Raw genomic sequence first — 72,089 nt, 5'->3', positions numbered from 1 at the left:
ACCCGAGTTGAATTCTGGCTAAACTTTTTACTTAGAATTTCTCTCAGTTTCAAAAGCTTAGCTAGCAATTTCGTTGAAGCTTCTTTGCTGTCGACAACGAGCCTCGAAGCCAAACCAAAATAAAATCTAACATGCTAGCGGAACTACTTCGCATTTGGCCGGAACATGCTAATCTTCCGTTATTTTTCTCTTCATTATTTCATTATTATGGAATGCTGAATTTAAACGGCGCACACTTATTTGCGCTCGCGGTTTGTTTTCGTCATTTGGGCATGTGTGTGGCCTTGCTCAGTCTGAACTCATTTGCTCAGTCTGCGCAAGTAAACTCAGGCACTATATTACTCTTCCGCCCCAAAGCAAGCGTGCTTGGATCCCAGGCATATCATTCCGAGGAGTGAGGCGCTGGAGCTGAACGGCAAAATGGTATAAGAACCAATCTGAATTATTTCAATTCAACCTTTGAAGAGCCCTGCCCCTGTGGTACAGTGGTAATGCACGCGACTACTGTACCGGAGTTCCCGGGTTCGATCTCGACCTCCGGCGGCTGCGTTTCAATGGCGATGAAACGAAGAAGCATCCGTATGCTGTGCGATGTCAGCGCACGTCAAGATCCCCAGGTGGTCGAAATTACTGCGTAGCCCTCCACTACGGCTCATCTTTTTCTCTATTTCCTTTCACTCCCACCTTCCTACCTTCCCTTGCGGCGCGGTTCAGGTTTAAACAGAATCAAGTGTGAACGATACTGCACCTTTCCATTCATACAAACCAATTATTATTATTATTATTATTATTATTATTATTATTATTATTATTATTATTATTATTATTATTATTATTATTATTATTATTATTATTATTATTATTATTATTATTATTATTATTATTCCATTGAAGCACATAAGAAATGAGACGTACCGAACGAACCTCTCTTCTGACAAACATGTTTGATTCGCATTAACAAAATATTTACTACTCAAAACACTACTCTGAGAAGCTGCTTTCATGATGCTCAGCTACAAAAAATCACCAGTCTAATCCGTGCTACACAAATTATTTCACTGCAGGAATGCATGCGTGCTTCCATTGCCATAAAGGCTTTCGGCAATCTGTGCCACGGCCGAATCAGGTAACCCAGCTGACGTCACTTGCGTTCATAAGATACGGCAGAGTTTTGAAAATCAATTCACCAGGCTGACTTCAGCTGGGGTCCCTGTTTTGGCCGAGGCACAGGTCACCGAAAGCCTCTTACAGAATATGAAGAAAAAGGCAGTGGGAATAAAGGTAAAGGTCCCTCGAGAAGAAGTGATACCGGTGGCCTTGCCGTATGGGCACAAGTTGGCCCACAGCCTGAAGAGCGTGGCGGGCAGGCATGGGGTGCCACTTGTCTTTTCGGGCCCCCAGAGGTTCGGAAGCCTCAGCCATCGAATAGGAAAAAGAGATGAAAAAAAAAAAAAAGAAAGACGATATGCTACCAGGCATGAGCGACCATTCAAGAAATGTCTGAAAGGGTTGTTTATGAAGCTTCCTTCGCGTGCGGTCGTTCCTACATTGGGCAAGCCGGGTGCTGTGTTAATGAGCGCATCAGGACCAAGAACAAAATTAACGTAGAGCAAAATAAAGAATGCCCTAATTTGCTGAAACGTACCTCATCCTGCTCTTCACGCACTTGTGAACCGTGTTTTTCAGATGTGCGGATACTCGCAATGAGCGGCAGCAGTGGCAATGAGTGGCAATGAGTGAAGCGTTCTACAACAAAATAAAAAGGTAATTCGTGCATCGTCGGAACATTAACAAATTTGTATAAGGCTGTAAAAATGTTTTTGAGCATTGTTTATTTCGTACAACATGATGATGTGTTCCTCGCACATGCGCCGGCAGTGGGTATATACGTATGTTTTTTCTCCACAATAAATCAGCTGTGAGTGGCGCGGGGTACCGTTTTCTTAGCGTGTGTGCATATGTATCTGGAGTTTTTCGGCTTCTTAAAATGAGTCGTCAAAATGAGCACGTTCAAAACTATTTCGCACGGTAGGCATAGTGGCATTAAAAAGAGCAATGTATGCATGGTATCCCAGATAAATGTATACAACCAAGCTTTTCCAAAATACAGTGCACCCTACTTCGGCAAAATCTACTGAGAGCTCCTGAGAGTCGGCTCTACTAGCCTGTGGCATATTTTACGTTTGCTTAGGGTAATAATATTAAAGAAAAAAATTTTAACTTTTGATCTATTGTTTCAATCACGAAACTGCCGGTGTAAAATATGTAGATTGGCTAGAAAAACGGGTAGCTACGTTATTTCCGTTAAGCTAGGATTTACGTAGCTTTTTTTATTGCACTTCGAAAAATGCCAGCGAAATACAAAAAGAAAACAATACATAATAATTGAGTCATTTCAGCGCTCCCAGACGACCCGATCAAGTAGAGAAATGCATCTATCTCTAAAACGCTCCCGAATGGTGTTGGGCGTTTTGCGATGGTTTTGTTTCGAGAAGTGCGCCTGGAACTGCGTACGCGCCATAGAAAGGGAGCGGTGGAGAATCACTATCGTCGCACCGTGCAAGCGGCGGTGATAAGGAAGGATGCGTCGCTTTTGAAGTGACCAAGCGTAAACATATCCATTAGTATTTATTATATATGTTCCTGAGTTGTAAAATGAAACTCAAACATCATCCTCATCATCAGCCTGACTATACCCACTGCAGGGCGAAGGCCTCTCCCATATTTCTCTAATTAACCCGCTGAAACTCAAACGCTCAAGACTAAAAAAAAAATAAAAAGAAATACCAGCCTACAGGAAATGTTGGTGGCAGAAAACTTTCCTCGCGAAGAAAAATTCCATCGTGATGTTCTGCTCGCTCGCTTTCACACATCACTTCGGCAATCGCCGGCGCAAAGCGCTACACCTGAACGCCGTTCAGGAAAGCATTAAAGAGAAAAGAGGACTTCGTTACGTGATCACGTGTTGTTTTTGTATTCGGGGGGGTAGGGCCGTATTTTGGAAAGTCTTGGTTACATTTAGCATAGACATTGACGCCTGTTCATCCGTATACTTCTTGTATATATATATATATATATATATATATATATATATATATATATATGACACAAGAAGTCGAAGATTGGGCAGCTGTCAATGTAATTCAGTTGGTAAGAGCCCCGGAGGCGAGATCCTAATGTCTTGGGTTCGGTTCTCACCATCGGCGCGTTATTCTTCCATCTATTTTGTATTTAATTACCTCTATTTCTAAATTGATTGTCACACTAATTAAGGTCAGTAAAAAAAAACCCGTACACTTTCCTTGGTTTCGCAATATATATATATATATATATATATATATATATATATATATATATATATATATATATATGCCACAATTAGTTGGTCACAATTATCCTTTCGACACTGCTACCTTATGGTGCGTCGAACTGCAGTTGTGGGCATATTTCTTTGGCCATGCACTGTAGGTTAGTACCGCACGCCGCTATCCATCGCTTCAACGCAGTAGACACAGGATGGTGCCCTCGACTATAATGAAGCTTGGAAAGCCGCACAAACAAGGCCTAGTCGATATGCGTATCGGCCACTTTTCGTTATTAATTCATCCACAGACGAACCAGTATTTCTTTAAATTCCATATTCAGGCAGTGGAAAGAAAAACATCTGCATGCGTTTCCATAATATATTATGACTGTTTTAAGTATATGTTTCGTTGCCACACCAGCCAATGAGTTGCTGAGCAAGAGTTACTGAGGTCTGATTGCTAATTCTCGGGATTAAAGGTGAGCGCCACCGTTTTTTTTACTCACATGAAGAGCGCAGTGACGAGGCTCACGACGAAACCAAGTAGCGCCGCCGTCACCAGCATATCGGCACTGACGACACTACACGGTGCGCCTGGAGCGGGGATCTAGCGCAAACCGGCCTGGCAGGGTTGCGTGTGGAGACCAAAGAGCTGCGCACTGTTACCACTCGCAGGAGGCGCTCGGCTGTTAGCGAGTTATCTTGCGTGCTTGCGATACCCAGTTTGATAATCTTGCGCTGCTCGAACAACCGTAAACAAAAAAAAATGCAAGCTACGTTGATACTCAGTCCTCTGCATTTTCGCATGATCACAAAGCAAACTCTTGGAAAATTGTATATGGCAGTGCGATTAAATTGGAAAGTGCCTCGCCGTGGGGGCGCTGTCGTTAAGGTGTTAAGCAGGCGTAAAACATGGCACCCGTGTGCTGTGCGGTGTAAGTGCACGTTAAAGAACACCAGGTGGTCGATACTTCAGAACCTTTCACTATGTCGTCATACTCGGAGACGTTATGGGACGCTAAACCTCATATGAAACTCTAAATTGGAAAGGAGTAGCAGAAAACCTTCGCCAGTTTAGCCGTTTAATCCAGCTGAAAAGTTTCGTCGACGTATAACGGTTTACCCGAGGCCTTATTCGCTGCAAGCTCATGTTCATGAGTGGTGCGAGGTGATTGCGCGTGCGCGGCAGGCGTTTGGTGAACCAGTACACATCTGTATTAGTACATCTCCCTATATCAAAAGCTTCTGCAGACCAAGAACGATGACAGCGGTGTAGGCTGGTCGAGAAGTGTGGACGGTTAGCCGAGAGAATTACCTCCAGTCAACTAAAGTTCTGGGAAGGAGCTTAAGCAGTTAATTTTATCTCGAATCGAGGCGTATCCATATTATAAAAGTAAATTGAATAGACGCCAGAGGCCCTTGCCCGTGCCTGTGACCTTCGTCATGTGACGATAAAGAAAGAAGGCATGCTGCTGGATGCAAGCTTTCCATTTACGGTATATTTCAACCTGCATTGAATCAACGAAGAAATGGCGGTAAACTGGTTGAACACATATACAGCGCTAACTTGGATTCAATTTGTTTAGGAGAGCGCGATGATCCTATTCATACCCGCTCTTCTGCCAAAAAAATAAAATATACGCGTGTATTCAACAAGATTGTTTTTGTTTTGTTTTTAGAGAACGGAAGGGGGTTGGGGGGGGGCATAGAGGGAGACTCACAGGTAAAGTGCTCACGTTAGTCGTATACCTCGTCCAGAGGTCCTTTCGCTTTCATGATCTTTAGCAGGCACCTATCCTTACCCTTTCCGAATAAAAAACAAATGCCGAAAGGAGCTCTACATTTTTGCACACCTTACCCTGTATATTTATAAGTAGTTCACCTTCTTCATTAGTATGCTTGAGATTACGCTCTCAAAAGTAATAAGTATTGCAACCAACAGTTTAGCCTACATAGTAATGTCCACCCGAAAATGGAATCTGGTACTCACATCTTGTTTGCATTGATAAATAGAATTTGGCAATGCTGCTGACTGGGGCTCAACCATCGCTGCAGTCTGAACGAGACAAGAACTTTATGCGACAGTTATGCCTAATTCGAGATGTCTTCGCAGGCAGTGAAGACACCTCCTTATCTAAGTACTTCTGATGAGCAGGTGATGACAGTGAACGGCAATGCGTGATTTTCCTGACAGAAGAAGGGTGTAATGAACCAGAGCGGGGCCTCAAAATGCCCAGCTGCACTACTTTCTACAAGGATATACCACAATTACGCCTCTTGCTCCAGCATTCCGCTACGCACGTATATATAATTGATGTTTCCTGGTTAAACTCAAATTTGGGTAACTTAATTCAGAATGCTTTTGCTGGTTTTTTTTGTCTTTCTCTCGCTTCTTGCTCGCGTCGCCCTTCTTGCGGAGTCGACTACTGTTCAAAAAATTCTCAATTGCATCAGAACGATCGGCAACTGACTGCTGCGATATTTGTATAGGACGCTTTTCGAAACGCTATGGAGGTGAGTTGTATGCTGTGTGCCAAGAACAAACGTGATTTCATTTCGCAGCTCTGAGTAGCGTATGAAGCCTCAAGCTGTGTGGCAGGGAACAGGTTATCTGAAGTACGAAGCGGCAGGTCGTTGTCTCGGCGCCGTTAACTCAGTGAAGGCCGGAACAGTGTCGCCTGGCTGGCTGGGCGTAAGGACACTAGCAACAGCGGCGACGAATGAAGGCCGGCCCGATACGCCACCGGGAGATGTACGAGGTTCAGAACGCTTGAGAGGATAACGACTGCGCCGGGTTCAAACTTATTTTGTCAAAACACACATGCTTGATCGCGTCTTTTCTTTTGTTTTGTTTTTTAGCGAAGAACGCCGTTACAAGTTCATCGTCCGTGTTTAACGGCTTACGAAAGAGTACTGCTGAAGCCTATGGCAATAAAACAGAACAACGCTGCACGAAAAAAAGAAGGTAACGTTCGAGAAATCGTGACTAGCATACGCTTGCCTCTTCAGTGCGTCATATATGAGCCCTGAATTTGAGCGATATAACCAGTTTTTTGTCCTGCTGCCTCGTGTCTCTCCCTAAAATGTTGGGCTAAACACTGTGCATTTCCTATACGACTTAAATTTTTGCCCGTATGAATCCCTTGTTTTCAGACATGTCCTAACCAGCATTGTGCAGCTAGTTTAGGACAATAAATGAGTAATATTTGAAAGGTGACTTGTGAGGCCAAAGTGATAGTAATTGGGGGCCATTTTTAACTCTTCCACATGCCATCAGCGTATGTCGCAGTTGCGTCGAGCTTGCTATGCCCCGAATGTTCTCAGTTGTGGCGTTGGACACACACAAATATGTCGGAGCTGAGATCGAAGGGTAGAAATGCATCATATATTAGTTTTTTAAGTAGAAACAGACAATTGACACTGCTGTGGCTCCCTTGTTACATGGAGCATCGCCGTACTGTGGAAGATTTCTGAACACAATTAGAGTGCGGACACGATGGAATGTGAAAATGGTTCTGTCATGGAATGCACGACATGGAAATAGAGAATCGCAAAGGCTCCATCGTGCACAAAAGTGGTACTTCATCGTCTAACTTCGCCCGTTCCTTAAATGTATTCAAGATTCGGTCCTTGGTAGTTATATAGGGCAGACGTTCACTGTGTTTTAGTGCATTAAGATTGTGCCGGTCCGGCGACAGTGTCATACACTTCGTGGCAACCAGTGCCGTCGCAGTAGTCGCATATTCGTTTGTTAATTGTGTGTGACGTATGCCAATATAGCTGTCGCCAGGGCCATTGGTACAATAATGATGATGTAGTGTCATTCTTCATTGTGGACATATTTGAGGCTGTGAACTCTTCTCCAGAGCTCTCAATCAAGGTTCGTCATATCCCCCCCCCCCCCCCCCCCCAGTGTGTTTCTAAAATATTCAAATCTTGCATCATGACGCAAGCCTTTTGAATGTCTTCTGATAATAACAAACGCCGTGACTCGCCCCTTCTCAGAAACGCAAGGAGTAATTACAATTTTCGCATACACTGAAGTTGCCCATTCTGTCCTAAGAGAGCGGTTTCGAAGCTTTTTATGTAAGTAGGCCGTTTGGCGTGAGATCGAGAAAGGCTCTAAACCTTGATGAATCAGAGGGGTTTCGGTTAGTTCGCTTCGGTGCAAAGCAAAGGCCTTTAGGAGCTATCAGGCGGGCCTCTGAAGCCTTACAGTGTTTGGAATTTTTTTGTTTGTTTTCTTTTGGTAAAGCATGGAACAGTGAGCTTTCCTACGACTTGGAATTCAGTTGGTTAGGCCCCGAATGCAGGCTTAATTTGGTAAGGAGCTCTCTCTGCTTGAAAAGCACAAGTTCGTAGAATGTTCTTGGCTTCGAAGCTCAGTCGTATAATGCAAGTCTTGCATTGCAAGTTATTTATAGGCTGTGTCTGAAACGGCAATGATGCCTTCTTTGCACTTATGCATAACAGGCGATTAGGTCCTCCTATACCTAACTTGTTGGTGCCTAGGGGTCCCAGGCGCGAGCATTTTTTTTTTTATAAAGTGACTGACACATTCGCTTTACTCATCGTATATTTTTCTTTAGAGTAACTATATCCTCTCCGGAACACAGTCAAGAGTGTTGACTGAAATCTTACGTTTTGTATCAATGTATTGCTCTTTGAATGAAAGATTGCAGATGTAAGTTCGTAGCCTCGGATGAAAGGTTGCCTTGAAATGTATGATTTGTTGCGTATAGGTAGTTAGCCTTAATGTATAGCCTGAAAAGAGGAACACGGTGTATATAACACAAGCACGGCAGCTTGAGAACAACTGCGGTTGGCTCAGATAAATTTACTACGGATTACTAACGACAAAACAAGGTGCTCTGAACAAAAATCGACATTCGGTGACGAGATGACTAGAAAATTAGTACAAATCATTAAAAATACAAAGTGTTTTAAGAAACAAACTGCATGATATTAGGTGTGTTTTGTCATTGCACGTCATTGACTAGAAAGCCCAGATATCATTTTGAACGGACGATCATGTAACTACGACGCACTTCCGAGCATAATCGATCTGGATCCTGAGTTCTAATTAAACAGCAAAAAGGCGTTCGAATTTAAAATCTAGGTTTCGGGCACAAGATTTGCAATTATAAGCCGGAAGATCGACAACAAATCTAACCCATGCAAGCAAATTTTACCACGAAGAAGTCTTCTCCAGGGCAGTCAATAAAGGCTGTATATACTGGATTAAGGGCGTCCAAACAAACAGATCATTATGATGTCACTGTAAAATCTAACAGCGATTTTAATCTCGCAATTCAATTTATATCGAGAAGTAAAAAGCGATGAGTTTGCAATAACAGCTGAAAAAAAAGGAACAAGGATATCGTCATACCTCAGTGCTGCTTCGGGTTAGTATTTCATTGAGGGAACGAGAAAATACTTTTTTGCAACTATCGCTAAATGTAGGTGACACTGGCAAACGCTATTTTATGGCATATAATGTTGTCGACGCCTTTGCCGGCGCTCATTTCGCTAGTGTCTGAGCTCCTGAGCAGCCTCCATATGGCCTGACTTCCCCTCGTTGTAGCCAAGGGCGGGAGCCACCGTCTTTCATTACTCACATGAAAAGCGCTGTGATGAGGCATACGCACAAGGCGAGTAGCACCGCTGTCGCCAGCATCTCGACGCTGCCACCTCCGGAGAAGTACGCGCACAGCGTGGACAACGAGCAAGCTGCTCACGTGGAAAGAGTGCGAAGAGCGTCGGCACTCGCTCCACCTATTAGGCGCTCGTTTGTGTATGTGCGTGCGTGCTTTGGTGGATGGCAAGGTATGTGCACAAAAAAGGCGATCACGAGAGAAGAGGTGACAGGACGGTTGTAAATAGAATATATATTCTTGTTCTTTAATAAAATATCCAGCTGCTAGTCAACGCTGGTCCCGTCTTCTCTCTTGTCTCCGTTACTGCGTTGTTTTTTCTTTGTTTAATAATGTACCAACTCGCTCAACTCGCCGTTTTGCTCTAGTTCATTTCTTGTACATTGAGCTCTGTTCTGTGTGTTAATGCCGCTCTATTAACAACCAGGGCGCATTGGCATCGCTGATGGCACTGTGTGCCTTTAAAGCACACATAACCTCCTGGCACGCAAGACGTGCTCTTTGTCCGGCCGAGGTTCAGGTGTTGTGTGGTCCTTTGCTTCCATCAAAAGGCCACAGCCGCATAATGTGCCGGATTATGGCTTTGGAGTGGTGGCGACAACATTGTTTCTTCTAGGACTGGCTCTGCGTTGCATGCGGCCAGGATAAGCACCATGTGCGGCGTTTCCGTGAGGGGTGCGATCAGGCGGATTGACACACGAAATTTTTTGGGCTCTTTTCGTGCCCTTGGTTGCCAGCAAGAAAAAACCTCCTGGTTTCGAAGGCCAGCTGGTGGTGTTGGGCGATCAACGAGTGCCAGAAAGGTTCCAAGACGTGCTCAAGTGAGGGCCTAGGTTTTGTGCCCGGCCGACGCTGCAAAAGGAGGAAAAGCTGTCTCTTGGTAGGTCCATCTCGGGCCACTTTCAGCAAGAGGAGCGGCATAGGTGTGTTGTTCAATGTCTCGAGGCTATGAAGAAGAGTGAAGGCGGCTCTATGATGAAGTGGACCCTATTTCCGTTGGTTAATTTTATAAAGTCTGAAAAGCTGTGTGTAATGGTTTCATATAAGGAAAGATTTTTTGTTGTGTTAGCAGAAAAACTGTTTAATAAGAAGGCCTGGAAAGCGATCACAAAAAATTTTAAACCTGTGCTTAGGAGTGTGAAAAGGCAAAGGCGCGAAGCTTTCCGTTTACTAGGGAAAATGAATTTAGAAAGCCTTCCCTCCTCGGTTAAGAGTTCAGAAAGGGAGTGTCTGGATTCATATTCTTTTTACAGCAAAAAAAAACCCAAGTTGGATAGTCTGTTCCACTCTATTGTTACCGAATGCGCTACCTGGCAACATCAGGTGTCAAGTTTTCTGCAAAGGAACCTGTGTTCATTGGCAATAGATGACCCGTTTACGGTGTGTAAATCTTTGACAGTCGTTTTGTATTTTAAGTGCCAGAACCCAGGTTTGTGTAATCTGTTTAGCATTGAAGTGCAGGACTTGTTTTATTCTCTCCCACATGATATACTTCTGCGGTGTATCAGCGATTGCATAAAAAGGTTACCAATAAATAAGGACTCTTTCAATAAGCGGAATCTCTGTGAGAGCCTTTTTAGAGCTGCTGTCCTTTATCTTACAGCTACTGTTGTTGAATGGCAGGGCAGGGGTGTACTCAAATATCGGGGGTATGTATTGGGTCAAACGTACTTGCTGTTTAGAGTAATATATTTCTTAGTTACGTTAACAAGACTATTAAAGATAAATTGGGCACCCGAACAAAACAGATATTTACGTATGTAGATGAATTATTGGTGCTTGTTGACCACGGTGGCCTTCAGGTACAGTTAGATGAGATTTTATGGGTTTTTCAGGATTGCGGAGAAGGCTTAAACTTCACCTATGAAACTCCGGACACCAACGAGCTGCAATTCCTTGATATAAAATTGGTTTTACAGTAGGACCGCAATTGTGTATACAGACTCGAAAAAGCCCTTGCTCAGTTACCGTTCTGAGCATTCCAAGATAGTCAAAAGTGGCATAACTGTTTCTTGCCTAGGGTCTGCGATTGATAAGTCGTGTGCGCATGCTGTCGGTCAGAGTTTCAACCATCAAGCTCACAAGCTCTGGGAAGCAGGATTTCCAGATGAAGCCATAATACTAGCATGCAATAAGATAATAAAAAAAGGTAAAATTATCCCGTAGGCATGAAGCCCCCGAACTTCCAAGTAAAGAGAAAAAGAAAATCGCTGTCTTGGGGCCCCTTCACCAGTTATCCCATCGTTTAAAACAGGTAGGCCGCAGATATGGTGTAGATGTACTCTTTTCGGCCCCTAATAAGCTAGGCAAAATTTGTGCCATGGTGGATAGGATATCCAAGGAAGAAAAAAACGAAGACAAGAAAGAGAAAAAGCAAAGAAGGCATGCCGGATAAATCATGATATGAAGTTTGTTCCTTGTGCCGCAGGCGTGGTGTATGATGTTCTCTTCACGCGTGGAAAAATATATATAGGCCAGACGGGAAGGTGCGTGAATACCCGCATACGTGAGCACAATACTTTTTTGAATGGGGCCCTTTCCTCTAACTTGTCCTTGTACTACATAGAACGCCGCCGTAACCCTCCTAATTCTAACGCAGAACCAAGTAGTCCGCTCTTGAAAGATACCAAGATTTTGTACATGCACCGCGACAAACTAACCAGGGAAATCGGCGAGGCATTAAACATTCACAAAAACAACCGCGACATATGCGTTAGCACCCCATCTGTTCTTGTTCATGACTGTGAACTGCAGCATCTTGATCGTTAAGATTCGGCATCAGGTTCGGTGCTATTAGTACTGCTCATGCGGGCTTTTGGTTACATATTTGTGTTCTTTACAATAAAATGTTCAGTTTTTAGTCAGCGCTGGTCTCGTCTTCTCTCTTGACTCTGTTGTTGCGGTGTTTGTTTAATTTAGTTTAACGTTCATACAGCTCGGGTAAACTTGTGTTTTGTATCTATGTCGCTTCTAAGAAAATTTCAGCATGCATCACGGCCCTTCTCGTGAGCCTGCTTCGGTATATTGTATAGTAGGGCGCTCATCGGTCGGCGTTTTCTGCCACCCCTTGCCCTAAGTTCCTTTCCGATTGTGTTTGCTCGCATTAAACAAGTCCGAGCTGTCGGCAGTGTCGTATAACAAGAGGAATTCAGTCTGCTTTGAAACGGACTGCAGATCTGGTCCTTCGTGAAATTGGTCGGAGGCTGAGATACGCCGCGCCAAGCGGCTTTAAATACAACAATCGAGAAAACAACAAAAACGTCATCTAGATCTACCATCTACCGAGATAAACGGCAACAAACTAGAGCTCTTGCATGTCATGCAAAGTTTAATCACGTTAAACCTCTGTATTTCTTTTAATTTCAGTGCTTCACCTGTGTGTTTTACTTTCACTACCCCGTCAATACGTTCTTCTTCGTGACGTAAGTATAAATCTGAAAAACTCTCAGTCCCCAATTCTTGACTGATCAAGTGCCGTCTTTTGTGATGCCAGCAACAACTCTGGCGGATTTGTAAGCATGTTGACGAAATGTTCTTGTTACAGAAACAATAAGCATGCAAAAACGGTTGAAACAGCGTCAGTATGAAGTGGTGAAGCACCTGCCTTTGTTCGCTTCACTTTTATGATATTCCGCTTTTTCCTATGCTGCACTTCAGTTTCCAATGGGCGTGACTGCATGTGCATTAAAAAACATGAAGCCTTTATCAAGAAATTTTATCAGACGCTCATTTAACAGAAAAAGACAAACGAAGCAGCGAACACCAAACAGAGCGATCTGCGCGAGGTATACTTATGGTTATTGCACTGTTCTTTTCGTTCATAAACAATGGCGCGTCAGATTGTTTATCCGTTTGAGGTAGACAACTGTCGCGGCGCCAGAAGGTCATTTAAGTTTCTTTTGCTTCACCCTTCTTTTCGTGGCCTTGTTTTGCGCATGCGCAACAGGCATTGTCGAAAGGACAGCAATCATCATAATGCGTAACGTAAATGGCACAGGTAATTGCTTTTAATGGCTCGTGATAATCGCTTGCTAGCCTCTGACTGCTTTATTGTCGGTTCCACTTCAGCCTACGGAGTAGGTTATTTGCTGTTTTGCCTACTATGCGATGTCGCTTGGCATTTCAGATAATGCTGACGGCCTTGTCGGAGATTTGATGGTTTCGGTAATGATGAACGGCTGTAGCTGCTCTCTTCACAAAGGCCCTCTTTCGTCGTCCTGATTTGGCATTATGCCATTTATCTTGTGCTTGAAGTTGCTACGAATACTTCACCATGGCGTTTGTTTTCGCAGCATCCTTTTTTACGTCACTATCATTGCTATGTTATTCCACTAATCTGCTTGAGTAACCTGTGCTCCTAATGTAAACAAGATTATTTTCAGTGCATTGAAACTTTTAGTGCGTATGTTTTGATTTGATATTCTTTTCTTCTTCGCGTGTATTTTTTTTCTTTTGCAACCCAGCTTACTCACAGCTTTATCAAAAGGCATGAATGAGAGATTCATCATCATCATCATCAGCCTGACTATACCCACTGCAGGGCGAAGGCCTCTCCCATATTTCTCCAACTAACCCGGTTATGTGCTAACACCATCCACTTGACCACTGCGAACTTCTTAACCTCATCCGCCCACCTAACTTTCTGCCTCCCCTGCTACGCTTTCGTTTTCTTGAAATCCTGTTTGTTACCCTAAGTGACCATCGGTTATCTTCTCTTCACACTACATGTCCTGCCCATGTCCATTTTAAATTACATGACACATGATTGCATGACTACATGAATGAGAAATTTCAAGACAATTAAGCACAATAGCAGCATCTATTTTTGCTATGCACAGCACACTGCTGCCGCGCATTTTCTTCCTGCTTCTATAGACACGCGGCGTCTGCGTCAGTGATCGATGGTGTCCTTGGCATCAACTGAAGGGGGGGGGGGGGGGGGATTTCGAGCTAGACAAACTGGCCACCTTGTATACGCAATATCTGGTGTAATTGACGGTACCGTAATAAAGGAGGAACGCTAGCCCTATCTTAATTCCTAAGAAACTCGACGCTAAGAACTTGAAAAATTACAAAGCAACCAGCTTACTATCTGTTAGGATCAGGCATTTACGAATGTATTCGCTAAAATAATCAGGACAACTTTAGACTTCAATCAACCAAAATATCAAGCAGGATTTCGGGAAGGGTATTCTACTATCGATGTTACCCATACCATTAACCAAGTGATAAATACTTAGTATTCGTTGATTACGACAAAGCATTTGACTCCGTAGAAACTTCGGCAATCATGCAGGCATATTGTGAAATCAGGCTGTTGACGAGTAGTATGTGAAAATACTGGAAGATATCTACAGCGGCTAATCGGCTGCATAGCAACCATAGTTTTGATTAAATAAAGTAAAAAAATTCTCATAAAGGAAGGTGTTAGAAAGGAGGCATGCTCTCCTCAGTACTATTCACAGCTTGCTTATAGAGGAAGTATTTAGGGGCTTATAATGGGAACACTTAGGGATAAGGATTGGTGTAGAATATCTCAGTCATCTAGCATTCGCTGATGACATTTCCTTGCTAAGTAACTCAAGGGAGCAGCTGCAACGAATGAATTATGACCTGGACAGCAGAAGCAGAAAGGTAGGCCTAAAGATTGATATTGTCACATGATGGTGACAAGGTCGATAGCAAAGTGACAAGGTGACAAGGTAGCAAAGTTCTGGAAGTGGTAGGTAAATATGTCCACTTAGGACAGGTAGTAACTGCAGATCCGTACAATGAAAGGTAAATAACTACAAGAATAAGATTGGTATGGAGCGTATGTGGCAAGCACTCGCAGATTATGACTAGCAGCTTACCAGTATCACTCAAGAAGAAAGCATATAACAGTTACATTTTTCCTGTACTCAACTATGGGGCAGAAACTTTGAGACTAACAAAATGGTTCTATTTAAATCGAGGTCAACACAGAGGGCAATGGAACGAAAAATGTTAAATGTAACGTTAAGAGATAGGAAGCATGCAGAGTGGCTCAGTGAAACATTTCCTCTTAATGACATTCTAGTGGAAGTCAAGAAGAAGAAATAAGCATGGGCAGGATATGTAGCGCGAAGAGAAGAAAATTGGACTTTGAGGGAAGGGAAGCGTAGCAGGGACAGTAGAGAGGTATCTGGGCGGATGATTTTAAGAAGTTCCCAAGGGTCAAGTGGATGCAGCTAGCACAGAACTGGTTTAAATGAAGGAATATGGGGAAGGCCTCCGCCCTGCGGCGGGTATAGTCCGGCTAATGATGGTGATTACTAAGATATTATGCCAATTAATTATGACTGGATTTGGCATTGACTTGTTATGTGGATTCTGGAATGAATGGTTGGCAATCAATTGTATTCGGACTATGACTAACGTGGCTAGTCATTATGCAAGTGTCATTAAGGTATTATAGCCATGTAATGATTCGTTATTTTGTCTTTTTTCGCTTGGCATGTGAATTGAGTTGGATTGACTTTGGTTCAGGGTTTCGGTCACGCATTCTGCGGAGAGTCACTTTCTGCGCACGCCACTGATGAGCCAAGGAAAGCTTTCGCCATAAACTTATTCGCATCTTGCAATGCACGCAGCAGTCCTTTTTATGCCACGTGGCATAAAAAGGACAGCTGCGTTAATGTGCAGCCAGCTATCGTACAGCTGCGATACTGTGTAGGTTAAGAAGTACTGTGTAGCCCAGTATTGGGCTGCACAGTGACGATTTGCATTAGGCAAATGTGTTAATTCACTCTGCACTGCTGCCAAAGTCGCACTCAGGAGTTCTGCGGACTTACTGCGTATTCTCGTCGCGCAAGGAATCCGGCTTCGATTGTTCTGAAATATGAAGATGAGCTACTTCATGTGCACGCACATATTTTGAGGCGGAGGTGAAGCCACCTTATTCTTTCTGCACGCTGATGCTGATACCGCTGCTTCATGTCGCTGGGGCAAGAAACCAACGTCACTCTCGGTTACGCTACTGGGACCAGAAGGGCTTTCCAGCTCCTAACAAATGTTTTACGGGATCACACGCACAAAAATTACACTGGCTTAACGCAGAAAAGTTTAGTAGACGTGTAATTTTGCTTTCAAATTTACACAGGAAAGCTTCCTTCCCCCTGCCCCTCGGACGACGCCTTTCAATCACCGCTTCAATTAGCGAAAGCTGTTGCTGGCTGAATTCATCTTTTTAACCACCCATATTTCTTACAAACGCTCATTTCTTCATGCCACGCAAGGCGGCGAATTTACTTAGGTTGCGCCTTCCTCTAATCACGACAGAGCCTCATCTATCACGGTAGTCACCCTCTGAGTTCTTCCCATGGCAGTCACAGTTACTTCATCCCTCTTCTTTCCAGCAGAAGGGGTGAGGGAGTTTTCTTTTCTTCCATTTGCCACCTGTCAATAGCTGCAGGTGGCAAAGAATTCAATTCCAACTGCAATTACTTTATTTAAATTATTTAAAAAAGGACATATTCTTTCACTTCTTAAACGAGGTTCTGTAGCTGATGCTACATATTCCAGAGGCTAGAATGCAAGGCCACATTGCTACATTAATTTCATAGCCAGAAACTACAAAAACTTTCGATGAAGCTGCTTCATTAACGGGCTATTAGGCCACACGTGATTTACAAGTCTCCGTAGTTCGACTGGAATTCATGCCTGGCGCATTATTTAATGCGAATGCATTCCTATGCCCATGCTGGCAAAAACTTTCATTCTTTTCAAGCTTCTATGACGCGCACGCTTGTCATGACCTCTTGACCTCTTCAGCGTTCCCAGAAGCTAAAGCGGTGCCTCGAGCCTTCGGTGTAAGGCAAAACATATGAAAGTGTGAACACAGCAAAGCTATTGCATAACGAGTTTGTGTCTAGGTAGTAGCCGGAAGCTGACACAAGTCATGAAGTAACCAGCTGTTCGGGAGGTGCTGTTTCAAGAAAAGAAAAAAGAAGGACAGAGGCAGACACGCGGGATGATCGTACCTTAAGTTGGTGAGAAGAGTATTAGCGCTCTGCAGATAGTAAAGCCCGCATAGCACGCGGTGTGGTGCGACAGATGCACAGAAGATAGTACCGCCTTGAGCAGCCAAGATTCTGTGGGAAATGCTACATGCCCACAGGCGGACGCCGCTGGCAAAAACTGCAGGTTTAACCAGAGAAGAATGGGAGCAAATGGTCGAGGTGAAATCTTTAAATTATCACTAATAGAAGTACCAGTGAAAAATGTTATGGCTGAAAAGTGATTGGCGATAAAAGTGACTTTTCCAAAATAATTTTTCGGACGAAAGTGATTAGTAATGAAAGTAATGGGAGCAAATGGTTGAGGTGAAATCTTTAAATTATCACTAATAGAAGTACCAGTGAAAAATGTTATGGCTGAAAAGTGATTGGCGATAAAAGTGACTTTTCCAAAATAATTTTTCGGACGAAAGTGATTAGTAATGAAAGTAATTAACGATAAGGCACACGAGAAGACAAAAAAATAGAAGGAAAAGCAAAAATGATAGAAAGGAAATAATTTATTAAGGAAAAGAAAAAATAGAGAAGGAAACAAAAAGAAGCAAGTCAATGAGGCCAGAAGTAAATAAGGAAACCTAAAGAACAGCCAGAGATCATAATGTGGAATAAAGGTCTCAGTACTTTTTAGTTAATTCAATCGGCACTGATATGAAGGTTGAATTGAAAAGGGCGACTACTTCTGCACTTCCTCCGCATCAGTGCAATAGGCCACCTGCATGTTTTATTCACCCATTGTGTCAGCATATAGAACTTCTCATACTCGACGGAGTACCACCCAGGGGCCTCTGGCAGGAGCTGATACCACGCCATATGCGCTGATTTCCATTGAACCCTGAAAGAAATTAATTCATTCCCATCGAGCAAAAAAACAAAACTGTAGGCTTAGCTGCGATATATTGTCAATACACTTCCCTGCATGATGCCACTCGCAGGAAAATGTTGCAACTTTTATCATCCGGTTATCGCTAACTGTGTCCTCTTATATGGGCACTCTTTGGGGGAGCTTGGTAACTGTACTATAACTTTTAATAAAAAAGGTGTGCATGTAATCACGGGAGGCTCTTGATGACACACTGGGGACCTTTAAAAGCCTATTTCCGCCAAAGAAAATTGTGAAGTCTGTAGGAATCAAGACTCATATGTGGGTGTGCCACTTCAGCAAGACTTTTAAAATGAAGTTATTACAAAACGTGCAGCGGGGAAATACCGTGTTTTCGATAGATATTATGTTGCGATGACGTCGCAATGCCAGACACAAAAGCATAGAATGATTTCCTAAGTAAACGCAGAGTGCCAACAACCGGTAAGACAATAAAACTTTTATGAGACTTAAACAACGCTTATGGGAATGCCACCAACGGTTTATCTTAATAGAGCAGTCCCCTGACCCACAGCATTCACCAACATTGTGGCCTTTGCTGGAGTTGGTTCGTCTTCAATAAAGCGAAAGATTGCAATAGGCTAAGAAGAGGGGTACATATATCTCTTTGGGCATCTATATATGGACATGAAAAGAGGCGAAGTGAAATATAGAGAAAATTCGCTGCGGCGAACCCCTTATATCGTATTTAATCGGGACATGAATCGTCTCTTGTGAAGAACTTGAATTTTCACCATAACTTAAAAAAAAATAAACTACCTATTAGATAAAGTAATATTCAGATAAAAACAAACTTCTTTTCCAGCAAGTTGCATAATCACGTAACCAAAAAAGTTGTTCTGGGAACAAGAAATCCAGATAAATGCATATTGCATTGCTGTCAAGTAGTCATCCTTTAGAGAACGACCACTATCACCCATACCTACACACAGTACTGCTCAGTACTATGGTACGTTGCCGTGCGCGGCGAAATCACGTTCGGAGAAAGCTTAATCCATTCTCTTCAGTGTTTTAACGTTAAATGTTCCCTATTGACCGTTCATAGACACGATGGTAGATCTCAATCTTCACACCCGAGCGGCCCATAAAAGCTATTATTAATTTGGTCTTTTTTTTTCTTTGTTTCAGCCGTTTACGCCATCAAAATAGGCATCAAATTTCGGTCATGAACTTCCTACGCCACTTCTTCCTCTCTCTTTCTCTCTCTCGCTCTTTATCACTGGTCCGTTCATCCCTCTTTATGAATGCGCCAGCCAGCCCAACTTTCAACGGGCTAACACACTCGCTTTTATTTCTCCGTTTTCTCTTCCCTGGTAGATCAAGTGATACGAGCAAAACTGGAGCTCCCGTGTCTCTGATGCTGTCGATTCTTACTTTTAGGTAGCCCTTCGAACATAATTCTCACTTCATGTAATCTTTCTGCCTCTTCTGCGATGTCCGCACTCACCATCTGAGACTTGCCGAGCTCCAGGCGGTACTTCTCTAATATTCTGGCTGTAGTGTACTTCAGATTCAGCAGCGCCAGCCTCCTGCCCACGCAGTTTCGAGGTCCTATTCCAAACGGCGTATTGGCAGTCTTCTTCAGGAAAGCATCATTTTCCGGTGCGAATCTGCAGTCGTAGAGTCCGGTGTCATAATTACTACCATTTGCAAAGAAACATGTTCATTAATAATATTTTTCCTCTTTTTTATTCTTCGTATAACATTCGACTGCTGTAACGGAGATTTTTTTTTATATGGTAAATCGAAGCAGCTCCCCGAGTAGTCCTGCAAAACGTAACTGTGTAGAACATTCATCCTCTTCCTCTACCTGTTATGCTACAAACAGAATAGGGAAGTGCGTTTACTAACGATGTATCTTAAAAGACAATTTTAATGTGGAAGGGGAAGTGAACTCACAACTTTACCTTTTGAATTTTTCATTTTACGTTGCTATGACAATGCTAGCAGTCGGAGATAAAAAATATGCAAAAACGATACAGCAGAAATGAATTATTTGTTTACATTTGGTAAATCTACCTTCCCTATGGTTCAGTGAGAATTAGGTTACCAGAACATCTAGAGTGTCTGCAAACAAATTGCAATTTTTATAATGCATAAAGCATTGATACACATTTAGTTCCTTCGATTACGCTTTCCATGTTCTTCGAAAGGCGAAAATAAAAGTGCTTCTGTCATTTCATATAGAAGTTGAAATACAAAAAGAATCATTTGTGCCCTTCAGCCTTGGCAACAATGCTAAGGACACATGCATTGGTTTCTTTCCTAAACGCACCTTTCCGGAATGAACTCATCGGCATCGTACCAGAAACGTGGGTCTCTTTGAATATGGTACTGGGACACCATAAAGTTGGTCCCAGCTTTGAATTTTATGCCGTTGAACTCGAAGCCTTCCTTGGCTTGTCTTGTTACAAACCTGCATCAGTCAACGCAGCGTAGCATTATTTTTTGCAATCTCAGCATCCACAGGATGTTGCATACCACAGACTCTCCAGTCTTGTGCGCATACAAATTTTGCATAGCCCAAAATGTCACAGCTGCGTGAGAACAATCAAGTATCATTGCTTCAATCACCTGTCGCTGGTGAATCTAAGTTAGATTGTTGTGAACATAAGATACGGTTCTGTAGGTTACGAAGCAGTCAGTCACACCGCTATATTAGTCTGAAACAGAAACTCAGACAAGCTAGCAAAAGAGCATGCTGCTTTTCAAACACACAGATATATATATTCGATAATTACGAATTAAGAAAAAGACAAAATGCGCTCAACGCGAAGTAAACGTAGAACCCATCTTTGATAATCGGTGAGTTTTCTTCCACCTGACACCAGTGTTTCGCTTGTCTAACATCTCGCTTCACGTTTTCGTTGTATACTATAATTAAACCTCTGAGTAAAATTTATGCAAACCAAAGCTCGTTTTAGTGTACAAATTACAAAAAAAAAATCGAACTTCATGTCCTTATTCCTGCAACGTTTAGAAACTTAATTTACAGAAGCTATTGCGGTTATTTAATTTTGAAATGAAATCTTAAGGGTTCGAACTTGTCTTCCTTACAATCTGCCGACATTCACGCACATGACGAAGATTGCTTTAGTTTATGGGCTTTAACGTACCAAAGTGACTAAGGCTATGAGAGACGCCATAGTGGAGGGCTCCGAAATTTTCTACCACCTGGGGTTCTTTAACGTGCGCTGATTTGGCACAGCACAAGGGCGTCTAGCTTTTCGCCACCAAGGAAAAGCGGCCAGCGAGGCCGAGATTCGATCCCACATCCTCGAGAACAGTAGTCGAGTGCCCTGCCACTGCACCACCCCGACAGTGTGCACAAGACAAAGACAATGTTGCATGACTTTAAAATGGGCGTTTTAAGCTCTAGTTGGGAACATATATACTTAATCATCGCCATCCCGCGGTGTAGTAAAGCGACCTTAAGCCAAAGTTGTTCTTCCCCGTCCGTGTATGTGCATTGCACGCCTGATTTCGATGACAGCAGAAAATACTTCATTGCTTCTATATGTTCACTAAACGTGTCACTTAATAAGAATTTGAAAGTTCGTGTATGGTCCTGCTCCAAAATGCGAATACAGGCTTAGTAAAATGATCTCGGTAACGATTTTCTACTTTGTCAGCATTATTGTGGATTTCTAGTTTGTTTCTAGGACGTAGATAATATTGTTATCTAGTTTAATGTGCTATAAATGGACTTACTGTCGTTCTCGCCACAGAATCCGCCTTCACCTGTCTGAACTATTGTGCCGCTGCTCAACTCCGCACACATGCGATTGTCGATCTCATTGAGCTATATCCTTGGTCAACACATGGGTGACTGGTTGCGCGAGCCGCCTGCTATCCATGGCAAAACAAAGTTACTCCATCACAGAATGACAGTGTTTCTGGTGTTCCAATTGCAGCAACACACATTTTGCATTTTCCGTCGTCTGCAAATCCGACCGGGTTCGACAAGAGGCAGGCAACTTATTCAGTCGTCCCGTCGATTCCCCTTGCTCTTCTCTCTGTGACACCGCTGCACACGTCTTATCTTTATCGGTCTTTAACTGCACTGGTGACAAACAGCGCTTGTATTCTTGGCTGCATTTCCTTATTGACCTTCTCTCAACGCCAACCACTCGAATTTTTCCTTGCTTTTTGCGTACTCCACGAAAATGCATTATACCGCATCAATACGCAACTCGATGGCGTTAAGCTCTCACTAGTGATTACCCAGCATTTGCTCCCCACCATCCTGGAACACTTCTGTTGTGCTCAAACGGCAACGGTCACATTGCGTCGCTGGCGAATACGACAGCTTGCGCCCGAATTTTTATTGGCCGGATCTCTACCGCTCCAACCACAGTTATATGGGCCGCATGAGAGCTCGATTAACACCAGAAATAAAAGACCTCCGCTTTCCAGTAAAGGACACACGCAACCCGTCGCCATTAGAACAAATCTGTTTTCTCGTGGCTTTGCTTGAGCCTTACACCCAGCCTCTTTCGCACTCCCTCCGCGACAAACTCACCGCCACCTATCATTTTTAGACCAATAACATCACGGAACATTTGAAACGATTGCTCAGAGAAATGACGTTCATAAATGCATCCTACGATTACCAGAATTGGCATGTTACACTGTCATTTGTGACTTGTTCCTACAGCTCTTCTCATCATGATACCGCTAGACATTGTCTTTTTTTTTTCTTTGGGGACATCCATTACTTCCCTTCGACACCTCACCACTGGCCGTCATCGTCACTGGTACTTACAGCCATGACGCCACCACTCACGTTTATGCTAGCCACCAGATCGTTCGTAACAGGATACCTGTCTCCTGAGAGTCCCAAACGTGCCGAATCGCTACCATTATATGCACCATACGCTCCCGAATCGCTTGCCTTTCTGGCTCCCATTCCGTCGAGTTGGCTTGTGTGAGCTTCTCCCGCATTGCACTGGCCCTTACTGCTTCTTTCGCAACGGAAACGACGTAAAATACAAATATTAATCTCTTTGTACGATATCTTCGCCGGTATATCCTGATCCACCGATGTGAAAAAGACCCGCCTCAGGCTAAGATAATTACGGTCGTATTCACCCTATAGACTAGATTTTGTAGCCCCTAATTTGGCGCACCCCTTTTCTGCCCACTGGTGCATCGCCGCGTGGTCGTTTTCCTGGGGACTCGAGAACCCTCAATCCCCCCCCCCCCCCCCCCTTCTCAGTAAATTTTGTCTGTCTTGAAGTTCACCGGACCAAACAAAAAAAAAGCACGCAGCAAAGTAAAAAAATAAATACTTCGTCCCGTCAGCCACTTCATATCAGCTCCAACGAACAGTTTGCCATTTGTTGATCACCAGCACAATGTTTACGTCACTCACTGCCACACAAACACTTTTGATCATTCGATCATGCTACGTACGTTAAATTATGGTTTATGGGGTGTAACGTCCCTAGGCGAATCAGGCCTCAGGAGTTGAAGGGACTTAGGAATGTACGCAGTGTTCGGCATGTGTGCAGCTCCTGTTCTTGAAAGCAGTGTATAAAGTGACTATCTTCTGCCAATAAAATTTAGTTAAGAGTAGCGCTCTATTCCTTCCTCAATTGCTTCGCGCTGAAAGTATTCCTTTTATTGCGAAAGCAATATACTTTCACTTTTCAGCCCTTCTTGTAGCGAGGCGGTAGCTATCATTGACCTTTAGCGTAAACTTTGGCGCACCACCAAGCACAGCTGCGCAAAAACAGGAGCCCCAACTCGCACCGTCAACTCGCGAGGCGGTAGCTACCAATCGCGGCCTAACTACCGCTCCCTCTGTGAGGGAGCGCTACAGCCGGAGTGACGTCATCCCATCTGCCGCAAAAACAGGGGCCCCAACTCGCGCCGTCGGCTCGCGAAGCGGTAACTACCAGCCGCAGCCTAACTCCCGCTCCCTCCGTGAGGGAGCGCTACAGCCGGGGTGACGTCATCCCATCTGCGGCAAAAACAGGAACCCCAACTCGCGCCGTCGGCTCGCGAGGCGGTAGCTACCAACCGCGGAGCTGCAGTTGTGCCAATGCTCCTAAAGCTAAGAAGAATTATGGGGCTGCAGCCGCAGCTACTGTAGGGGGTGCAACGTTGGATACTATAGAAGGTGGCCTAGCGGCAGGTGGAACCAATGCAGTCTCCAGGGATGCTTTCATTTCTGCTGGCGTAAAGGATGCCGTTGCAGCCGGTGCCGGAGCGGCAGTTGTACATTCTGCCTTAACCTCACTTACAACTAAGTATATCGTTGCAGCCACGGCACTCCTTGCCTCGCTACTAGTTATACATAGAATAACCAGGTACCACCCCGCAATAAACAATAGTTGAACCATATGCCGTGGCCAGAGTGAATCACTGCATAACCATAAGCATAACCACAAGCACCATAACCACCAGCTGAACATAAGCGTAGCCATAGCTATTGCTTTCACGATTACCAGGCTTAACCAAGCTAAGCCACTGCCAATATTTTCTACTATGAACCAAATTGCCCAGCAGAGCGTTTTATTGAGCTCATTGCTATTACATAAACTAAGTGTGCTGATCATTGATCCTGCACTTCTTGATTGGATCCGATAATTTCCTTTGCTCGTGTTGAATTTGTCAGCATTAATGCCGCTGATAACTCTAATGTACCACTTGGTTCTGGAGTTCCTCCGGGATGAGTACTTGACCCCCTTACCTTAAATTGCAAAAGTATTATTACTCTAGGTTTCGAGCCTTCAGCTTGATGCGGCCGCACCCACGGGACGCTGTGACGTCACACCCCATGTGACACTAGGGTGAGAGCCGGACTACCAACTCAAGCGGTCGGCGTAGCGCGGTCGCAGCCACGGCGCAGCGCATGAGGTCACACCTTACGTGACACAAAAGCGGTCGGCGTGGCGCGCTGGAGGCGCAGCTCGTGCTCACGCGATACTGACGTCAGGCATGTTTATACAACTTGGTAAAAGCGGGGCTTTATATGTGGCTGGCAGGAGCTGCCAACTTGGGTCTCACGTTTCACATGGGACGGTTATGTTATGTCAGAATCAGCCTGTTAGGACCCTGGAATTCACGTTACCCCTTTAGGCCACTAAGGCACGTTCATACGGGCTGGTTAAAGCGGGGCTTTATATGTGGGCTAAGGAAAAAAGAAGAATAAGAACGCTCCGTCACCCACAGGTAATGCTTTCGCTCAATATTTGGTTCAGCAGCGTTGAACCCTTGTAATTTTTTTTAACCTTCTACATTAAAGTGAATAGCCGTTCCACATTGTAATGTACTCTGTATCCTGAGGGTAAAATAAATAAATAAATATCTCTTACCAAGGAGTATGCTGAGAGGAGAGGGGGTGGGAGAGTGCAGATGGAGAAGAGAGGGAATGCTAACTGTATTTACAGGGGAGCTAGTGTTATCTGGCGTTGCATGCAGGTTGAGAGCCAGTGCGGTCCTCCTGTTGACGACGACGCAGAAGGGGCACAAGGAGCTGCCAACAAGCCTGTCTCAGTAGAGATTGTTGTTTATAAATTTCTCCCGTAAGAGTATTATCATCGCCTGGAAAACTACGGATTCTAATATATCTGGAAGATTTTTTTTTTATATACGCCTGAATAATTGAATCTGCTATCGCTTAGCGACGCTTCTTCGCAACGTAATGGATTCATACCCTTGTCATAAAACGTAGCAATATCGACCGAGTTCCATTCGCCGTTTTTAAATCCAAGTTTCACTATCGAAATTCAGGCTTGATTCTACACAAGTTGCAAAGGATTCGGGAGGGCTAATAAATTTCAACGGCGCTTGGGTACCCGTGCAATGCGGTATAGTGCACAATACTTCTCTTTTTTCCAATTGCTTTCGCTTCGGTAAACTGTACATTTCACAACCGTCTGGCTCAGTTAATAGCTGCCCTGTATAAAGCTTCGTGCAAATTAAGCTGTCTCTTTTACAGCTGGCGTAAAGCCGAATGTCTAAGTTCACTCAGTCTCTTGTGACATCGGTTCAATAAAAAATGAACATGCTGCCAGGAAAGCGGCACGTGGATGAGCTGTTTTGACACTTGAAAAAATTTTGCGAAAATGCGTTGCATTTTAGCTATCTAATAAAAATGCAAGAATGCGCGCTTTTCTCGGTGTGCTTTGTCGTCACCATGCTTGTCAGTTCAAGTACTAGATTTTGCCTCAATTCAACGAAACAAATAACGAGCTGTGCAATTATTACATTTTCTGACATTTCGCTTTTTCGTGATTCCATGTAAAGCTGTAAAATCAAGCTTCGTGTTCCGTTGAATGTCCACGTAGAGACGCCTATCTGTAACAATTTCAAGGTCTTATTGCGGGTTCATCCACTTATGGCATTCTTCGTTCGTGACACCTATACCGACGACATTCTTGAATTGTTGCTTGAAGCTTGGGTTTAGAGGAGCCTTGTCACCAGAATTTAAGCTTTATCTGTCATCAGAAAGTTTTAACCGTAACGACTTCATAGCATTGGCAATACTCTCGAAGTAGGTGTCACATTGTTTTCATAATGCGTGTCTCAAATTTGATCTGCCTTTCTCTCTCTGCTGTTTCTTGTTTAATATTCTGTCTTCCTGCTAAACACGGTACTGCAAGCCAAACACAAACAAAAGAATGCTGGAGAATCAAGCTCCACCTTTCAGAGTAATTAGGACATGGCCTCGTGTTAATGGCTTGCATTTGCTGGCTCCCATTGCCAATCCTCGTTCACGTCTATCAATTTGTAATTGCTTATCGATTGTTTTTATTTCTTCCTCTATTATCAAACATACTTATGAGTATGAAACCTTAAGTTACCCATTATATATTCCCTTTTTAATCATGGCAGTATGAACGCGCCTGCTTGGCCTAGGAGCAGCGTATCTAGTGAAAGGTCCTGGAAGGTTAGATTCCGATCTCAACACAAATCTCGATTGCAGCACGAGATGCCAATTGGACCATTTCGTATGCTCTAACCACGAATTCCCCGGCGACCAGTAAGTGCACGGCCATCATGTCACTGGTAAGTTCTCCCTTGCCAGAGGCCCGCCAGTGAATTTTCGCTCACAACGTCAAAGCCAACGTCATGTTTTCTGGAGAACGGGGTCTTCCAAGGCATCATCTCTGCCCATGTGGCTTTTACGAGCATATGGTTCTGGCATGTGGTAGCTGGCAGGTTACATGCCCACGCACTGACCGGTCGTCAGGTTGTCTGACGTCAGGAGACCACGTGACATGGTTCATATGGTTGGAGTTCCAACTCCATTAGGTTGATCTTTTGATATCGGATTATCAGAAGGGAATCACATCCAGCACTCTAGGATCAGGTACCCTTCCCAAGACCACTCCCACGTTCGTACGGCTGACGGGTGGTCTTTCATATCATGTGGCTGATTATTACTGCATGCTAATTAGTATTAGGTTCATGTTGAGTATAGTCATTGAGCTTATAACGAAAAGTGTACACATACACGAAGCAGCATCAGCAAAAAGACCCGGCAAAGGGGAGCCATTAACGCGTCGTGCCATATCCTAAAGAGCGGAGCTAAGATCATCCTAAATGGTTCGTCGCTCTCATATCGTGAAGGCCAGAGACATGATCGAGGCGTGCCTGCCTGTCCATAACAGTGATTCAGAGACCCGGCTTTGCCCGCGACCACACATAGCAGAAGCAAGATTCGCTGCTTAAAACTTGAATTCTTTCTTCAACTGTGCCCGCGTGCTTCAGTGAAGAGCCGACCAATACCGCAAAACAGATAGTACGCTGCAGTAGGATCCCATTCTTTGGGACAAATTTCTGATTTTCAAATCATGCTCACGTACAGCAGTCCCGGAGAATAAAGCCGCAGCGTCTCGTTCACAACTTGACCCAGGTATTTCAGTTTCCGCGTGACAGTTTCATAATCAAGTGAGCCCTACAAAAGAAGAAAGAGCGAACAGTCTCAAGCAGCAGCAGTTAATGCGTACGGAGCAGTCTGTTGCTGAGCTGCGCCATTACACTTCAGTTGACGGCAGGCGGAGCTAAGCAAGACTGCTTTGCAATGCCATCTACATGTAGACGCAACATCTGTGTTCGAGACAGCATAGAACGCATCAATACAAGGCGCATAACCTCGTCAAAATACTAAGCACGCTGCAGATACAGTACTCCCGTTTCCAGACTTTGATTTTGTGTAGTCTTTTCTTCATGATTGCACGCTGAAAAGAGCACAATACAGTCAGTGACAGTCGAAGATGATGCTATAAAACGGTCGTATCATGCCTTAGCGCGTGTTGACTACCGTGATATGTCTCAAACGCGCAATAAGAAACAACACACGGCGAAAAACGAAACTAGGGCTACGGCTTTGCTCGGTATTTTGGAGAGATGAAGCGCGTAGATTTGTTCGAGTAAAAAAAAAAAAAAAGCTGCAGATAACAAATGCCCTTAATTTTTTGCCACCTCTAGTTTTGTTTTATTCCGCAGCCAACCGCGCATAGTACATACAACTTTGGCGCCCAGTCGTGCGTGACAAAGGTATATATTTAGGTAATCATTCAACAAGAAAAACAAATATTCAATTTCCTTACCTTTTTTTTTCTGATGGCGAAGCTTTAGCGTGTCTCTTCGTCAAATACATCTTAAAGATTTAAATATCTTGGCACTTTCTATATACTCGCGTGGCCTGGTCTACACTAACGTTTCATTTCCCAAAATACAATATCAGCGAAGGCTTTTTATCATTTCTGAAACATTTCTGTCGTTGAAGGCTATTTATGTGACAATCGGAATCGGGTATAAAATGTTAAGGCGCAAATTGCAGACCGCCTTGAAAAACACCTGACTGAAATGTTTACACCGAGCTTCCGTTTCAGAAAACTGGCTTTTATTACGCTTAAATGATAACTCACACAATAAGACTATCTTCGACTTGAACGCTGTGCCCCTGCAGGGTCCCGAGAAGCGTCCAAGATACTAAAATGAGCTTCCCTCTGGAGTGCTCTTCCAAATAACACCTTGCGCATACACTTTGCAAGTGAAATGAGCCAGCGGATGGTCGCACAATAGCTTTTTTTCTAGGTCTGTTAAAAAAATCTGCTTAAATTGGGCCTTGATGGAAACACTGCATGCATCTGGCTTTCAAGACGACCCACTGCCTTTCAATAGGGCACTTTGTTCTAGAAGTCAAGAATTAAAATGTTACCTAATAATTCATAATTAACTTCCCATAGGAAGCGAAAAATACTTCTTACTAGGCAAGGCGACTTCCAACCGCTCTCTGCTGATTTCACCCTGATATATACTTCGTTTTTTTAAAAGTTTGGCTAGCTGGTATAGCAGGTATTCAAGTTACCTCACCGGCACCACATTTTGGTGCAGAGCACACATCCAGCAGTGCAATCCGAAACAAATAACGACAAAGCGATTTGATATGTCTACAGCAGTTCGCGGTGCTTCGTGTGCCACAAAATTGCCGCCACTTTACAGAATTAGTGCATCCTTCCTATACATATACCTGGGACACACAGTAATAAAACTGAAGGCTGCAGACATCAACGCTAAGCACTGTTTTAAATCTTTCTTAATCGCCAATGCGTTTGAAAATACCTAAAGCTGGAAAAAGCATTTTAAAGTTGATAGGGTGGTCTTAATTTCCAGCTTTGTATATTTATAAAATGGCGTTGCTCCGCTTGGTTTCGTCGCCACAATCCCGCTGACTTCTCTATCGTCAAGCATGCAAATGACGTCCGTGCCTAGTGCACAAGAAATGTAGGCGACACCATTTTAAAGTATGCAGGGTGGGAAAGACAACAACTGAGCTTTCAAATTGGCATCTTTGTCGTTCGAAAATTAGAAATAAGTAAATATTAAAACTCGGAGCCTGAAAAGAAACTCAGTGTCTAAGCTCACTTGTTTTGCTGGCTACCTTAAATTGCGCATTATAATGGAGTTCATTACACTTAGATAAAAAGTTGTTTAGCGAATTGAAGTGTTTATTTTCGAATATTAAGCAGTTTCACGTAAAAACCCCATGCAGAGACAGGAGAGACGTCCCTCTCATTGCTTTTAGAACTAAGTACATATATGAAAACCTTAACAAAAATAGTACCGTAAGAAATCATTCTTTCCGCTTTTGGTCGACTGACATCTTTTGTCGTTAATGTGATTAAATATTTTACATGTTGAAATTTCTTCAGGCTCGTAAATATTGTAATCACTCTTGTCGACGCAAAAAAGTCAATTTGTGCAGAAATTAGTTTTAGCATTCGTAAATCTGAGTGGCAAAGAATCTACTCACCGAATCTGAAAGTGCATTCAAAACTTCCTCGCGGACCCTTTCTTGGACATCCGGGTGCTTAGCAAGAAGGAAGGTTATGTAGCTAAGGGACGTGGCAGTCGTCTCAAAGCTGCAATAAAGGTGCCACATGCGATCACTGGTTAAACCCTTATAGGCCAGCGGGACTAAAGAGAGGAAAATAAAGGAGACAGATTTATAAATATACTAAAATGAATTACATTGCACAGAAATTGCTAGCATAACGAATATTGCGGAAGTTTCAAAACATATCCGAAAAAGAGGGATAGCCAGTTGACAAAAAGCAAGCACCAGTGGCAAGAACCAGTTGGTATCGTGCCAGTATAGCGCGCAAAAATACAGAATACTTTATCGTGTAGACTTGGAATTGGCATTTCGCATGGGATTTGGTATTTTTAGCTTTCCTGGGTATCTAATAATGTCAAAATACAAATCCTATAGGGGCTGCGTATGCTCGCTCTGAAATAACAAACCTTATATAGGTACAGTGATTTCTCCCAGAATTTGAGAAGCGTCCAACCGTACCATCTTCGTCTTGCCCAGCGAGATGTAGTTCAGCGTATTGCTGGAATGTAAGCGCAATTAAGCTAACTGACAAAACGGGAGGGTGAGCTTTGTGATGCTGGTTGTGTCATCTATTTCCGCACACTACACTTGGTTGGTGTGGCTGCCCCAACCGCTTGAACATTGCTGCTTTCCTTCTTGTGCGTCTTATGCTGATTTTACGCTTTGTTCGCGGCGTTGACTGAATGCGGCATGTGTGTCAGAAAGTACCGGGTAACCAATGCTATTCAAGAACAAAATATGCTGGAACTGGCAAAGCTCTTAGTCCCTACATGGAATATGCTTTCGCGCTGCTTGCTGTAATGGCAGATGGAAGTAATGATGATGATGGCGATGGCGATGATGGCTTGAAAACGAATGGCGTCTGCATTGCCAGCATGCCAGACCCTTGAATTCATGTTACCCCTAGGCACCACAGGCACGTTCATACGACTTCGCTAAATCTGGGCTTTTATGTGGGCTAGTAGCCTACGCTATCGCGTCCTAAATTTAATAGCGGAACTTAAATGTGCCTCATAATTTTTTTACCACGAACACAAACGAGAAACTGGGCAGGGATCTAATTATTTTCAATATTGAAGCTCTTGGAAAGTCTCAGAATCATGAGCCTACCATTACTGCTCTAATCAATTCCCAAATCTCATATCTCGCTGAAAGAAAATATAATCTCGTGATGGCGTAGTTTCTCAGCGACTAACTACTTACTTCTAAATAGCAAATTATGAACTGTCATTTTCCGGTATTGAAGTCTTTTACTTGAATATTCCTTGAAGAAAAAAAAAAGGTAGCCTTTTAAAAAAAAAACCAGCTCCAAGCCATCTCTTATGGCAGATGCCTCTTAAAGCAGGCATCTCTCGAGTAATCTCTTACGGCTATTTACCTTCAAAAACCCCTGAAAAGAAAGTAAAAGCCAACGCTTTGCCTGCAAAAATCTAAATGCTTATTAAAGTGAATCATAACTAAATTTTATCTATTACAGACAGAGATTTCAAAAAAAATACAGGATATAGCAGACGTTAACGCAAAAGAGCCCGCATGTTTGAAGTGAATAGTTAATGGAGTTGCTTGGTGAATGACCCTACGTAAAGTGCAGAGCCTGAAATTCAATGGCATATTTTTAAATAACAAAATATCATGCATATAAAATCATTATTTCTTCCTCATACATGCAGCCAGTTTACTAAATTGTTTAAATATTTTTGAGACATTTTTCTTATATATGAATATGAATCTTCTTTAAGCTATCCAAAGAGCTTGGAATGTTCTATAGATATATCTTAGTTTATTAGAGTTGAATTTTTTGTAAATTTATATATAGTGGCAGAAAATATGGAAGACAAGCTCCGCCTTTAGGAGTATGACACAATAGCGTAGGCAAAATCCTGCTTTAACCAAGCAAAATAAACGTTCCGGCGTGGTCTAGGGCTAACGTAAATGCAATTGGGGTCGCAGCGGGCTGATTCTGATGCCATCCTCCCTTGACAGAAGAGCGACCAAAGTTGGCCGCTCCCGCAAAACGTGATGTCGGGCAACACTAAGTCGACTTGTTAGTGCTTGGCCATGTCAGCTGCCAGCTACCGCCTGCCAGCATCATACCCGTGATTTTTCGCTCACAATACCGCAGGCGGATTGCTGTCGAACGTCAGCTTTAACGTCGTAAAAATGTTCCTTTCATATGTTCCTATTTGAACTATATGTGATATTTATCATATTAGTCCTTGTATTTAACAGTTGTTACCATGGCATGTCTGTTTTTTAATCGCATTCTTTTCTATACGCTTGAATTCTTACCCCCCGACGAACACCACAGCGGAGCTTGAGCTTATCTCAGCAGCGGTCAGTGACCTCGACTTGATGTATCCTGCGCAAGCAAAGAGACAGCAAGCACGATTCTGAATAGGCTGGTAACGATTGATACCAAGAACATACAGTACAAGCAGGTAATAGTGTAAGGTATAATGTGACACATTTTGGAGCTCCATTGGCGGAGAGGTGAAATTTTTGATCGAACATTTGTGTTTAGGCATCAGACAGGTGCCTAAAATTTAATTCCAGTTTTCTTTACATTAATATTTGGCTGCAAATTGCTCTACGTTTTTTATGACAGAATTTGGGATTGGCAGACGATGTATCTGCTTGTATTTCCACCTGCTATCTTCATTCGTTCTTATTTTGTGATTTTTTTTAAGATTACTTATTTCAAGCGAAGCATCGCGCGAAGCCTGTACTATGAGTGAGAAATAAAAGCAAAAATTACGGCCACGAAGCATAAAAGGTAAAAACAGGAACAAAACAGAAGACTGAATTTCAAGTTACAGTTGAGGAAAAAGTCTATTGAGCGCTCAAGTTTTAATAATTTTCTTTTCTGAATTTTCTCGGTTTTGGAACGAAGGAAATTTTTTGCGTCGTGACTTCGCCGATAACACTGCACAAGGAAGCAACGCAGCTTTCAAATCAGAGTTACTGATAAGCATTTCTTGCTGCAGCATCAAATACATTCTTTTGTTCTCTCTGTTATCGAGACGATGCTTGAACGAGAAGGCTTATTCGCCTCCATGGTTAAATGACTTGTCTGCACTAGCTTTCGTGTATTCTTTTCTTGCGCAATTCAGCAACCTACTATAAATGAGCATAATAGGCCTAAGCAAAATGAAGACGTTTTGAAGTGTTACTTCTACCCGGTTAGCGTATTACCATAAGGCTTTCCTAAGACGGACTACCTATCCGTGCAAAGGAAATGGACTGCTAACGAAACCATAGGATGGTTGGTAGGTTTGTGGGGTTTAACGTCCGAAAGCGGCTCAGGCTATGAGAGACGCCGTAGTGGAGGACTCCGGAAATTTCGACCATCTGGGGTTCTTTAACGTCCACTGACATAGCACATCACACGGGTGCCTTGCTTTTCGCCTCCATCGAAAAGCGGCCGCCGACGCCGGCATTCGATCCCGCATCCTTGGGAACAGTAGTCGAGCACCTTAACCACTGCTCCATCCCGCCGGGTACGAAATCATAGGAATAATTTCTGCATATCTTTTGAAGCCAATGTTTTAAGTGGTTTGAAGAGTTGAATTTGGCATCTCACGCAGAGTGAGATGAGCAGTCGTCATTAAAAGAAGTTGTGGTGAACTATAATATCTTGCCGTCATCATACTGCCCCACTTACGTTTTCTTTACCCCGTGCAGCGTATCAGGTGGTGAGGCAAGGTGATTTCTATTCTATGTAGATCACGCAAGCCGTCTAATGCCACAAATACATTACATATTCAATGAGCACATCATTTATTTCGAAGTATGCACTACAAACTATCTTTCTCAGTTGTAGCGCCAATGATCGTTGTGCCACTTGCAGAAGCAAGGCTCTTTCAAACATCTAGTCTCTCACTCTGAGAATGTAAGCTGTCACGTCACTCCAAAGAAATGCCATGCCTGTTTTGTTTTTGCTGGCTAGTTAGAGGAACCATGGGGCTTAGTGAGGTTAGGGAGTTCGAGAAATCGTATAGAGTACGAAAAGCCGAGCACGTACTATAATATCGCTCTTTAGCTGAAACGCAAAATATAACACAGGACGTCTATAATATAATTAAACGAGACGGTGACAGGTAAAGCATTTAGGCTTTATAGAAGCGTAAACTAAAACAGGGAGGTGCCTACGCGCATACATTTAGTCACGACAAACCGTCCGTCGAAAGCTTTTATAATACATAGTGTTGATAATAGGGCAAGTAAAGGCACGGCAGGTTCTACTCATTGACGACTTCAGTAACAATGTCTTATAAAAGCAGGCAGTAGTCGTCTATGATCTAAGCTCTAATAATAACAATAGAAGTTAGGAGTTGAGTTAACGCAGCGAAATTGTGAAACGAAAATGGCTGTCTTCGTGAGCAAACTGCAAGTACCGGAGGTGGACATAGAAGAGCTCGATGAGAATAAGAAAACTTAAATAGATATTTTATATTACGCACAATCCTTGTCGTTGGGCAGGGTGTGGATGTCATTGTAAAGGTGCAATACAATGACCGCAGGATAGTAGTACACTCGATTTCGAATATATCGAACTCCAAGGAGATCGTGAAACAGTTTGATATGTCAATAATGCGATAAATAAACAATCCAACTGATTAGCTCGTGTGTAACACAGAAACTTTATTATGATGTGCCCACGCCAGCAGAACGCTTTCTGGAGCGATGGGCTGCCGCCTGGAAAACTGGTAACCCGAAGTGGGTACGGGGACCCGCGAAGAACACGCGTGCGAGAGTGAGCTCCGTCCAGGCTTCAAAATCGGTATGAACTTGGTGGACCCACACATACTGCTTCCTGGACACGAACGCGCACTCGAAATATTTCGCGGCGACAGATCGCGCCGTGGCACCGTGCCATTGAGGTTCACATCCAAGCTCAGTGAACGGTGATTTGCGAAACGCCGCTGCTATTTGCGCGTATAAATCGATTACTGACACGCTATAAATTCACTAATCACTCAGCTAATACATGGTACAGTTCATTTTATCGTCTGGATCACCAAGGAAAAGACTACGCGACTGCCGCCGCAAGTCTTTCGCCAACCAGGTTGGCCTTATTGCACAACATTCAGTGCACCGAACACTGCATTCATCTCAAGACGGCAATGTTGCGTTGCAGACAAGCACACCAAACCGAAGACCACCTTCAAGCGGACGCAAAATTCTCCTCGCCAAGCTGTTTGCTTTCGCGTTGCCAGTAAGTATACAAAGATGCGCAGCCGATCGGGCTTTGACGCGAGAAATGATCACATGGGTGCCGTTAGAAGAAGCGGACCTTGCAGTGGCACGGCGCGCAGTTCGATACATCGAATATTCTGCTGAGCGGGACTACGATAAACGCGAACACCCCTCCTATACTTTTTCATTGATGTTGGAAGAGGATTTTTTGAGAGTTCGATGTAAGCAATAATTGAATATATCCGGGTTCGATATAGTAGGCATTAACTGCATCTCAATTGGTCAAAACGTAAAGGAACAGGTAAAACTAGTACGGAAAAAATAAATCAGAGTTATAGACTTATAGGGAAAGAAGAGAAACTCGTTATCTTGCTGCAGTACAAATACTTTATCTGAGGAAGATGACAATAATAAGAAGGGGGACTGCTTACATCGAACTCTCAGAAAATCCTCTTGCAGCATCAATGAAAACGTATAGGAGCGGTGGACAGGCTTAGGTTATTAAAAATTTCTTGATTGGTGGAAAGATGTACAAGAAAAAATAATCATTATTTTCACTCAGTACCTCATGACCTGGAGTGTACAAACATGTTGGAAGAATGCTAGCAATATCTTAATTCAAACAAAAAGGACATCAAGTCCTTGAAGAACTGCAGAGGTCAGCTTACTTTCCCTTAGCTACACGGTATTTGCTAAGTGGCCGCTAATAGAAGGACAACATTAGGCTTCAATGTACAGAAGGGCCAGACAGCCTTCCTTAAAGGGATATAACACTACACTCTAAGCGTCCATTTTTTTTCGGCGCAATGTAAAGCTTTCTGTCTCGAGTGGTCGAATCTGTAATGGTTTTGTCAGAAATGCAGTAGAAAAAATTTAGTGAGAATTTTGGAATTAGTGCATGCGCTTCTTTTTATGAAATCCAATGCTGGAGACCGTGAGTAGAAACCGTGGTTATGATTGAGCGTCGACCAAAGTAGTTTGCACCGATATATAATGAAAAAAATTCACCAGCGCGACAATAAATACACACTGTTTGTACGCAGTAGCAGTAAGGTTTAGTTTCTACACCCAAGGATGTTATCGTACAGGAAATCATACACCATCTACATCAGCTTCGGTGGGCCATGTTCACCGCTTCATCCAAAATATTGTCGTCAAACCTTCAAAGCTGTATTTGTTGTTTCTTAGCAGCTACCGGCATGCGGCCTTATCACTATGATTCTGGCTTACGTATCAGTTTTGTATTCTTTGTTAATGCTCGATGTCTCGAGACGCACCTTTATCAGTTTCGTTGCCGCGTAAGATAGCGTCTTGAAGATTCCGATTGCTCGCTTATGTTTCTACAATGTTCCAGGCTGTGCGAGTAGCAGTTTGCGTCGTCACATCATCACATCACATCATAGGGGATGCAAAAGGAGGCTGGGCGCAGCTAACGACAGCATTAGAAACAGTTCAAAATAAGATATAACAATACAAAATATATTTGAAGTATAAAGAACACTGTCCATTCACGAAAGCCAGTGAAATTTTCCCAAGATGTAGTCACGTAGATTACTACAGTGATAATTACAGCGTTTCGTTGCAAGAAGTGGCACTAATTATTTTTGACGCCGCTCTCAGAGCCAAAGTGAAATTATAAACCCTCGTTTCTTGGATATTGTAGTGCTCAATCTGTTCTATACGAGGCAAGATATTTCTATTTCCACTGTAATCCCATTACATATTTTAATCAGTTTTTTGTCCCTTTAAAATCAACTTGAAAATATGGCGTGCACCAGGCTGTCAACCAGTTTAAAGAGAAATTCGTTCAATATTATCAACTCCTATACGATTACGATTACGAGAAAGCAACCGACTTAGTCGAAAGTGAGCTGCCATGCAGCTACTCTGGAGCCCGTCAGTAAAGGAGCCAGGTGTGAAAATACTACAAACATACATATACTGGCTGCACGTCAACCATTATTTCCATAACATTTACAAAATTCTAGTAAGTGAAGGTAAGAAATAAGGAGACACGATCTCTTTAGTGCTATTCACCGGTTTCCTATAGGGATTGTTAATATCCTTAATCGAAAAAAGTTAGGAACTATAACTTAGTCGTCTGCGCTTTGCTAGAAAATTGCTTCTGTAAGTAAATAGCACGAATCTCAGGCGGCAAACCAAACAATAATCAATAGCCTTAACAGGCAAATGAAACTGAAAATCAGTTGGTATATAAAATATTATGCATAAAGCTTAATTCAAGAGCACAGAAAAAGAAAAGTAGTTTAAGATAAGTAACGAGGCATTGATAGTGGTAAGAGAATAAAATAAACCAGAATTTCGGACAACCAGACTGAAATAGCTAAAGCAACAAGATTGCGCTGGAGCGCATTTAGCAAGAACTCTCAGATTATTAATGGCACGTTACCAGTTCCCTTTCAAAGGAAGGACGCAAGAAAAACTATCTTACCGAGACACGCCTATGGAGAATAAAGGCTGATGCTAACGAAAAAGGTTCAACATGCATTGAGAACAGCGTAGGGTGCTTTGCAAAGGAAACTGATAGGTTAGCGCTAAATGTGAGTAAAAGAAAGTTGGTCAGAGTAAATAACAAGAGTTACTGACGCTCAATACGAAACAAAGGGTACTCACCTGGACACATATTGCGAAGGCAAGGTAACGTAATCGTTAAGCGTAACAGACTTAATCCACAGCAGAGGCAAATGTATTAGGCGACAGCGCGAATATTTGGGCAAGTTGCTGTAGATACAATGTAAAAAAGCAGCCCACATTTGGACGTAACACAAAGGACAAGAAGCGAGACACCAGCTGCGCGGATTCGATACTGAAGTGTAAACGAGAGGTCTGCAGAGGGCAATGACAAAGTATGGAACATCATTTCGAATACTATCTATATTTACATGCTAAAAAAGGGCCCTTGAACCCTTTCTTTTTAGGACGTGGCGGGTGTGGTTCATTTGACCTGGTATTGTTTTGTTTCTTTGTCCTTGTCCCCTCCATGCAGGAAGCTTTTGAGAACTGTTTCCCTGCAGATGTATTCTTTATCAGGACCCTTTGGAATGCCTGTCCCTTTTCAAGAGAGGTGTGACAGCGTCGAATCTGCTTTAGGTGCTGGCTCAACATTCAGCCCGCATTGCAGCTTTTGTTGCTGCTGCCGCTTCTTTTTCTTTTTTTTTAGGCCACATGATCACCAGTTCCAGGCTGAGAAGTACATACAGAAGAAACATTATTTCGCTTATTTCGCTCCTTTACCTACTTACTTTTCTCCCACACTCGCCCCTTCCCAGCTTTTCTTCTTAGGAGGCAAAAACGTATTTAAACCTGTGCCAGTGATGACCGCACTGCCCAGACGAAGATACGTCTACTTGTCCAAACGTTGGCTGGATTGGTGTCATCAAGCAGGAGCAGCATTTGACAGAGGCAGAAGTGCCTGTAGCAAAGTCATGATTAATGGCGGCCATGCACAGGTATACTGACGGCATTCAAGTATGCGTCTGTGGATGTGTCAAAGTATAATTAAAAACTATAAAATTACATATTTAAATTACCGTTCATTTGCTTGGTTCCAATCTCCTTCTGCAGTTCGGCATCTTTAACGTACTCCGCATCGATGAGATTTTGCAGTATGTCTGGTTTTCTTAGCTGCAAAAATTAAGAAAACAATGCTACATACACGTCCCCTTCATATACCATGACACAGTATCTGCAGGTTTTTGCAATCCTACTAAACTCCACTAATACCGACTGAGTGCTTACATAACTGTCACCAAGAAACGCATATTGGCTGCCACCTGTCCTGAAATTCTGCCCACAGTAAAATAACATTGGCGTAGTACTATATCATTTCCTCGAAGCGTTCCTTTAAGTCATAAACCAGTGGTTTTGCAGCCTGACAATGATTGCCAGGACTCCCTTCTGAGAGGCCTGACAAAGAGAGCAGTGGAGTTGACCACTTACTGACGGGTCTTTTTTTCTCATCTCAATAACCTTGGTAGTCTCCCGACCGAGATCTCCAAAGGTGAACTTCCCGAACTTAGAAATGAACCAGTAGAATGGTTTCATCCATGGTAAAAAGCTCGTTGTGCTCTCTGCAAAGAAAGCATCAATAAAATTAACAACTTTAAATACAAAGGTGCGACAACTCTCTTTCTAAAGCCGAATAAGCTATTAGCATTTCAGGCGAATAGTGGATTTACTAAGAAATATTGATTATAGCTTATTAGACTCCTGATAGTTTTAAAATTTCTCGACGCCAGAGTACGAGAAGAGTATTCGCAGATACGCATTCCGCAAACTGAATCACACTTTAGTCTTCTTTATCGCCTGCCGATGCAGCATTATTAGCACAGAAAGTATTTGGCTGCTTCGAAGTCATTATTATGTTTCCCAGCTTACACTACTTCCTTACTTATATTAATATGCCAGAAAACGCCTGTTCCTCAATTGTTGCAGTAATTGGTTAGATTTATTTTGTGACCTGAATGTCAAAATAACTAAAATATTCACATTTGAGCCATTCACGATGAGCAGCATTAATGTGGTCGCACATCTCACAGCGCACGGGTGTTGTTGCATTTCGATTTCGATACGACGACGGCGTTCTGAACAGCCAATAGACAGTCTGCCGGTCTCATCAGCGAGCAGCCACGGGTGATTTAAACATTGAGTACAAGAGGCAAGCTGAAATATCTTACAAAGAATTATATCCAGAAGTAAATAGCGAAAGCCAACGCAATCTGTATCGGAGATCGATGCTTTTCAACATGAGGGCGTTCTTCCTGCGTTTTGATTGCTCTTTCTTTTAAATTTCTTAGACTGTGTCTTGTTGAAACAAGCATCGCGAAATGGTTTGGGCGTTATTATTATATGAAGTCCCTGTAACGGTGCTGCAGATTCTAGGGAAAGTTCTTGCAACAAATTATTGAGCCTTATATCTTTGTTCTATCATTGTAGTAGGCGACCGGCCTATGTAGCCAGTCTGAGATGAAAACGCGCATATATTGTCGTGAAATTGCTCACGCCCCTAACCAAAGATCCCTCACCGCTTCTAAACACGCCGACATGCGGCGTAAAGAAACTTAATTATACTGTCAGTATGAGAAAGCAGTATGCTTTTTTTTGTTTTGTTTTTTTGCCATTGCACAGCGGGCAGTTATTCAGAAGTGTCCATCTTTTTTTTTTTCAAATTTTCTAGGTGATGACGAACAATCGAATACATTTCTATCTTCTGAAGTTACTGAACGAGGTCACTTGCAGTTATTAGTAACTCACTTTTATAACCATTGTTGGACGGCTTATCAAGTAATACATTTCAATGCATCTTTTAAACAAAAAGCTGTGATGAAAATTTGAGGAAAGTCAAAGGGGCATGTCTCATAGAGCATAATAAAAAACACCTTGTTGTCGAGAAACTAAAAAAAAAATTCCACATCTTGCGCTTAAGCAAAGCATATTGTAACCGTAATGAGAGCAATTAATTCATATTGAAGTAACAAACTTAAGATATCGTCAACATGAATACAGCTCGGTCACCAGCAGGGCTAGAAATAACGTATTACTTGTTCTAACTCGAATAGGTTGAAAATTTTATTAAAACACACTCATTTCTCCCATCACCAGTTATGTGCTCAATCTGTTCCAGTATCAATATTGAAGCTGGAAGGAGCTAAACGTAAGATGAGGATATTAACTATTTCTTAAAGTGGTTTCATCTATTTATTTATTTATTTATTTATTTCAAAATATTGCAGGCCTTATGGCCCAAGCAGGAGGGGCGTACCAGGTAACAATCACACACAGAAACACAAAAAAAATACAATGCACACTACAATTCGGCGAGAAGAAAGGAATCATAATAGTAATAGTAAGTATAAAAAATTGAACAGCCTAACAAATATAAATAAACAATAACACACAGCACAATTCGGCATGAACAAAAGAAACAAATGTAAAGTACTAAAAAGTTTAGCAGCCTAACCAAACAAATGACCTTCCAGAGCCTTGTTAAAGTTACTGCTTTGGAAAAGAGATTCTGGAAGCAAATTTCAATCAGAGATGGTCCGAGGGAAAAAAAAAGCTTTACTTAAATGAATTTGTTCGGGGGAAAGGCAGGTTGCAGCATGTGTTCCCTAGTGTGTCTTGTTCGTCTGGCAGTAGAAGGCTGGACAGAGTAAGGACAGAGCATGGATGTGCGATAAAAGCCTTTATCATCTCGGCAAACCGTTCTTATATGCGAACAGATATGATTCGTTTGACGTATGCACAATCTCGAACAAGTGCTCCTCCAGGAATTAGTTATCACTCATTTGAGCAACACCTGCTTGTGAAGGCAGTCCTTTGTGCATTTGGACACGTGCGGACTATCGCTTCTATCATAATAGAATACTTCTTGAACACAATGAGTGGATAGGCCATGTTTTGTGTAACAACGTATGGACATCATACGATCAGCGTGGTTGCAACGCATCGTTCTAAACGACATGCAGTACGTCGAGTCTCGGTACCAGCCTACCTAGAATCTCTGCGTTGGGTGTGGAAAGAGTTCTCTTGAACGTTATTGAGTGTGTGACCACCTGAGCGCTGCCTCCGAATTTATTAAAGGTCTTTTATAGGGCATTGTATACTGGCCACAAATAGCAGGTGTGGTTTATAATATCCGGAGGCATAAATGGCACTCATCAATGTGTTAATGACGACTGTTTCTATGCAGATGTTCATACTGCGGAAACGGTACCATTGTTACAGTGCAATAAAGGAGCTGGCCATACGTATTCTCGGTGAATAAATAGTCTACCTTCCCGAAGTGCCACTTAACAGCCCTTTCCCTGCCAACGGCAGTAAACTTCATTTTGACGTCAAAGAACTACTCGATTGTTGAAACTGAATCCGAGATATGTAAGGAAAAAAATTCATTAAAACATTCTTTAAGGGTTGCAGGAGAAAATATACACAGATACGTGGGCATTCATGTACAGTAATGTCTTACGTATCATTACCAAGAAAAACCCAACCAATATTTAGTGTACAGGCTTTTAGTATTCCTTTATTTTTTTCCCCTTTCAGTTAAAGGGCCAATACAGAAACTGAACAGCAATCCCAAAACAAATCACTCGCACATTATTCATGGCAACGAGTTTCTGTGCTGCCCACGTTGCTTGTGTAGCATCCGCCTGCATTCCTGCACTCGCGTCAAACGCGCATATCTCATTTACCGTCACAGTGGGGGACGCGTGTGCTTCACGTTGGGGAACGGCAAACGTCTGTTTCGTGTAGTCGCAATATAAGTCGCCAAAATATATTTTAATAATTTTTTGGCATAGCAAAATTAGTGCCGATCGTTTTATTTCGTGCTATATAAGATTGCAGCAGTAAATACAACTAAATATTATCTACAAGTAAGCTTCCACCTAATTTCAGCATCCATGGCATCGGGATTTCGAGTGTTCCTGGTAGCATTGTCCTAAGCCTACCGAACTGTCACTGCCCAGAAGCAATCCAAAAAGAATGGAGGTGGCTTATCTCAGCAAGACCAGGGCATACGTAGCGAGAGCTGCCGTTAGGCAACATTCTTGAGCACTGGTGAATCGGGCGGCATCGGCAGGTACCTAAACCCGTTGTTGAAGTTGTAAATGGGAATCCTTTGTTTAGCAAGACAACCGTTACACGTTGCGCAAACACTAGCTGCTCAGCTTTGGAGAAAGCTAGCTCCAAAGTTGGATAAATGGATGCATGAGCCGTTGTCAACACCCGCCGATGCCACCATCCTTTCGCATATAAAAAAAAAAAACGCAAAGCCCACCTCGTTATTAACAAAGTCAGATTGGAACGATGGCCACCAGCTGAATCGTGTGTTTGGTAATCCGATGCATCTCCTTCATGTCTTGTGATTCTGATATTTTTTTTTCCCCGTAGGGCATCGACTCGACGTATCTGTCGCTCCGCGTCTTGATGTTATCGCTTGTCGAGATGTTTTACGCGCTCTTCAGGCGTATCCAACGCACGCTTAGCCCTTCAAGCTTCATTTTTACGCTGACTAGCCTCTTCACGTCAAGCAACGATTTCAGGGTTATCGAAAGCAGCTTCTGGCATAGGCAAAGATGCCACGCGCAGTACACGTGATCACCGTCAACATCTTTACACATGGAGCACACGCGCAGCTCTTGCTCCGGCTGACCACACGAAAGTCGGCTCTGACTATCGTTGTGTAGATCACGCTACAATAGACGATGTTTCATGGCTTCAGTTTTGTGGTGTATAATAATTAATACGAAGAAACGTCCTTCAAGGTATCTCTTTCACAAACGTAAAACGCAGTCCAGTGAGCCGCTCTCAAGAGTTGGTCGTTACAAGGAAGTGCTATAGTGTGCAAGGGACACATATCTTGCTTTAGAGGATAACACTGCACATATGCTGGCGCAGACAACTAACCTAGATCCCGCTGTATGATAATGATATCTGCCCGTACTCACCTGCAGACCGATATAGACGAACGCCGATAGCTTTCTTTTGAATAAAAGGAGCGCTGAAGACAAATGTTAATTAGCCCGATTGGTAGACGACAGCATTTTAATGAAACTACAGCTACTCCACACGAAGACGGAGCTTCCATGTTTAGAAAACGCTTAATGAAACAAATGCACTTTCCATCATTGACTGATTTTGCCGCAACCTGCGTGGATAAGCATCAAATATCGCGCATCCCAGATGCGCAGTTTATGCTAAAATAATATTCACGCCGAAAAGACAGCAACAAGCCATTATTGATGTGCACATCACAGCGTTGCATCATGTCAGTAAAAAAGCTCTGAGCTCGGTTATTGCATCCATAAAAGGATTTCTTTTTTTTTTCTGGGTCTAAAAACGTTAATATACACAGAAAAAATCACATAGACAATGTTTAAAGAGAACAACATTTAGATGTTGTCGTCTTCGTTTTCCTGCATCCTTGCACTCCTCAGATGACTACTGTAACCTTGAATAACTGGCTCAATTTCAACGAAGTAGATGCAATAAAGATCTCAACAAGAGGCCAGCTGCAATTTATAGTAATTAGTTATTACATTAGTGAACCACCATGGAAAGGTTTGGAAAAGGGAAGCCAGGTTAGGCTCTTTGTTGAATTCCGAAAATTCAGAGTACAGTGAAATTCTTTATTATCCTGAACAAGAGAACAAGTGTTCGGATCCTTTGCGTTCGCTGGGACCGAGTGCTGTGGCCTCGGCTCTTCACTTTTTTGTAAGACGCAGCGTCATGGTTCTTGTATATATTTTGACGGCAGCTCCAGGTTTACTAGAATAAGTGATTATTGTTTATAATTGTGCTCGTATAAGTCACCTCGATTGAATAACCCTGGGAGAAAAGGGTTTGGAAGTCGACAAAAAAAAATGAAATTCAGGTTTAGGCTGAGAAATATGGACTATAGTAAATCCTTCATGAGAGTCTAATAATGTAGCTGTTTAAAATATTAAATGTATTGACTGACCCCAATCTCTGATAAGTTATGCCTAACAAACGAAACAAAAATGTTTGCAATTTGGTAGATTTTAATAATATCTATGTTTATATATCTCTCTCAAACGCAATGCGACGTGAATCGATCTCGTATTCTTAAAACCACTCTCCAAAAATCGCTCAAACAAATCTTAGGCGTGCTCGATGCAATAATACAGACTACGCGCATTGAGTTTCCTGATATTCGCTTGATCAAGGCAGGCACCTTTGATACGGTGACGCACGTTCTGTACAATGCAGCGCTGATTACGTGGCCACTTCAATGTAAATTTTAACGACGTTGACAGTTTAGGTTGATAGAAAAATTAACTGAAATCAAACGACTCAAATGGCAGCAGTCTCAAGGACATCAAACACCGCAAGCAATGCGCAACTAAGAAGGACGAACTAGAAACACAAGTAAATATATGCAGTCGCTTTCAGCTATTCTTTTTTTTTATTTTAACGCTCTTCCTTTCTTACGTTACTTTATGTCTATACGCGAACAAATGGCCACTTCAATGGCATTGTAAATGTTACGTATATGTAGCGAATTCTCATAAGTCAGCACCATTTCCCTGACTATAGCAATATCTACGTTAGCCGTGGCGTATACGCGCAGGAGTGAGATATGTGACGTACGTGCGATCAGATGGAAGGGTCCCTTCATGACTCCTCTAAACGTCTCTCTGGCAGTTAGAAGGAGAGGGTGGTCGGGCTTCCCCTGAAAGCGCTCCTCGATGCCGAAGGCCCCACGGGCTGTGTAGTCCATCGCTAGCTGCTCGTACAAGTGCAGCATATGCACTTCCTCGCCCGTGTCGGCGTACTTCTCCAGAGACTTCAAGAAGAAATCAGCGTCCTCTTGTAGGTGCGGAAGGGTCTACGTTGAGAAGGAGCAATGCTGGAAGTCGGTATTTAAATCTTAGCACTACTAAAGGGCGGTAAGGCTCCGTGGCCACTTTATGATATTTATGCGGTATGTTACGTTACCAAGCAATTCTCTAAACCAAATGGCGTTCCGGAAAGAGAGAGTTGAGTTTAAACAAGAAGAATATTATTCAGTTGCGCCGTCGCTGTGGCCGCTTAGTGTAGCATATTAAGACGTGTATTGTCTTTACAACGCGTGGACATGAACACAATTAAAACGACATGTTGCAGGCCCCATCGATAGTGACGCACTATTATGCGGGGCTTGGCATCTTGGCCACAAGCGATTCTAATTCTATATAATGCACTGGTTATGCCGCAATTCAAATACGTCGTTGACACTATCAGTAAAAACCTCGTGACAGCATCTTAGTAGTACACTAATCGACCATCCAACGGCGTTGCCTTAGTGTTATCAAGCAAGCTGCAGAGCTGATCATTATGCAATGTCGTCCTCTTTCCTTGCGCAATACAATGCAAGCACTGTACGGCGGCTTCGTACAACACGAGCAAAGGTCGCAGCACACTAACGGGATGAAGTGCAAATGGCAGCGCTGTGACAATTTATTTTTATGCACTCTTGCTATGTTTAGCCTAAAAAAGGCCACTATACTGTGTGTTTTGAGACAATGCATCAATGAATTACCATACTCTGTTGAATATGTATACACACACCCACCAATATATTGTAGCGTGCGCAGCAGCACAGCCGCTCGGCGTCATCGCGAGTCTCGTGCGCTGACTTGAAGTAGAAGTGGCCCCGTGACGTTCGATGTCAACAAGCTGAAGTTTGGTGCTGACTGTCTCTCGGTTTTCTGGACCTACTCTCCATTAGCTTTTGGATCAACCCCCATTAAAGCCAACCTTCTAGTTACGGGCCTAAACGGCTACGTGACAATATACTATATACACACACCACTGGGAAGATACTTGCATTCCCCCGCCGGGTTGGCGCAGTGGTTACGGCACTGGACTACTGTTCCCAAGGACGGGGGATCGAATCCCGGCCTCGGCGTCAGCTTTTCAGTGGAGGGGAAAGCAAGGCGCCCGTGTGCTGTGCGATGTCAGTGCACGTTAAAGAACCCCAGGGGGTCGAAATGTCCGGAGTCCTCCACTACGGCGTCTCTCATAGCCTAAGTCGCTTTGGGACGTTAAACCCCACAAACCAAACCAAGCCAAAACTTGTATTCGTGAAAGTTTAATATGTCGCATTTCCTAAATTTTAACTCAACATGGACTTTGGATCTTGAGTACCCTCGTTTCCTTTCTGCCTACAAATGGGTTCGACACCTTCCTTGAATCATGATAACTAAGGCGAAAACGGCTTAATACATAAATCTAATCGCACAGAAATCAGCAGGGCGGTAAAGATCTGTAAAATTAGCTTCATGAATTCAAAGGACACGTTTTTTCCGAGCTCAGCGTAAGTATGTAAAGCAAGTTACTGCCTTTAGCTTCTTGCTTTTGTGGCTTACCATCTTCAATTTCGCTGCGCTCATGCTGTATGCCACTGCACCTCGAAGACTTTTCCACTGGGCTCCTCCGATGTGCATCACAGATTTTCCGATGACAGGGTGCATCTGATCGGTCATCATAGTATACTGCAAGTTCAACGTTTTGTTCTTAAGTCACAAAAGAAATCATGAGAGTTTGGGTGGCAATAAAAAAGAAGGCGGATCGCCTTTTAGGTTGCGATGTGATAACGCTAATAGCTTTCGTCTGCAACTTCCCGTGCGGATATTTTTTTGTGTACATGCACTTTGCTTGTCACTTATTCACTATTCCTTTAGCTTTTGCTTGTGTTATCCCACACATACTCATTCGCGTACCGTCGTAAGCTGCCGTTATCTGAAAGGCCACAAACCAAACCTCACGAACGTGCTTCCATGGCCTAAGGATGCTACGTTTGAATCGATGTATCTCATAGTCTGAGTCGCTTTGTGACGGCAAACCTAAAACCAAGCGACTAACCAGAAATGAAGCATTAGTCAAACAATGATGCGCATAAGTTTCGGCACGTCCATTGTGTCTTTACCACAGCAGGTCTACTGTGTGTGAAGGTAGAACGTTTTGGTGTGCTATCGAATGGAACGTTTTAATTTCCTGGCCAAGTACTAAAACAAAAAAAAAAAACAGCTCTTGAAATTTCGGCTTTAGTGCTATGGACATGATCAACTGTAATCTGTGTAAGTAGCCCAGATTTCAAACATAGAGAAGATACACTTACACCACGGTTGATGAAGTTTTGAAAATTCCGCACATACACGTACTCTATGAAATCGAGGTCATTGAGTACGACGAAGGGTGCGTCGCCATTGAAGAAACTGTGGTAAGAAACATGTGAAACGCATGAGATTCTAATTTGCACACTAAAGACACTGGGTAGGATAACGGCGGAGGAGGAGTGGAGTAGCGGGATAATCAAGAAAATATTGTCTTTACCGGCGCTGAGGAAACCTAAAGATAGCGTAGGAGAAACTCTCTACTTCAACCTGAATAATGTATGAAGGAATAATAATTGCGCCCTCGGGAAGGATATTTGATAATAACCAGATAAGTTATGTCAGGACAACTGACGAACGGGTTAAAAATATATTCCCTGAAGGTTACACAATGTGAGGTAGTTGTACTGCAGGAATGTTGTGGACACAACATTCCTGCAGTACACAGGACACAACCTTTAGGGATTTTGAGCATGCTTGACTTATTATCGCAGTTTCTGTGCCCACTTTACGGCAAGAACATCTAGAAGATTCACGAGTAGGATTTGTAGATTCTTACAGAATTACAGCTCCGATGAGAAAATATTCGTGTTTTCTGTCAGCACGGTGTTACCACACAATACATCAGACATTATACTAAGCCACTTCCATTTCAAAAAGTGCCCCCTTGGTCGTGTTTTGACAATCTTTTGTCAAATAAAGTAAGCATCAGCTGAATTCTGTCTAGGCCATTATTTTCTTGTGCTGTCTCACTTGCTTTTCTGTCAGTAAATTAATTATTTTCTTTTGCGACAGAATGCTGATTTGATGGGTGCTTAAACGGCGTATTTATCTGGTTATTTTGGTAAAGGCAATTAAAACATTAAAAGCTGTGTTAAATGCCAAGAATGTTTCCCCAAACAACGTGAACGAAGGTAGGCGCCTCGAACACACAGTTAGTTGACAAAGACACTTTACCCGAACACGCTGCCGTATTTTTCAATCCATTTTCCAAGGACCTTGTATTTTTCCTGTTGAAAAAAAAAAAGAAAGAAAAACATACAGGTAGCGAATATTATTCACGCTTCATAGTTCGCTCTATGCCTTAAGCAATATGCTTTAGCTATCGTTTGTTTCTGCTTTCCGCAGTTATTCTATGAAAGATGTAGTTCTCTGGCGCCATACTGCTATTTGAAAAAAAAAAAAAAAATCATTCGGTTCTGTGTTACCATGGAGTGGTATTCGCGTAGGTTTCCCCATATCAGGTTAGGTTCCGGGCCGGGTATGCCGATCTTCTTGAAGTAATTGAAGTGATTTCGACGCCATCTGAAATTTGAAAATGGGATGCAAACTTCGGCATTTCTAAAATCCCAACTAGCTCCCTTAAAGAGCGGAAATTTTGCCTAGAGGTTTATGAAAAAATGTGCACATTTCATTAGCGATAAAAAACTAGGAACACGTCGTAATTAGTAAGCGCTTCTTACATAATTCATTACTTGAAAATCACCGCACTCCAAGGTAGTAACGCACAAACATGAAAGTGTAGGTCTACTTCTATAACGAAACTTCAGAAAATGAATTTAAGCTCAGCAATGGATGGAACCTCAGAACGCTCACTTCTAAATCGGGAGCACCTGCCTTTGATTAGGTTTCGCCTATGGCTCGGCGTTGCTTTCGCAAACAAATACGCCTTCCTGATCGGGATGGCTGACAGCCCTGCTTGCGAACGATATCGCCTTGATGAAACGATTGAGCACCTCCTTTGTGAATGCCCTGTTTTTGCAACTGAAAGACATACGCTGCGCACTGCATTGGATCGTCTGGACGCTAACCCCTTAACGGAGGGGAAGATGTTGGGACAATGGCCACAAAAGTCATCTGCGCTCAAAGCCTACAAGGCACTTCTTCGATTTTCAACAGAGACTAGCCTAACACACTGTGAATTACTCACTTCTTCCCCTTTTCTACTATCCCCCTTTAATTCCCCCATTCTCCTTCCCTAGTGCAGGATAATCAACCGGAATTATTTCTGGTTAACAACCCGGCCTTCCGCCCTCCTTTTTTCCTCCTCCTCCTCCGGCATGTTTTTTTTTTTTTTTTTATTAACACGATAGCAATAAAAACCTGTTTCTTCGCAAAATCTGACATTTTTATTGCCGGCGTTATCTTCATAAGCGAAACATTATCCCCTGACTCTGAACAATGATAGGTGGCATACTTGACATGAACGGCGCGGCAGAGAGACACGAGGACAGAGAACACAAAAGGACAACCAAGTAAGAGTGCGCCCGAAATACTGGCAGTTGTACTACAGGTTTCCAGACGGGCGTCGGACAAGCCCAGTGACTAGTGGATTTCGCAAGGAGCCCACATGGTTACGCGCTATAACAGGTTAATACCTCGTGTTCCCTTGGCGCAGGTGTCCTCTGTTTTGAGGGAAAACGGCGTTTGCCTCCTGCTAGCTCACAAAGAAGGTGAGTGCGCTGTGTTGCCTTTAAATCTGTACAAAGAAAAGGCCGCTTCTTCCTTAGGGTTTGTTTATATTCCACGTACTGATGTATCACTAGCCAAAGTGAAATCTCAAGCGAAAAGGCTTTGTAGGATGCATCAAGCTCGATCGGTTGGTTGGTGCTCGGCCTTGTTCATTCTCTTCCCTCGTCGCTCTCTGCCGCGCCGTACATGTCAACTATGTCTGAACAACTCGCCCAAACGCTGACGCTTCGTGACAGCTGACAGATGACATGCCCATGCGCTGACTGGTTGTCGGGCGGTGTGACGTCTCAAGACCACATGACAGAGCCCATTTGACAGACGCTGTCAACTCCGACTTCACCTTTGAGCTGAACTAGATAGACCGAAACCCATATTTCCAGGACGTTTGAATATCTTGTTAGACGCGCTGCCCTTAGGTCACGGATACACGTTCCTGCGGCGTGGTTAAAGCATCGCACAATCTGACACCTTAGCTAATGAACATGTGTCGGGCAATAACTTCGCAATAATTGGCTTGCATATACACTCTCGGTACACATTTTTCGCAGTGGAAGCTTCAAGGCATCCCTAGTTGCACGGTATCTAGAACCACCTTTGCAGGGCGCAGGGTTTGAAATTTGTTTCGCCGGCGATGGGACCCTCTTCAGAGTGCACACCCCCGTGAAAGCCGGGAGCCGGGTAGGGAGACGCTTGTACTCATTTTTCGCAGTAGGTGTACTCTCTTCTCCCCCCCCCCCCCCCCACACACACAAAGGCACATGCGCTCTAACACACACACACGGACGCGCAGGTGCACACACGTGCAATAACTGAGGTATACGATCCTGTGTCTTTCAGGTGCGTGTCCTCCAGAATGGTCACGCATTGAATATTCAACAAAATCGGAACGTGCTTCCCATATTTCATTGGCCGCAACATTCATTTTTCTTGTAAAATTAGCAACCACGGTTGCTAATTTACAAAACGCCGGCAATTTATCATTGAAATGTAACTCCACTCTACGGCAATCGATTCATATTATGAGGAGAAATGCAATAGAGTATGGGCGAGACGGTAAGCTTTGCACTTAATAGCCTCAATAGTACGATCCCCTCGTAGATTTACAACGTCGTTTCTTTTGTGTAACACTTGAACCGCTGCTACCTACCTTCATTTTTTTTTCCTATATTCTTTTTTTAGCGGCTGTCTACTTTATGCGCATGGCTTCCTTTCTGCTTATCAGTTTTTGTTTCTCTGCTGGAGTACCCAAAGCATAGACCGCCACTTAGTTTGCATATGTAGCCCCACTCGCTTGCAGCACCTACAGAACAATAGCGGCAAGGGTCACATTCTTATCATAGTGCTCCCAAGAGAGGTAGCTTCAGCTACAGCGCGCTGGCAGTTGTATGATTTCTTTAGGAGTCAAGTACATCGCGAATCATGCGCCCTGGGCACGAGTTCCTAACATTCCTTGTGAGGGTGAACTGATAATTCTATACCGTATAGACAAGGGCATTTTTTGTAAAACGCGTCAGGGATTAAAATTTGCTCTAGCTTAAGGCTATTCGCCGATTACGCTGCAAGAGCCAAATAAAAAAATTAAGTAGCGCCACTTCACCTTCCGGCTACGAGCACAAGGCGAGGGGAACCGCATTGGAGCTACTCACTCTAAGAATCAACACGTAAGCTTGATTTCAATGTCAGTTTTTTAAGATTGCCTAAGTAACGGATATTTTTTTATTAAATTTCGCTTAATTATATGCTAGTTTTTTCTGTTGTCTATACACAATGTGCTGCTGAAGATATGGCGGTTCATAAACACCGGGCCTAACATGTTATGAAAGCGCGCACATGTGTATGCTGTCTGCAACGCGAATACAAGGCAGAAGGTACATGAAAGCTAGCAAATAAAATTAGCAGGTATTTTATTTGAAACCACTTGTGGATTCAAATTAAACTAAGGACTAAATAAGGGTGATCTTTTATGTAGGATTTATTGCGCACTGTAAGAACAAGAAGGGTACTGGCTATTAAACTGAGGTTCTGAAGAAATAATTTTGAGAAGGCAAAATAACGCAAACTACACTCATTTTCACTTAAGACCCTTTAAGCAAGCAAAAGGCTATTACAGGCAATTTCATACCTGTGGATGTCGTAAGGAAGACTACACTGCTATTGACCTTTAAGAAGTTATCGTGAGTCCATGTTGCTCTTAGCACTCATCAACGTCTCGAGTTCGGATTCAATCTCGAAGAAAACAACTTTTTTTTTATTTCAAATGTCAACATTTCAGCAATAAGTACAGCTTTTGTAAAATAAACAACGTCAACACATCCGCCAAAAAGCCGAACCAAATAAATTTCTTCTACAAGACTTCTGATGCGCGTACAAGAAGAGAGTGAGAAGTTTGAGCTTAAACTGAACATTAAAAAGACAAAGATCATGGCGTCTTGCCCTATCAAGTCCTGGAGCATCAAGGGACAAGAAGTGGAAGCTGTGACAGATTTTCTCTTCTTGGGCTCCAAGATTACCTCGGAAGGAGACTGCAGCCATGAAATTAGGAGACGCCTGCTTCTGGGAAAGAGAGCAATGGTTAGCCTTGACCGCCTAGTCAAGAGCAGAGACATTAGTCTGCCAACCAAGATCCGTATTACTCGTGCTATGGTCTTTCCAGTTGTGATGTATGGATGTGAGAGTTGGACTGTGAAAAAGGCTGACCGCCGAAGAATTGACGCGTTTGAATTGTGGTGCTGGCGAAGACAATACAAGGTACCACTATCCTACACTTTTCTTGAACTAGCACACCTTGGAAAAGAGAATTAACACGACTCAGTAGACATTGACCACTGCAGCTTCCAGTTAGCAGGGCATCACCAGACGGAGAAATATTTGCTGCAAAAAGCCGTGAAAATATCTTACGCAGGCAGCTGGAGTTACATACTGTAAAGTATGTTTTTTTCGGCGCTCAATGAGTCTCAGAACGACGTTACATACAGCAGTGTCCGTTTTCATTACTCACATGAATAGAGCTGTAATGAGGCACACTGTCAAGCCGAGAAGCACCGCTGTCGCCAGCATCTCGACGTTGCCGAATCCGCAGAAGTGTGCCTGAAGTGGTGATTTGACGGCAATTGCGATTGTGGAGAGGGCTGCATGCGGAGTGCACAGATACGAGTTGCGCCGTCTGGCTCTGATCGCCGTGTTGTAACTATCTCGCTGATCGCAATATCTTTTTTTTATTATTAATTTCCGATCTCACGCGCGATAACCACTCGAGCTGCAGACAAAAAAAGAAAAAAAAAAGCTTATCTGGCGAACGACGTGAAACACCGATAATGAGATTCACTGCACTCGGGTCTATGCGCAGTGCGAACAAGCCAATGACCTGACGGCCAGTTGATTAGTTTGTGAAAAAAAGCGCAACCAACAGTGAACACTTTTAAGAAACATAAAAGATGGCCGTAGTGCATATATTTGATGGCACAAATGACATTTTGATAGCGATAGCATTCCAGCTGCAGGCGAGGGCGAATATCTCGCGTCCTGCGTCTTCACACGATACTCAGTGATCTCTCGAGGGGGTGCTGACGTCACAACTACACGACCTAGCACGGCTGATTCAAGCAGCCTACGACAGTCGCGACAAATCAGCAATTCTTTGACTACACAATTATGCGTTGTTGTTTAAGGTCATGACGTCATTCCAAAAGCGTTACATAGTGTTTCTGGAGAAAAAAAAAACGAATTTTCTCCTAAAACAGAACGGGGCTGAGCCAGGTCCTGTGCCTTATTTTACCAACTCTTGTTTTATCCATGCATAATGTTTGCTACACACGTATGTGTAAGATGTTCAGACGTTTCTCCAAAGTAAGTTTAAGAAACATTTATTTACAGCAGCAATTAGTTAGCAATTATTTTCAAAATCAGGTAAAATTTATAATGATAGCATTTACGCTGTCATTCAGGAAGAAACGTCGCGTTCTGTAAGAATATACCCTGATTACTTAACGGAACTGTGCTATCATAAATGTTATATGACAGCAAGGGACCAGTCATATGACATGAATAAATATCAATATAGGCCAAGGAGAACTCAAAACGTGGGTGTATAGCCAAGAATTTCAGCAGTTGGCTCGCCGCCGAAAACACTGGTTCAGCTAATATTTTCAAAGTTGCTCCCACAATGGGCCTCCCAAAATTTGGCATGTGGCCCACCACAAATATTTTCATGCAGACCTGTGAACTAGCTGAAAACAGTAGGTGATTGAAGGAGTCCGATTACTAAATTTTTCACGCTACCGAAATTTTGCAGAATTAGAACTGGATAACGGATATGCTAGGGTTGATTAGTGGACGGAATAGTATAGTTAGTGAAGTTGATCCAATTTAGTGGCCTAAAGCATTCCAGAAAGGCGTTACTCAAGCATGCTTATATGCTATCGCGTTACTTTATTAAAGCAAGCTCATAAGAAGATCCAAAAATTTCATTTACTTCCTTCACGTTTGTATGGAGCATCATAGCTATTAATTGATCAATTTATGTATTAAACATTTAGGAAGTTAAAACATTTGAATAAAATGGGTTCAAATGTGTCAAATGCTCAGAATGAAAAGCCAAATCTCAATGATGCCAATGAAGAAAATTCAGAATGTGCAATTTTATGTACTAATTATTTGAAATAATTGAAGAAAAAAAGCGAAAATTGGAAAAGGAGTCCAAAGATGTAAAAATTATCAGCTTGAGACGCCATTGCTTGATGATGTTAATTTAAAAAGAACACTTTGTAATTGATTGGTTAATGAATTAAAGTAATTGAAGAAACGAAGAATTGGAAAAAGAGGATTCAATGGTTTCAAATTGCTCGGAATGAAAAAGTAATGCGTGATGATGCCGATCAAGGAAATTCAGCATGTGTAATTGGTGAATTATTTATTATGAAATGATTGAAAAACATTGAAAATTTATTCAAAGTTCTTAACCTGCTCAGAATGGACAGCGAATGTTTGCTAACGCAAAACGTTGACGTATAAAAGATTTGGGAAATAAAAGCGAAAACTGTTGTCCATATTTGTTGCACACTATGACGTCATATCAGCAGAACCAGCTAGAAGACAGAAGAAGAGCAAGCTGCAGCAGCTGCAGCCATCGCCGCCAAATTCAGCGAAATGCAGGACCAAGGCGTTTCCTATATTCTTCCCATAATAACGTCCTAACAATTTGCCACCACTACTTTGCTTGCCTTCTCTTAAAATTCAGTCAATTATCCTGAACAATCACTGGTAATATTACTTTTAGATAACATGCTTTGATCATGCCTATTTCTTTTTCATTTCGACTAGAATGCCGTCAGTTCACGCTTTTTTCTTACCTAGTCTGCTTTCTCAATGCTTGTTGACATTACACGTATAATTTCATATTCCAGGTTTTCGTGCATGACTCGTATTTGTGTTTTATCCCTTTTGCCGCCACCGAGTTTCCGCCCCATATACAAGCAGACTTTCAAAGGTCAAGAAGAGGGCTCGATTAACAGGTGCGCTGTGTACAGGAGGTGCATTGGCCTCACAGCATACGATTACAGTATTGTGCGGTTGTATTTCCTGAGGCCACTAGCGTTCTCTGCGACCGATAGCAAGGAACCTCTTCACGGCCTGTGAAAGGGTGCAGCCCTAAAAATTAGCCTTCACAGCCATTGACGTTTTTAACTCTCGGTCTTATCAGAGTGGCACTCCAAGATATCATTGTTTTCTCTCACATGTTTACTTCATGCTTTCCATTGATGTGCACACACTATTGTGAAGACTCCATATATTCACAAAACAGCTTAAAGCACGCAGAAAGGCTTACCAGAAGACGCAGTGGCTATAAATACGAAGCATAGACGAAGCACACTGACATTCTTTGTTTTCTGCGTTTCATCTTACCTCTACTAAATGACAGGTGGACACACCGTATGCAACTCCTTTTCTCGTCCCTCATTTTCAACAGTATTCTTATTTATACAAATCAGCTGACAGATAGCGAAGCGTCAATAATGTTTTCAAAAATTTCATTTCCCTCAAAACCAGAGCCGGCAAATAAAGTGGCGTCAGCAAACGACACAGTCGAACGGACTTCAGACTAAACTAACGACAATACCGATGTCAGTCAGTGCGAACATGCATTCAGCAGTCCTGTTCGCTTCAATGGGACGCATTCAATTCTTCTGGTACAACTAAGAAGAGTACAGAGTCGTTGTTACCTAGGTTAAATAATACTTTTTCGGGAGATAAGGTATATTTCAGTGTCTTGCATCTTACTGCAGTTTCGGACATAGCTAAGTGTGCTACTGACTCTCTAGACGTCATAAGGACGTGGTTTTCAGTAGTTTTAAGACAAGAACACAAATATTGCACACTAAGCGTTAATTGAAATATTTGTCGAAATGCTATCCAGCGAAAAATATAGTGATTCTGGCTTTTGCTTTTCTTTTGGGATGATACAGGTGGTATATGCCGCTTTATGCCACAATTTCGAGAGGTCTTTCGAGATACAGAGGTCGGGTCGCATAGGAAGTCAGAGATGAGGTTAGAATTTAAAAAAAAAAAGAGAACATGAAAGAGGTATACAGAATAGTGTTTCAAGAATTCTCAAACACCACTCAAGCTGGCAATATTTAGCAGCGCCGCACACACATTGCTCCACTCGGCCTTTCAAGCTTTCGGTGAGTTCCAACAATTTATGTTTACCGAGGTGCGTTCTCCTTTCACTTCGAAAGTTGTAACGCACAGTGCTTGTAAGGCGAAACGTGCAAATGAAAAATGGCGCACCTGCGAAGACTAAAGCAGAAAAAAAAAAAAGAGGCTAACGCAGAAACGAGGAAAAGTGATCATGTATGCCCGGTCGCTGCAGAGAGAGAGAGAGAGAGAGAAGAGGGGTTGGAAGAAAAGCGTTCTGCGTTGCGAAATGTCTTCATTGCACGTTTCGGTGGCGTCTCAACAGCGAACCATTTATGGTGTACCAAATAAACTCATGTAAGAAGCCAACTATCCTAAGTATTAAACAGCAAAGTGAGCCATTCTACTTACTCCCGAGGTAATTCCGCTAACAGGTGTATGTGTATTATATTTTCTTGACTAGGTGGAAATGGTATGCTACGATTTCTAGCGAACACGGCACACCACGCGGTCATGATTAAAGAGACTCAAAGCAATGCACTGTCTCAGAGAAGCTCCTTCCGCTACCCCCCCCCCCCCCCCTCTCTCTCTCTCTGTCTCTTTTTAATGTTTTTTTTTTTGCTTTTGTTTTTGCTGCACAAAAAGACATTACAGCCTGTATTTGAGTCCCTTTTCAATAGTACTTGACCGACTTATGATCTGACGTTTTGCTTAACCGTAGGTCGTCATTGATGACAACGCCGGGTGCATAGAAAACGATTCTATGCTTCGATAAGCCTGAGCCTATCCTATTCACTGAGTGCACGCTGTCTTCAAAGCAGATGATAGGTTTTGCAAGAACAAAATCATTTGGACAGTGATATAAACCTTCCGAAGCAATTGTTAGCAAACACATGCACAAAATAGAGGTGCTTAGGCTGGATTTGGAGCCGGCACGCTGTTGACAAGATAATCATGCCTCTTTACGCGCTGCAAATTGCAGTCGGGTTTGGATCTGCGGTGGATTTTGTTACGATCGGTCAAAATAGCGTTAGTTCTGTTTCTTTTCAAGAGCTTGCCGCAGCGACATGGCAAATTTGCGCAATAAACTGCCTGGATGAACCACCAGCTGTCATTGATGACAGCCGCCTCAATGATACGAGGCGTATCGCGGAAGATATGCCAGAAAACTTCGGGCGCCAGAGTAAACGTGACCACACCAGCCCTGTTCAAGTTCACGACTACGTGCCTTCTTTGGATTTCTTTGTTTTCTGTGGTATAAAGTTCAAAAGCAACTCAGGCTATGAGAGACGCCGTAGTGGAGGGCTCCGGAAATGTTGACCCCCAGGGATTCTTTAACGTGCATCGACATCCCACAGCACACGTTCGCCTTGCTTTCCGCCTCCTTCAAAAAACGGACGCCGTGGCCGGGATTCGATTCTGCATCCTTGGGCACAGTAGTCGAGCGCCCTAACCACTGCACCACCACGGCTGGGTTCTTCGAATTTGGAGCCGGCACGACGACTGACATGAAGCAAATACATCTGTGGTTACTGCAGGTTAGAGAATAATATGCTTTTAAAGAAAGTACTTCGACTCTTTTGTGCCTTGCCAGCTCCTGCCACAACGGCATGTGTTGCCTCTGATTGCAGCAAATGATTGAGAGAGCACTCACTCCACAGACGTCTTCGGTTACTTTCGCTAACCAGTTATTGTTTTTGATATTCTATTGTTGCTTTCTGGTGACGTGGATTTGAATTCTGCCACCTCCCCCCGCCCCTGCCCTAGTGCATCAGAAATAGAATTGCTCAAAAGTTTACTGACAGGCCAGAGCACCAACATGAGTGCGCCAGACGCCATTGAAGCGAAATTAGCGAAACATTAGGATATGCTCGCCAGAACAAACTGCAACTTGAGAACAGCTAGAGAACGGACTGTAGCTCTTAACGAGGCGGCAAAAAAAAAAAAAAAAAAAAGAAAGGGAATTCAGTACAATAGGCCAGAAAGGAAATCGAGAACCTATAAACAGAAGTGTCGACTTTGAAAATAGACGTGGAACAACGGATTCGCATTTTATTTAGCTAAAGCTGATGAAGGAGAAACGTAGGAATAGTGACAACAACTGACTGAACACATTTGTCACGCCAATCATGGAATAAAACTGGTAACGTTGAGCATAGCATATTGTTTTGGTCGATCAAAAAAAGAAAAGAGTCGAACAATGGCTTTAGCTAGTGTTTCCTCCGACAAGGAAAAATGGATGTCCTTGTAAGTGCTAAAAAAAAAAAAAAAAGTCAAGCGATCTGACTAAAGTGCGGATCAGAGTTATGCATTAGAAACACAAAATATGTGGAAATTATTATTAAAATGGGCTGAAGCGGCAATAACACAGAGCAGATGTAAAAGTTAGACTAAATTTTGACACGCTGATTCTTGAGGATAGGGCTTTCACATGGGACAGATGAAGAGGAAGTTGTTGCGCTCCTAAAGAGATGGCGCCCTGTTAGTAAGATGAACTCTGCCTGAAACAATATATCAGCTCTGCTACTGAATTGTAGTAGCACTGTGAACAATGTAGACAAATTCATAAGCTTGACTGAATTTCAACGTCTGACACTTTTCGATACAGAATCGTGGTGGATTCCGTCCAGACTTGATAGCGGGATGTTTCCTAAGGTCTTTGCCACTATCGAAACGATAGGGCAAGCATGGGTTGAGGGGTTTTAGTTAGTTTATTCTTTTTTGCGGTCAGCTTTATTAGACATTGAACGCGATGACGTAGAAAGAAAGTGCAGCAACACGCCCTTGTCGATAATGCCTCATTCATTGCTGGAGCTTCCTATTACCCACCAAGCACTGATCGACTTCGCTGCAGGATCTCTACGGAGTGTTTCTAATGTATGGCATCTAAAAATTCTTGCCGGCGATTTTAACTTGCTGACTTGAAGTAATCTAATTGACCCTCTGTAGCTATGACTGACTATTGCAAAAGTTTGTAAATGAAAAAACATTTTTGACACATTCGGCCCCATCCAGTATGCAAGTGCGCCTGCACGCAAAAATAATATTTCAGACTTATTCCTTTCTAACGCACCTAACGTTATGGATTCTGTCTCTTGTATCAGGGGTATAACTGCCCATCTCCACGTCGTGACATGCATTAAATACGCGATAATATAACACAAAAAGGTATACCAATCGAGGGAGGTAAGTTTTTTTTTTCCATGTGCCATTATTGTGCCATTTCTCACTGCCAATTTGCTCATTAGTCTGTGTTCATTAGGCTTTCAGAAAGTTGTAACTTTTAAAACTGTGGTCTATAATTAAGCGCAAAAATTATGAAACTGACGAGAAAGTTTGTGCAGAGTACATTTTACGGTCAACCGAAAAATTGCAAGATGTCATGCGTGACGCGCAATATTCTGAGACTAAAAAGAAAAAAGAAGACGAGCATATGTCTCATTTGAAAGAAAGCAGAGTACGTGAGCCGTACATAAAACTTGCATTATTGGCATGACAGGCGCAAAAATGAGGCTTGAGTGACACTTCGTGGAATGCTGTGCACGTCAAATACAAACCGTTCCAAATTCAAATGAAATGCATTGGGAGGCTTTGCTGGCCAGCTATGACCCGAAGGCTCGATCAGCTCTACCTGGTCACAAGAGCGCGCAAGCTGGCGAAATCCAGGGGTGCGCTGGATTGGGGGCGCCAACCGCTCGTCATTCTCAGCTGAAGAGGCGACGATAAAAGATCAACCATTTAATAAAGTTTACTCACTCACTCACTCACTCACTCACTCACTCACTCACTCACTCACTCACTCACTCACTCACTCACTCACTCACTCACTCACTCACTCACTCACTCACTCACTCGGCGTTTTATACATACTATCCGCCCGATCACGTTCTCATAAGACTGATTGACAAGCTTTATAGCCTCATGGCTCTAAAACGCTTCATTATTTGTGCATTGGAAGAACATTCGCTTAAGAATCTCTTCCTCCTCGTCCAGGAAATGTCCTTGGTGAGAAGTAAAAGGAAGAAATTATTTCGGGCGAGGTCGACTGAACATGGAAGATGATGGCATATTTCGTAGCCTAAGACGGCCGCGTGTGCTATCGTCCACTTTGCTGAGAGAGAGAGAGAGAGAGTAAACGTTATACAGTGCAAAAATAAACATAAAAATAATATAGAGTTCCCGTGGTTGGGTCCTCATTCCAGGACTCCCGCAGCATTTTCTGCCCGACTGGCCCGTTCAACCAGCCAAAGCTGGTCTTTCAATTTCGAACTGGACAGCGCAGCCACCCACTGCTTCGGCGTGGCCTTGTGGATTATAGGCACTGCATCTATTTTCTGGCAGGCCCATGCAATATGATAAAGTGTCTGTTTCTGTGCATACCAGGAACATGTGTCCCTGTGTGCGGTCGGATGTATCTTACTGTATAAAGATAGGCATGGATAAGAATTTGTTTGTAGCTGCCGCCGAGACACCGACCGCTCCCTGGGTCGGAGGATATCGTCTTCCGGTCAACCGGTAGTGCACCAAAATGTCTGCGTAGGTACGGGTCACTACATCGATCTCTTCGGCCTCTGATCTCCCTCGGTTTGCATAACCTTGAGCTATGAGATAGGCCTGGATGTTCCCGGCAATGCCGTCCTGCCCTGGAGCCCAAAGTATGAATGGTTTTTCGTCACTTATCCCGCCACCCCTCAAGATGGTGGCCGCGTTTTTGCCAATCCTGCCGTTGCTGAATCATCGGCAAGCGTCTTGCGAATCGGTATAACTACCAGCGAATGCCCGGACCTAAGCTGAGTGAACAGGCGCATTGTAATGAATTTCGCAAGATTTTCTCAAGCGCTCAGCATCGTTCATAATGTGCAGGTTGCTATGAAAAATGGTTGGCACTCAGCCTGCACTCAAAATAATTGTTCCCTTATTTATTCAGCAGTTATTCACTGCTCAGCGTCCGTTAGAGCCGCTCTCTCATCGAAAGTTTTGGCACACCAGCTAGACAATGTCAGCAACTTCGTTCTTGGTCGGCCATTCTTCTTTAAGCGACTTAAAATTGTCTGCATCATTTAACGACATTCTTATAGGCTTGAACATCAGCGCTGTACGCTGCCATGAGCTCGGCATAAAGTTTGTATGGCGGCCCTCCAAATACAGAAAGCGGATTCGCACTTCCAATTTCCAAAAAAGAGCTCCAAATGATGGTATGATGCTCTATCTATCGGTATTCATCGGTGCTACACAGAACACAGTTCTCAAATGCAGCTAAAAGTAGATAAATGTACGTTCAAGGCAAATCTCATTCTCACTCTTCTCTAGCTTACCTATATATTCCAGTACTTCTTCCAGAACCCTATTTGCCTACAGGGTTTAGAGGTGAATTTCTTGAGCCGTATATTTTTGACAAGACTGTACATCTGTCCTTCACACACACTCGTCAAAGCAATTCCGACTCCAGCCGAGGTCTAGTCGCAAAAGCGGTGAGTGGGACAATGGCATGCGCAGGAGGTACCCGGCAGGAACCCCTTCCGTACTACTAATTGCATGTCATTTGGTCGTACCGCATCAGTAACGTATCTTAATTTGGCTATCTTAATCTTAATGATGTGAAACACTTCGCAAAACTCTCTGCATGTCTCCAATGCTAAACCCCCAAATACAATGATCAAGCGGAGTCGACGGATCCTGAATATGGGGCCAAGCAAGAACTGACAAAAACCTTTGAGAGGCACGATTTGTTACCAACTGCTGGTTACCAACTGCTGAAAAGCAAAAAACAAAAGAACAGATTTCAAGGTCGAAGGCTGGCCAGTAATCTAAAGTATGTTAAATGCTGTACCGCTTTCGCATGACCACTGGTTTAACTATGTTTAAACCTATTTGACGTTGTACATGTAGGTACATAGCAATGCTAAATCTGACGTTGTACGTCCCACGTAAATTATGCATAATAAATGGTACAACCGCATTGTTTTTGAAAACGATAGCGTTAGATACCTCGTTCTCCAGAAAGTTCAGCGTCGCCGTTGTTTGCGAAAAATCATTACCATGGCTCCGGCACGTGGTAGTTTTCTGGTGGCATTGCAGTACACTGCGAGGCCGCCTGACATGGCTCAGTTGGTAGGTACTGCAAACTATGGCTTCGCCATTCAGACGGGAGAGTCGGATGGGAGTCTGGCCTTCCAGGACTCTTGACTCCCGTGCTAGACACGTCGCCCTTAAGGACCGCTTAAAGCGGGGTTTATATTTATGTCAAGAGGTCTTTCTCATGATATGGTATGGTATGACTGCACACTATTTATTGGACGTGTGTAGGATAATGTAGGCGCAGATAAGATACTCCCGATTAAACGAATAACAAAGTTAATGAACGTGAGCGAGACTCCGCAAAGGGCAACCGGCAAACGGCAGGCCTTCGCTATGCAGCTTGTCCGTAAAGGTGGAGTTTATGTGTTCCGAGTTTATTTAACATCATCATCTTTGCTGGAGAACAAATCTCGAAAGCAAGCAGGTGTCACGATAATCGAATTTAAAAGAGTTCAGTCACTGCATGCGGTTCCTCCACATTACAGGCGCAGGGGAACGAATTGGGTGACATTTGAAATTAGCGTTTTCGTGAAGCGTACACGACAGACAAAAAAAGGGGCACACTTTATTATCGGAACATAATCGTTTAAGGGTGTCTGAAGAGAGCTAGGCTCCGCAGGGCTAGCACAAATTTTTCAGGAAAAGAAAATGCAAATTTCTTTGGAAGCATAATGAAAAGAAGTCCTGATGCAAACTCCTTCCCGAATTTACGAAACTTTTGCTCAGTGCTCGCGAGTTCTCTGTAGACTGCTAGAAAGAACAGCAGCTGACTGCCATTCCGTAAAAATATTTCTAGCAAGAGCGCCTTCATGTGCCTGGTAAGTTGTGTAAGCGAAAGCCATCTGCACTTGCTGCAACAAAAAATTCGCTTTCCTACCTGCTGCCTTTGGCGATTCACGATTCTCACCAGTGGCATCTAAATCAACCTCGACATTCGTATAGTCCGAAGTGGAGTCACAGTCTGCTCCGACACGTTCTCTTCAGGACGACATGGAGAATATAAACCTAGATCGCGAGCCACCGCTTCGATAAAGTGCACTATTCACAAGGAAGTGAACTGATCGATTCTACGTATGCCCAAGAGACGTTCTTGTGAGGCTAAGTATATCTAAGAGACGTTCTTGTGTTAAATTTTGTACCTGATATCACTGTTGTTAACTGATGCTTTTGGTTTTGATATAATGATAAAATTATAACTTACCGTTGCAGAACTATGAACTAAAAACGAAGGACTGTAATGATACCGCATCTTGCGGTTGCTTAGGTACATTTTATAACAATAAATAAATTGGTTTATAGGAAAATAAAGGCGCAGTATCTATCACAGTTTTTCTGTGGACGCCTGACCGCGTCGTTAGAGAAAGGGCGAAAGAGGGAGTGAATGTGAAAAGAGAGAAAGAGGAACCATAGTGGAGAGCTGCGGAGTAATTTCGACCACCTTGGGGTCTATAACATGTACTGACATCGCACAGCACACGGACGCCTCTCCGTTTCGCCTCCATCGAAACGCAGCCGCCGGCGAAGAGGTTCGAACTCGGGTACATCAACACTGTAATCGGGCATTTTAATCACTGTGCCACCGCGGCGGGGCTTTATAACGTAATGCGGAGCCCATATTTTATAAACATCCACTGTCCACTTCCCATTTCATCTGGCGGCAAGTTAGCACGACAGCCGGTAGTGGCTAGTCAGTAAGTCACAAGAAAGTCATAGCCATCGTCGATAGCCATCGGAACACCGGCTAACTACAGGAAGCGTCATGCAGCGATGCTGGTGGCCAGTTGGTTAATGAGCCGCTGCTCCAATCGCTTTTTATGCTTACGCGAAATCAGCGACTGCGTTACCCAACAACAGCGGCCAATGCTTGAGCATCAATTGAATCCGAAATGGGGAATTGGAAATGAATATTTATCGCATACGACCCCAGCATATCGCATACGACCCCAGGTTACCGACATTCTAGTGGAAATTAAGAAGAAGAAATGGGCATCGGCAGGACATGTAGTGCGAAGAGAGGATAACCGATGGTCGCTGAGGGTAAGAAACTGGATTCCAAGGGAAGGAAAGCGTAGCAGGGGGCGGCAGAAAGTTAGGTGGGCGGATGAGGTTAAGAAGTTCGCAGGGGTCAAGTGGATGCAGCTAGCACAGAACCGGGTTAAGTGGAGAAATATGGGAGAGGCCTTCGCCCTGCAGTGGGTATAGTCAGGCTGATGATGATGATGATGATGATGATGATGATGATGATGATGATGATGATGATGATGATCCCAGCATATTCTAACGTGAGCATTCTCTGCCAGATAAAATATGACGCTTGGTATGCTTGTATTCGGGCTTTTCTATCATATCTCGCTCCAAGTCCATCCCAGGTAACGCCCCGTCCTGTTTGCTCACTACGGTCGTCTTTATGAGATGCGTTATGTGCAATGCTGCATCAATGGTTCACGAAGACCTCTTCTAGGAGTAGGCGCGATGTGTTCCTATTGCGCTTAAACAGAGCGCAACAAAATAATGCGACTAAAGTGAAATCTCTGTGCCATCGTCCAAACACCAAAACGTGTCAATTTTCAATATAGGCTACCTGCACTGGTGCCGCTGAAAGTTTTAGCTGCGGTGTGTGAAAAGCTGAAGTACAGTAGGGAAATGAGACCAATATTTGATCGGGAATAACTTACAGCCACTAACAGACATGACGACCCGATGAAGAAGCGAAGAGGCCGTGCAGTGCATTTGTTAAATACTCTCAAATAATGAAGGCATTGTACTATATTGTCCCTTACGGCGAAATGGCATAACAGGTCTATCTTTCCAGCACTCACGTATAGGGTACAGACTCGGAAACTAACGAAAACTATTGCACATAAACTGATACCAGTGCAAACATCTATGAAAAGGAAACGTATTGGTTTAACGTTAAAAAACAGCAAAACAGCGGACTAGGTCCGAGAACGAAGGTAAGTTGATGATATCCTGGTCGAAACCGGGACAGGGCTTGTGACGCAAAGGAAAGATAAGAAACGGTCAAATTCCTTCAATACTTTGACGGACTCTGAAACAGTCATTAAGGAAAATGGAGTGGATTGCAAGAGAAAACCAGTGTATGATGCAGGGGGGGGGGGGGGGTGCAGAAGTTAGAGAGGCGGCTAAGGTTAATGAAGCTGTCTCGAGTAATGTAGCTGCTGATGGCACAAGACAGGGTTGTTAATGAGATTTGAATGATATCATACTGTGGGCGTGTCCATACATGTGCGCTACAAACACACAAATCAATCATCAGCCCAGGTGGATAACATTGTCTGGCGACACCTTTCATCTAGCTTATGGGTGTTCAATTCGTACCGCTTGAATTGTAATACTTTGTAACGATGTTTTTCATTATTTTATTCTTCTCTTGCCCAAATTATGGAAGATCATTGTCTCAGTATTGCTATCGATGTGTCGCAGGCTGGGTATTTATTCGAAGCCTCGTGGAAGTGGATATGCGTTGTAAATGCAGAACAAGTAGTTGGGAAACAAGTACTTCCTTCGCCGACATGTACAGCCAGGCCAGCATGGTTGCCCATAGTGGCGACACTGGAAGGAACAAAGGAAAGATTAGTGTCAAAAAACTAGTCATAGATTCAGGCTGCTTTTAGCCACTCTTATTCATCAAACATATATAAATGAAAGAATACTCCAGCGTCATTCCCGTTTCTCAGGCGGGTATGGAATGCTTCCTTGAGACGCTTGGGAAGGTTGTGTGCAGTAAAAAAAAAAAGTTCGCTTAGCAAATATTCGGCGTCTCGTCGCTACTACATATTTTGTGATTTACATCAACCTATAAAACCTATAACCTATATCAACCTATAACGTCCATGTTCTACCACGGTTTCTCAGTCGTTAAGACATTCGATTGGTTTTACCCAAGGACACGGGTTCGAACCTGCTGCCGGTCGCTTATCTACGAAGGTGAAACGCAACGCCACCACTGCGCTCTGTGCGACATCAGTGAACATTAAAGAACTCCATGGGGTCGAAATTCTCAGAGCCGACCATTATGGCGTCCCTCATAGCCTGAGTCTCTTTGGAACGTTAAATAATATAGCCGTACACAACGCAAACAGAAATCTTCTGGCCCAATAATATGCCATATATATTTCCTTTTAGGCACAAGGAGTTAGGCGTTAAGTATCTGTCAATAATATTTAACGAAAGCCTAAACAAGGTGCCCTTTCGAATGGCTGCAAAGCAGTAAATGTAATTCTCACTCATTAATCCAGAGAACTCAGGGTTATTAAGTACAGATCAGTTTATACCTTCTGTCCATCGCTAGTTGCAGTTAGTAGAGAATTCCGCTTCCAAGTGTTTAAGGTGGATTCCGAAACGCAATACCTTATTTTACAGCGTACACTCTGAAGGGGGGCACGAGAGAGCTTTGCTTTGTACTTTTGATGCATTCCGACGAGCGCACCGCTGTAATGTTTTGCAGAGACTATCTCCGATACATTATCGAAGCATTGGGCTTGTTTGTTTAAAATTTTTACCCTCGACAATGCCCATCAAAGGGCCACTGTCCCGGGTATAACTTTTTAAGCAAAGGGGCCCAATGCTTCGATCATGTACCGGAGATTGTGCAAAAGGCTACAGCAATACGCTCGCCGCGAAGCAGCAAAAATACAAATCAAAGCTGTATCATCCTCTCCTCCACGCTGGACTGAATGCAATGAATGCCGCAGCGCGCGCTCCCTCGCCCGTTTCATTTTCGCGCACGCAGAGTATACATGGCCCCACCTCCCGCCAAACGCGGAGGAGGAAGGGGAATTTGTCTTGCGGAGGTTAGACGACCGGGCAAAAGAGTGAAAAACCTTTGCGAGGAAACGGGAGGAGAATCACGAGAGAATCGGGTGATTGCGGTGGCTGTAACTGCGCTAATAATTACTATTTTCAAATTAAATTTGCGGCCTTACGTTCTGGGGCTGAATTCCTCAAAGTCACCGGGCAAGAAAATATTTTCGACCGGATGGTAGACAGTGGACCTTTAAAAGATAGGAGGCGTGGAGAATTGGGAGAACATTTTTCGTTATTTACATTCTTGTCGGAATCAAGAAGAAATGAGCATGGACAGGACATGTAACGCGAAGGGAGAATAACCGATGGTAGCTAAGGGTAACAAATCGGATTTGAAATGAAGGCAAGCGTAGCCGTGGTCGGCACAGTTGAGGGGGGCGGGGGGGGGGGGGGGGGGGGAGATGAAGGAGGTGCGGATGAAGCTCAGAAGTTTGCAGGGGTAAAGTGAATGCAACTAATGCCGGAACGCGATTATTCAAGAAATATGGGAGAGGCCTTTGCCCTGCTGTGGGTATAGTCCGGCTGACGATGATGACGAACTGGACTACTGCTGCTGCTGTCAGGTCGCCTGGATTGCTGGGATCGCGAACAGGCACGTGTATGCAAGAAAAAATACACAAACACGCCCGTAGAGGGTGATTATAGCCCGAGCGCCGGACGATGAGCTTAAAGTCTCGCCTCTACTCCGCTCCCAAATACGATTCGATGAACCGCCACTCTCCTTTTCCACATGCGCCCGCTGGCCTTGTACTGCTGCAGGCGGGCTGTCTTTTTATTTTTTTATATCACGACAATGGTAACCTCGTCGATGGCTTTTGCGATCAATGAGGATGTTAGAGCTGCTGCTTTAAAACGAAACAAAGGAGATCAAACTTACCGTATTAGGGCACTCGTAGCCAGCGGGTGGTCCTAAACCTGGGGGATGCCCTTCTCTAAAGCGGCAGAAAGCAAACAAACAACTTCAAGTTAGCTTTACGTAAGGAGAGATTAAGGGGACAGTGAAGACAATTTTTACTCATTTTAATTTTCGTTTACACTTCGGTGTTTACTTTTTCACATCCGGACATGAAACCAGCGGTGGTGCGTGCTTTGTAACTCAAGACCGGCCATTGTTTGTTTTACCCCAGGCGCCAAATAATCAATTTACTGCTGATAAATTCTCATTTTAGAACAGCTTTCAAGATAAACACCCAGAAACCCTCGTTAACGAATCAGAGGTTACTCGCGAAAGCGGCTGGTGGAAGACAGTTTTTGTTCTTTTAAATTTCTTCTAAGTATAAATTATAAAGCTGTTTTTGATGAAGGTGTATCGTGTCTGTGGTCACAAGATACGTATACGGGGAGCGTATCACAGAGTTTAGAGCTGTAAAAATATTGAGCAGCCTGCCACATCACCTAAACACTTCTAACAACTTTTCTTTTGCAATAAAAAAGCACTACCTTGAAATGAATGTCATACCTTGAATTTATAATTAAACCCGTTAATCCATTTCTGAGACATCAGCCTGGAATATATGCATGCAGCCAGATACAGACACCATCATTTATGTATAGATTTCTATTGTTCTACCTACTGCAGAAAAGCTTTGTTCTCATGTATCGTGTCCATTATTCTGTTCTCCTGTATTGTATATGTATGATGCTTTAAAAAGACAAGCTATTTCGTACTAACTGTTTCTAATGGCTTATATGTTCTGCATGTTTTATGCGTTGTTTGATTTGTAAGCTCTTAGTTTATATAATCGGTGATATATGTATCTTTCTTTTGTTAGTATTCTTACAAACGTCGAGAGTGATGAATAATTTTCCTTAAAATGATTTACTATAACGCCCTTATTTGGATATACTGGGGACTGCATACTGGTATCCCTTTTCATGGGACCCGCTACCAGCCATTGGCTACGGGTCCAAACAGTGTTGGCGTATAGTTGTAAAGCAACAAAGAATAAAATAAATGAATGAATGAATGAATGAATGAATGAATGAATGAATGAATGAATGAATGAATGAATGAATGAATGAATGAATGAATGAATGAATGAATGAATGAATGAATGAATGAATGAATGAATGAATGAATGAATGAATGAAAGCGCAAGTCAAACGACAGACAAATTTCTGCCTGTCCTCTCAGTACCTGAAGCTTCCTTGCCGTATCTGAAGGCTTAATCACTTCATTTTTATTTCTTGGCATAAGGCGCAGAATATAAAATGTTCACGCTTGCGCTTGTGTGTAGGATCAGAGAGAGTGGGAATAAAAAGCCTTATGACAAACCTTTTGCCATATTATCCACACTATTGCCTCCAATATCTTACTGTTTTTCAGTGTCCAATATTTTCACTTGGTGGCACCAACAACTTTGGCACCAAACAAACAGACTGAGAGGGCACTGAAATCGACTGCTTAACAAGTTGACTCGCGCACGCAAGGATAGCAGAGCGGCGGTTGCAGTACCAGCAAGCGTGTTCGGAAACCGTTCGTGCACGAAATCAGCGCGCGTCCATGCGGTGATCTGTTTACAGCAGACACGTAACATTCGAGTTAAGTACCAATAATTGTCTACCTGAATATGGAACAACGACAAACGAATTGCATGAGGTTGTAAATAATATGCATAAATTCGACTGTATTCTGTGTTGCATTCTTCGAGCACTTTTGCGTTCTGGGAATGCCGAATTGTTCGAAAGAGAGACCACTCCTGTACGTGCAAGACGAGTCGCCTTGAGAGAAGAAAATTCCGACGTGAAGGAACAGGAGGCTCCTGGCGATAGAAAGCGAGCGCAACCAACCTTGGAGGGCTCCTTTCATGGGCCGGCGAAGTGGTGACAGGCGAGGCCGATGTGCAGATAATACGACGGCGGAACAGCATAACGACAGCCTAGTGCAAGAAAGACTGGATAATATAACTGGTTCACTCTGTGTTGAGTGTGTGACCGCATTTGGTTAGAGGGGAACTTCAAAGGTTCAGAATTTTTAAATAAGAATGAGAATGCGTTCTTTGTCATGCATGAGGGGTTTCGCTTGCTAGGGGGAAAATACCTAACATTGCAGATGACCAGGACGTACAACACAAACTTCCGTCACCAGAACGTCTAACTGCGCTATCGACTCATTCCTAGAAATTAATCTATCAATGAAGCAATGGAGAGTATTTATTTTTTTTTATTTAGAAAAGCTCTACAGCACATTTTGACCGATAGCCTGTGCATCGGTCGAAATATTTTCCAAATCTATGGTGGTCGAAATTGGTGATGGTAAGGCTATATTTTCTGTCGAACTCTATTGTGGTAAGGCTATGCAATTTGCGCAGCGATCACACTTGGTAGTGAGCTTAGATTCGCGCGCGCTGCGTCCTGTACGCCGTCACCTTCCCCAAGTTACGTCAACTCGCAATGGATTCAGGACAAACCGCTAACGTGTGGTCATTTTAAGATAAGTTACAATGTAACGAAATTTTCCAGTGTGCTGCAACTAAGGCCCAAAATGATCGATTTTGCCGAAACCTCTCTGAATCCTTACCTTGAAATCCAAGCCTCAAACCATAAGCGACACGAAACAGGACGGGTTGGCGCCCAAAACAAATTTATATTCAAACTCAAAATCATTAGTATACCTGGCATTTTTGTGAACTGAATTCTTGATTACCCTACTAAACGAACACAGTACGTTAGAATTGGCGAATGCAGCTCGACCATTTTTCCAGTCATGTCAGGGGTGTCCCAACGTAGTGTTCTGCGTTCCCTGCTATTCGTCATACACATCAATGACATCGTGAATGTTGTGAATCCGGGTGTGCAAATCAGGATGTTTGCTGATGATTGCATTTTGTACATAGATATCACAACTCAATATATGGTCATATTGTCTTTCAAACAGATTATATATTCAACTGGTGCAGTGTATGGGGATATTGACAAATGCTGACAAATCAGTATCCTTCCGTATTACTCGTAAAAAGCCCCGCTTACTTTTTTTTACTCCCTAGGTACTTCACCGCTGCGCAGAACTA

General features: G+C 43.2%; 2 protein-coding genes and 1 pseudogene across 5 annotated transcripts in view; all 3 read right to left on the bottom strand.

Moving 5' to 3' along the window:
- Nucleotides 1-3,869, bottom strand: part of LOC146190934 (cytochrome P450 3A4-like) — a 39,963-nt pseudogene extending 36,094 nt beyond the window's left edge. Inside the window, exon 1 of the transcript XR_014706342.1 lies at nt 3,811-3,869. The product of XR_014706342.1 is annotated as a cytochrome P450 3A4-like (transcript). The remainder of the gene's footprint in view (nt 1-3,810) is intronic.
- Nucleotides 3,870-17,643: 13,774 nt separating this feature from the next.
- Nucleotides 17,644-53,694, bottom strand: LOC146190933 (cytochrome P450 3A14-like). The gene is made up of 14 exons (XM_084599865.1): nt 53,540-53,694; nt 49,278-49,374; nt 49,027-49,079; nt 48,075-48,171; nt 47,323-47,448; nt 45,563-45,800; nt 39,389-39,519; nt 38,980-39,073; nt 32,522-32,591; nt 30,149-30,257; nt 27,693-27,784; nt 20,150-20,290; nt 19,322-19,484; nt 17,644-17,826 (listed from the first exon to the last, which is right to left on the bottom strand). The coding sequence occupies exons 1-14, from the start codon at nt 53,596-53,598 to the stop codon at nt 17,749-17,751; spliced, it is 1,548 nt and encodes a 515-aa protein (XP_084455991.1). The 5' UTR covers nt 53,599-53,694; the 3' UTR covers nt 17,644-17,748.
- Nucleotides 53,695-66,620: 12,926 nt separating this feature from the next.
- Nucleotides 66,621-72,089, bottom strand: part of LOC146190932 (uncharacterized) — an 86,820-nt gene continuing 81,351 nt past the window's right edge. For all 3 annotated transcript variants that reach the window (XR_014706588.1, XR_014706589.1, XM_084601332.1), the window contains 2 exons: nt 68,957-69,011; nt 66,621-66,825 (listed from right to left, as the gene is read on the bottom strand). Coding sequence is in view for 1 of the 3 variants with exons in the window: in XM_084601332.1 (XP_084457458.1) it covers nt 66,706-66,825; nt 68,957-69,011 (175 nt within the window). In the remaining 2 variants the exon portion in view is untranslated. The remainder of the gene's footprint in view (nt 66,826-68,956; nt 69,012-72,089) is intronic.

This window comes from Amblyomma maculatum, chromosome 4, assembly GCF_055883805.1.
Source record: "Amblyomma maculatum isolate TAMU_Amacu chromosome 4, ASM5588380v1, whole genome shotgun sequence".
In the NCBI taxonomy this organism is placed as follows: domain Eukaryota; kingdom Metazoa; phylum Arthropoda; class Arachnida; order Ixodida; family Ixodidae; genus Amblyomma; species Amblyomma maculatum.
The sequence above is the reverse complement of the archived record's forward strand: the minus strand, read 5'-3'. Positions and strand labels throughout refer to the sequence as shown.

Bases quoted from the DNA above. Each gene is read 5' to 3' on its own strand.
- LOC146190933 (XM_084599865.1), bottom strand. From the start codon at position 53,598: ATGCTGGCGACAGCGGTGCTTCTCGGCTTGACAGTGTGCCTCATTACA. The intron at 39,520-45,562 runs GTACGTCACATA...CTTTCTTTGCAG, and splicing joins ACCCTTCCATCTGATCGCAC to AGAGCACAACGAGCTTTTTA. The intron at 17,827-19,321 runs GTGAGTGCGGAC...AATTTCTTTCAG, and splicing joins AGCTCGGCAAGTCTCAGATG to GGTTCAATGGAAATCAGCGC.